The sequence below is a fragment of the Oncorhynchus nerka genome, linkage group LG8 (genome assembly GCF_034236695.1).
Source record: "Oncorhynchus nerka isolate Pitt River linkage group LG8, Oner_Uvic_2.0, whole genome shotgun sequence".
Classification (NCBI taxonomy): Eukaryota; Metazoa; Chordata; class Actinopteri; order Salmoniformes; family Salmonidae; genus Oncorhynchus; species Oncorhynchus nerka.
Window position 1 is genome coordinate 69,231,692 of NC_088403.1, and position 72,089 is coordinate 69,303,780.

General features: G+C 46.1%; 1 protein-coding gene across 1 annotated transcript; it reads right to left on the reverse strand.

Moving 5' to 3' along the window:
* Nucleotides 1–4,137: 4,137 nt before the first annotated feature.
* On the reverse strand, nucleotides 4,138–56,569 carry LOC115127846 (SH3 domain-containing protein 19-like). The gene is given in 14 exon segments (XM_065022023.1): nucleotides 4,138–6,861; nucleotides 7,781–7,870; nucleotides 10,870–11,100; nucleotides 11,824–11,882; nucleotides 13,563–13,854; nucleotides 22,396–22,609; nucleotides 30,688–31,206; nucleotides 31,209–31,916; nucleotides 32,038–32,212; nucleotides 46,817–46,952; nucleotides 47,204–47,252; nucleotides 47,885–47,925; nucleotides 52,593–52,617; nucleotides 56,153–56,569. Coding segments are annotated over 13 exon segments (2,610 nt in total). The 5' UTR covers nucleotides 56,259–56,569; the 3' UTR covers nucleotides 4,138–6,861; nucleotides 7,781–7,815.
* Nucleotides 56,570–72,089: the final 15,520 nt, after the last annotated feature.

Here is a 72,089-nt window from a genome sequence, read left to right on the forward strand (position 1 = left end):
TAGAGAATAAAAGCCTCTCTATGGCCAGGGCGTGACACCTCAATGTGTTTGAGCCAATCAGTTGTGTTGTGACAAGGTAGGTGTGGTATACAGAAGATAGCCCTACTCAATGCGTTTGAGCCAATCATTTGTGTTGTGACAAGGTAGGTGTGGTATACAGAAGATAGCCCTATTTGGTAAAAGACCAAGTCCATATTATGGCAGGAACAGCTCAAGTAAGCAAAGAGAAACGACAGTCAATCATTACCTTAAGACATGAAGGTCAGTCAATCCAGAAAATGTCAAGAACTTTGAAAGTTAGAAAGAGGAGTGGGAGGCTCCGGTGCACAACTGAGCAAGAGGACAAGTGCATTTGAGTGTCTAGTTTGAGAAACAGACACCTCACAGGTCCTCAACTGGCAGCTTCGTTAAATAGTGCCCTCAAAACACTAGTCTCAACATCAACAGTGAAGAGGCGACTCTGGGATGCTGGCCTTCTAGGCAGAGTTCCTCTGTTCAGTATCTGTGTTATTTTGCACCTCTTAATCTTTTATTTTTATTGGCCAGTCTGAGATATGTATTTTGCTTTGCAACTCTGCCTTGGAGGCCAGCATCAAAGCTTCCAAGATGGCGTAGCAGTCGGACATGTATTTGTCTTGTCCCGTGTACATAGTCGTTTTCTTAGTATATATTTCGTAAATATTTTAATCTCACTTTCCATCCATGGACTGAATATACTCTCTTACAACCTGCCTCACCCAATGTGGTACGGAGCTGCTATTTTTATACTATAGAACCGGCACCCCCATCAGAAGCTAGCCAGCTAACTAGCTACTAGCTTAGGAGTCAGTTAGCCACTGTTAGCGGTCGACACTGTTAACTCGGGCCTCAATTTTGTCAATACCTGCCAGTCTGCACAGCGCGATATCAACCCAAAGCATATCTGACTACTTTTTCTCTACCACGTCTTTGGATTCCTACAAGCTCTGAACCTTTACACCAGATCATCGCAGCTAGCTAGCTGCTATCCGAGTGGCTACTCCTGGCTAACGTCTCTGTCCCGAAGCAAGCACCAGTTAGCCTGGAGCTAGCCTCAAGCTAGGCCTATCTCCCGGCTAGCCGAAGATGTCCACCAGCCAATTCTTGGGCTACAATACCTCTTTTGCCAATTGGCCTGGACCCTTTACTGCCGACACGGAGCCCGGTGATCCATCACAACTGGTCTGCCGACTGACACACACAGTCAGACAGACAATCACATATCTGAGGTGGTTTCAACAGGCTCTTCCGTTGCGACATCGCCGGAGGTCCATCTGCTATCCCCGGCCCGCTAGCCCCTACCTGCTAGCCCCAGCCAGTCTCCAGCTCGCCTAGCATATTAGCAACTACTGAATCGGGTCAATTGCTACTAATTGGGCCATATGATCACTCGGCTACACATGCCTCTCCCTAATGTCAATATACCTTGTCCATTGCTCTTCTCGTTAGTTATTATTGTCTTATTTTACTGTAGAGCCTCCAGCCATGCCCAACATGCCTTAGATATCCCTTTTGTTCCACCCTCCACACATGTGGAGTCCTCACCACGCTTAACTGGTGCCTCTAGAGATAACCTCTCTCACCGTCACTCAATGCCTAGGTTTACCTCCACTGTACTCACATCCTACCATACCGTCTGTACATTATGCCTTGAATCTATTCTTCCACGCCCAGAAACCTGCTCCTTTTACTCTCTGTCCCCAACGCACTAGACGACCAGTTCTTATAGCCGTTAACTGTACCCTACTCCTCCTCTGTTCCTCTGGGGATGTAGAGGTTAACCCAGCCCCCAGCACCCCTCCCATTCCCAAGGCGCTCTCATTTATTGACTTCTGTAACCATAAAAACCATGCATGTTAACATTAGAAGACTCCTCCCTAAGTTTGTTTTATTCACTGCTTTAGCACACTCTGCCAACCCGGATGTCCGAGTCGTGTTATAGACCACCCTCTGCCCCGAGCTGTGCCCTGGACACCATATGTGAATTGATTGCCCCCCATCTATCTTCAGAGTTCGTACTGTTAGGTGACCTAAACTGGGATATGCTTAACGCCCCGGCCATCCTACAATCTAAACTAGATGCCCTCAATCTCACACAAATTATCAAGGAACCTACCAGGTACAACCCTATATCCGTAACCATGGGCACCCTCTTAGATACCATCCTGACCAACCTTCCCTCTAAATAAACCTCTGCTGTCTTCAACCAGGATCTCAGCTATCACTGCCTGCGTCCGTAATGGGTCTGCAGTCAAACAACCTCCACTCATCACTGTCAAACGCTCCCTGAAACACTCCCTGAAACACTTCTGCAAGCAGGCCTTTCTAATCGACCTGGCCGGGGTATCCTGGAAGCATATTGACCTTATCCCGTCAGTAGAGGATGCCTTGTTGCTCTTTAAAAGGGGTTTCCTTAAATAAGCAAAAATGTAGAACTAAGAACAGACAACACAGCCCATGGTTCACCCCAGACTTGACTGCCCTTGACCAACACAAAAACATCCTATGGCGTTCTGTATTAGCATCGAATAGATATGCAACTTTTCAGGGAAGTCAGGAACCAATATACACAGTCAATTAGGAAAGCTAAGGCTATCTTTTTCAAATAGAAATTTGCATCCAGTAGCACCAATTCCAAAACGTTTTGGGACACTGTAAAGTCCATGGAGAACAAGAGCACCTCCCTCCCAGCTGCCAATTGCACTGAGGCTAGGAAACACTGTCACTACCGATAAATCTACAATAATTTATCATTTAAATAGGCATGCTTCTATGGCTGGCCATCCTTGCTTTCCACCTGGTTACCCCCTACCCCGGCTAACAGCTCTGCACCCACAGCAGCAATTTGCCCCTCCCACTTCTCCTTCACCCAAATCCAGACAGCTGATGTTCTGAAAGAGCTGCACAATCTGGATCTCTACAAATCAGCCGGGCTAGACAATCTGGACCCTCTCTTTCTAAAATTATCCGCAGAAATTGTTGCAACCCCTATTACTAGCCTATTCAACCTCTCTTTTGTATCGTCTGAAAACCCCAAAGAAAACTGACCATCCTACCGATCCTTGACTTCGGCGATGTCATTTACAAAAAAGCATCCAACACTTTACTCAGAAAACTGGATGTAGTCTAGGCTCTAGACTACATCCAGGCTCTAGACTACATCCAGGCTCTAGACTACATCCAGGCTCTCGTTGGCTGGCCCTTGCTGCATATTCATCGCCAAACCCACTGGCTCCAGGTCATCTATAAGACTTTGCTAGGTAAAACCCCGCCTTATCTCAGCTCACTGGTCACCATAGCAACACCCACCCGTAGATCCTGATCCAGCAGGTATATCACTCTGGTCATCCCCAAAATCAACACTCCCTTTGGCCACCTTTCCTTCCAGTTCTCTGCTGCCAGTGACTGGAACGAATTGCAAAAATCAGTGAAACTGCAGACTCATATCTCCCTCACTAGCTTTAAGCACCAGCTGTCAGAGCAGCTCACAGATCACTGCACCTGTAAACAGCCCATCTGTAAACAGTAATTGGGGCTGATTGGGAGCTGTAATCAAGGGCTGATTGATCACCAAGGCCCATAAACAGAAGGGCAGTACACAGGGAGGGTGGGGAAAGGACTCCTGTGTTATTGTTGATGGTTACAGAGGTAACGACAGGATACAGCCAGACCCAGAACCTAGAAGATGGGGGTCTCATTTTCTTTTTGATCTATTATTGAAATAAACACATTGAAACTGAGCTAATCCTTCTCTTGTCCGTTTCTGAAAACATCTTGACCAAAACCCTGGTCTGCCACAATGGTACATAGATGTCTCTATTGTATTATTGACTGTATGTTTGTTTTACTCCATGTGTAACTCTGTGTTGTTGTATGTGTCGAACTGCTTTGCTTTATCTTGGCCAGGTCGCAATTGTAAATGAGAACTTGTTCTCAAATGGCCTACCTGGTTAAATAAAGGTGAAATAAAAACACACACACACACACAGTCAGACAGACAATCATACACACAGACCTCTTTGCTCTCAGAATCCTACAGTGAAACCACGAGGGGAGAGAGAGTGGTCTGGAAACTCATCCCTCATCTGACTACAACAAAAAATAATGACGTGAAACCAGTTGTATTACAACATTTAATGATGATTTTATTGGGATTAAACTGATATACAGGAATATAACACATCAGTTAAACACAGGGTTGAATCCTAACTTCCATTTATTAATCAACATTGATAGTCAATGTTATAATTTGGCTTGAGAAGAAGTTAGATTTCTCCTCATATAAAGCATATAATAGATTATAGATTCTGAAATGACCAATGTATAGTAGTAGATATAAAAAATATATATATTTGAAAAACTCTCTGATGGCTGGTGATCATCGTCCTAATTCCCGTTGGGGGAATTACCTTGTTGGTGATGTTCTGATAGTGGAGTCATATATATATATATATATATATATATATAAGACAAGTGATACAGTTGAAGTCTGAAGTTTACATACACTTAGAGTTGGAGTCATTAAAACTCGTTTTTTCATCCACTCTACACATTTCTTGTAAACAAACTATAGTTTTGGCAAGTCGGTTAGGACATCTACTTCGTGCACGACACAGGTCATTTTACCAACAATTGTTTACAGACAGATTATTTCACTTATAATTCACTGTATCACAATTCCAGTGGGTCGGAAGTTTACATACACTAAGTTGACTGTGCCTTTAAACAGCTTGGAAAATTCCAGAAAATGATGTCATGGATTTTGAAGCTTCTGATAGGCTAATTGACATCATTTGAGTCAGTTGGAGGTATACATGTGGATGTATTTCAAGGCCTACCTTCAAACTCAGTGCCTCTTTGCTTGACATCATGGGAAAATCAAAAGAAATCAGCCACGACCAGAAAAATAATTGTAGACCTCCACAAGTCTGGTTCATCCTTGGGAGCAATTTCCAAACACCTGAAGGTACCACGTTCATCTGTACAAACAATAGTACGCCAGTATAAACACCATGGGACCACGCAGCCGACATACCGCTCAGGAAGGAGACGTGTTTTGTCTCCTAGAGATGAACGTACTTTGGTGCGAAAAGTGCAAATCAATCCCAGAACAACAGCAGAGGACCTTGTGAAGATGCTGGAGGAAACAGGTACCAAAGTATCTATATCCACAGTAAAACGAGTCCTATATCGACATAACCTGAAAGGCCGCTCAGCAAGGAAGAAGCTACTGCTCCAAAACCACCATAAAAAAGCCAGACTACGTTTTGCAACTGCACATGTGGACAAAGATCGTACTTTTTGGAGAAATGTCCTCTGGTCTGATGAAACCAAATAGAACTGTTTGACCATAATGACCATCGTTATGTTTGGAGGAGAAAGGGGAGGCTTGCAAGCTGAAGAACACCGCGAAGCACGGGGGTGGCAGCATCATGTTGTGGGGACTTCGGTTTGCAACTGCACATGGGGACAAAGATCGTACTTTTGAGGAAAATTGTCCTATGGACTGATGAAACAAAAGTAGAACTGTTTGGCCATCGTTATGTTTGGAGGAAAAAGGGGGAGGCTTGCAAGCCGAAGAACACCATCCCAACCGTGAAGCACGGGAGTGGCAGCATCATGTTGTGGGGGTGCTTTGCTGCAGGAGGGACTGGTGCACTTCACAAAATAGATGGCATCATGAGGGAAGAAAATTATGTGGATATATTGAAGCAACAGCTCAAGACATCAGTCAGGAAGTTAAAGCTTGGTCACAAATGGGTCTTCCAAATGGACAATGACCCCAAGCATACTTCCAAAGTTGTGGCAAAATGGCTTAAGGACAACAAAGTCAAGGTATTGGAATGGTCATCACAAAGCCCTGACCTCAATCCCATAGAAAATGTGTGGGCAGAACTGAAAAAGTGTGTGAGAGCAAGGAGGCCTACAAACCTGACTCAGTTACACCAGCTCTGTCAGGAGGAATGGGCCAAAATTCACCCAACTTATTGTGGGAAGCTTGTGGAAGGCTACCCAAAACATTTGACCCAAGTTAAACAATTTAAAGGCAAAGCTACCAAATACTAATTGAGTGTATGTAAACTTCTGACCCACTGGGAATGTGATGAAAGAAATAAAAGCTGAAATAAATCATTCTCTCTACTATTATTCTGACATTTCACATTCTTAAAATAAAGTGGTGATCCTAACTGAACTAAGACAGGGAATTTTTACTAGGATTAAATGTCAGGAATTGTGAAAAACTGAGTTTAAATATATTTGGCTGAGGTGTATGTAAGCTTCCGACTTCAACTGTAGATTCAACAGGATTGGGTTTCAGTTCTGAAATATATGTTTGCTCTATCTAGTAACTCCTTTTCATACTCTTCATCTCTCAAGATAACCACGTTGGTGAGGGGTGGGTCAACACTCTCTCTCTCTCTTTACCCACACCAACTCAGTCTTTCTCTCTCTCAGTCTCTCTCTAACACAGTCTCTCTCTCTCTAACACAGTCTCTCGCTCTCTAACACAGTCTTTCTCTCAGTCTCTCGCTAACACAGTCTCTCTAACACAGTCTCTCTCACAATCTCTCTCCCTCAGTCTCTCTCTCTCTCACAGTCTCTAACACAGTCTCTCTCTCTCTAACACAATCTCTCTCTCTCTAACACAGTCTCTCTCTCTCTCTAACACAGTCTCTCTCTCACAGTCTCTCTCTCTCCAACACAGTCTCTTGTTCTCTAACACACAGTGTACATCCATAGTCCTATTTGTAGGTGTCAGGTTGTTTTTTGGGGACCTCGCCTCCTGCATCCCCCAGATACCACTCCTCATCTACTGCCTCCACCCGTTACCACCTCCACCGCCTGGTAGAGAGAGGGGGAGATTTTGAGAAGGATGGAGAGTGAGAGTGAGACAGAGGGGGAGAGAGAGAGAGAAAGAGGGGAGAGAGAGGGGGAAGAAAGATAGGGAAAGAGGGGAGAGAGAGAGAGAGTTTATTTTCCCTTTTGTATTTCAACTATTTGCACATCATTACAAAACTGTATATTCTATTCTATTTTACAGGCTGACTACACCGTGCGCGAGCGTTGCAAAATAAATGTAGAAATCTATGTTATTCAATTATCTTGGCGTCTGCGTCGCCAAGGGCTAAAATAGAAGTCAGTTCTATTTCTGACGCAGATCGCGCTGCAAGTCCTGCCTCTCCCATCTCCTCATTGGTTTATAGAAGCACGTGCCATCTCCTCATTGGTTATACCCACGTGGGTGACTGAAAGACGAACGAGGTCAGTGGCGGTAATGCACATAATTTATGAAAGTTGCCAATCGCAATATAAAGTCAAGAGAAGAAAAGGCCTGGAAGGAGGAAAGATGACTAGAAACAATTCAGGTGACTGTTTATTGTGTGGATTTGTCAGAGTAGAGGACCTTGTGCATTTCAGGTAAAATAACAACTCAATGTTAATATCCCAGGACAAGTTAGCTAGCAAGTGCAAGCTAACTAGCTAAATTGCCATAAATGTTTAATGCTTTTCGATCTGTTCCCAAATTAATATAATTGGTTCAGAGTTTGTTTCGATATTTTAACCTGCGTGTCGTGATCGCGTTTGGTGTGGGGGGACGAAATACATTTACGCGCGCCGCCCCTTTGGGTTCCGTGTTCAACACAGACGCTCGTTGGTGCAATAATTGAATAACATAGATTTCTACATTTATTTTGCAACGCTCGCGAGGGGTGTGGTCAGCCTGTAAAACCCTGAAACACACAGAGCTGAGCAAGCCTACCTTTAGTGAGAGTTCATCTTCACTCTGCACTGAAATCAAACAGGACCTTGGCCACGCCCTTGGCCACAGGCTGGTCCCTCATTGGCTGGGCTGCAGAGAGGAACATGAAGCATGGTTAAACTCTGAACAACATGTGTGTGTGTTAGCCCAGGGTGAAGTCTCTCTTAGGTACAGATCTAGGATCAGCTTCCCCTCCCCCAATCATAACAACCATTAGTGGGGGGAACACAAAACTGACCCAAGAGCAGTGTCTACGAGCAACTTCACCTGCGTTACAGGTGTCTGAGTAAGTAGTGGGGAACACTCCCTCCCCGTCCGTCCAGTGTTCCTCTGGTCCAGTCGACACGCTGCGTTACTCTGATCAGCGCCCCCTGCTGGAACCACAGATCCTTGTCCGGAGAAGACAAGGTGAGCGCTACCATCAGTCCTGTGTCATGCCAACAGTAAAGCATCCCGAGACCATTCATGTGTGGGGTTGCTTCTCAGCCAAGGGAGTGGGCTCACTCACAATTTTGCAGGAACAATTTGGTGACGAACAATGCCTTTTCCAGTATGATGGAGCACCTTGCCATAAGGCAAAAGTGATAAACTAAGTGGCTCGGGGAACAAAATATCGATATTTTGCGTCCATGGCCAGGAAACTCCCCCGACCTTAATCCCATTGAGAACTTATGGTCAATGCTCAAGAGGCAAACAATAAGGACAAAACAAAAATCCACAAATTCTGACAAACTCCAAGCATTGGAAGACTGCCATCAGTGGACTGCCATCAGTGGACTGCCATCAGTGGACTGCCATCAGTGGACTGCCATCAGGACAGCCATCAGGACTGCCATCAGTGGACTGCCATCAGGACTGCCATCAGTGGACAGCCATCAGTGGACTGCCATCAGTGGACTGCCATCAGTGGACTGCCATCAGGACTGCCATCAGGACAGCCATCAGTGGACTGCCATCAGTGGACTGCCATCAGCGGACTGCCATCAGGACTGCCATCAGGACAGGCAACAGGACAGCCATCAGGACAGCCATCAGTGGACTGCCATCAGGACTGCCATCAGGACAGCCATCAGGACAGCCATCAGTGGACTGCCATCAGGACTGCCATCAGTGGACTGCCATCAGGACTGCCATCAGTGGACTGCCATCAGTGGACTGCCATCAGGACTGCCATCAGGACTGCCATCAGTGGACTGCCATCAGTGGACTGCCATCAGTGGACTGCCATCAGGACTGCCATCAGTGGACTGCCATCAGTGGACTGCCATCAGTGGACTGCCATCAGGACTGCCATCAGTGGACTGCCATCAGGACTGCCATCAGTGGACTGCCATCAGTGGACTGCCATCAGGACAGCCATCAGTGGACTGCCATCAGGACTGCCATCAGGACAGCCATCAGTGGACTGCCATCAGTGGACAGCCATCAGTGGACTGCCATCAGTGGACTGCCATCAGGACTGCCATCAGTGGACTGCCATCAGGACAGCCATCAGTGGACTGCCATCAGGACTGCCATCAGTGGACTGCCATCAGGACAGCCATCAGTGGACTGCCATCAGGACTGCCATCAGGACAGCCATCAGTGGACTGCCATCAGTGGACTGCCATCAGTGGACTGCCATCAGGACTGCCATCAGTGGACTGCCATCAGGACTGCCATCAGTGGACTGCCATCAGGACTGCCATCAGTGGACTGCCATCAGGACAGCCATCAGGACAGCCATCAGTGGACTGCCATCAGTGGACTGCCATCAGTGGACTGCCATCAGGACTGCCATCAGGACAGCCATCAGGACAGCCATCAGTGGACAGCCATCAGTGGACTGCCATCAGGACTGCCATCAGGACAGCCATCAGTGGACAGCCATCAGTGGACTGCCATCAGGACAGCCATCAGTGGACTGCCATCAGTGGACTGCCATCAGTGGACTGCCATCAGTGGACTGCCATCAGGACAGCCATCAGGACAGCCATCAGTGGACAGCCATCAGTGGACTGCCATCAGGACAGCCATCAGTGGACAGCCATCAGTGGACTGCCATCAGGACAGCCATCAGTGGACAGCCATCAGTGGACTGCCATCAGTGGACTGCCATCAGTGGACTGCCATCAGTCTGGATGTGGCCCAGAAGTTAATTGACAGCATGCGGATTGCAGAGGTCTTGAAAAAGAAGGGTCAACACTGCAAATATTGTCTCTTTGCATCATCTTCATGTAATGCTTGTAATTATACTTCAGTATTCCATAGTTAACATCTGACAAACATTTATAAAGACACTGAATCAGCAAACGTTGTGGAAATTAATATTTGTCATTCTCAAAACTTTTGGCCACGACTGTATATTTTAGCTTTGGTCAAGAAAGAAACGATTGTTGATTAAATGTCCGGAACATAAAAGGCAAAGTCTAATCAAGGTCTTATAGTTGAGTAACTGAAGGACCTTGGGTCTAATCAAGGTCTTATAGTTGAGTAACTGAAGGACCTTGGGTCTAATGAAGGTCTTATAGTTGAGTAACTGAAGGACCTTGGGTCTAATCAAGGTCTTATAGTTAAGTAACTGAAGGACATTGTGTCTAATCAAGGTCTTATAGTTGAGTAACTGAAGGACCTTGGGTCTAATCAAGGCCTTATAGTTGAGAAACTGAAGGACCTTGGGTCTAATCAAGGTCTTATAGTTGAGTAACTGAAGGACCTTGGGTCTAATCAAGGTCTTATAGTTGAGTAACTGAAGGACCTTGGGTCTAATCAAGGTCTTATAGTTGAGTAACTGAAGGACCTTGGGTCTAATCAAGGTCTTATAGTTGAGTAACTGAAGGACCTTGGGTCTAATCAAGGTCTTATAGTTGAGTAACTGAAGGACCTTGGGTCTAATCAAGGTCTTATAGTTGAGTAACTGAAGGACCTTGGGTCTAATCAAGGTCTTACAAGTGAGTAGGTGAAGGACCTTGGGTCTAATCAAGGTCTTATAGTTGAGTAACTGAAGGACCTTGGGTCTAATCAATGTCTTATAGTTGAGTAACTGAAGGACCTTGGGTCTAATCAAGGTCTTACAAGTGAGTAGGTGAAGGACCGTGGGTCTCGCTCACCTGAGGAGTCCATCTTCGTGGTCTTCTCGACAACGTTTCCCTGCCGACGGAGGCGGTTCCTCAAGGACCTCCGTGAAGGCCAGAGGGACGATTCCTATTCGCCCGTGGATCTGTCCCCGCCCCCACTCCTGACCAATCACCTCCGTCAGAGAGATGACATCACCCTCGTAGAAGGTCAGCTCGTCTTCCTCCTCCCCCTTGAAGTCGAACTGTGCCACACACCTCAGACCACTAGCTCACACAGAGAGGGGTTAACAATAAATTACTGCCTGTCGGTTTATCTATACTGTCTGTGTGTCTTTCTGTGTGTCTGTCTGTGTGTCTGTCTGTCTGTGTGTCTTTCTGTGTGTCTGTCTGTGTGTCTGTCTGTGTGTCTTTCTGTCTGTGTCTGTGTGTTTGTCTGTCTGTCTGTGTGTGTCTGTCTGTCTGTCTGTCTGTCTGTCTGTCTGTCTGTCTGTCTGTCTGTCTGTCTGTCTGTGTGTCTTTCTGTGTGTCTGTCTGTCTGTCTGTCTGTTGTCTGTGTGTTTGTCTGTGTGTCTTTCTGTGTGTCTGTCTGTGTGTCTGTCTGTCTGTCTGTCTGTCTGTCTGTCTGTCTGTCTGTTTGTCTGTGTGTCTGTCTGTGTGTTTGTTTGTCTGCCTGTGTGTTTCTCTGTCTGCCTGTGTGTCTCTCTGTCTGCCTGTGTGTCTCTCTGTCTGCCTGTGTCTCTCTCTGTCTGCCTGTGTGTCTCTCTGTCTGCCTGTGTGTCTCTGTCTGCCTGTCTGCCTCTCTGTCTGCCTGTGTGTCTCTCTGTCTGCCTGTGTGTCTCTCTGTCTGCCTGTGTGTCTCTCTGTCTGCCTGTGTGTCTCTCTGTCTGCCTGTGTGTCTCTCTGTCTGCCTGTGTGTCTCTCTGTCTGCCTGTGTGTCTCTCTGTCTGCCTGTGTGTCTCTCTGTCTGCCTGTGTGTCTGTGCCCTACCTGACAGGTGCTGTGACCAGCTGGGACTTCTCTCCGCTGGGTTGAGATGGAAGGATGGGCTGAAGGAGGACAGATGATTGGCTGTTGTTATCAGAAGGAGGCTTAGATTGGCTGTTGTCCTCAGAGGTGGGATCCAAGATCCTTCAGACATGCTAACACTGATTATACCTACCAGACCCTTCAGACATGCTAACATGCTAACACTGATTATACCTACCAGACCCTTCAGACATGCTAACATGCTAACACTGATTATACCTACCAGACCCTTCAGACATGCTAACACTGATTACACCTACCAGACCCTTCAGACATGCTAACATACTAACACTGATTACACCTACCAGACCCTTCAGACATGCTAACATGCTAACACTGATTATACCTACCAGGCCCTTCAGACATGCTAACATGCTAACACTGATTACACCTACCAGACCCTTCAGACATGCTAACATGCTAACACTGATTACACCTACCAGACCCTTCAGACATGCTAACATGCTAACACTGATTACACCTACCAGACCCTTCAGACATGCTAACATGCTAACACTGATTACACCTACCAGACCCTTCATAAGAAGAAGAAAAACCCTTGAATGAGTAGGTGTCCAAGCTTTGACTTGTACATATACAACCATATATGGTCCTAAGGTGCATTCAGAAAGTATTCAGACCCCCTTCCCTTTTTCCACATTTTGTTACATCACAACCTTATTCTAAAATGGATTCAATCGTTTTTTTTCAATCTACACACAATACCCCATAATGACGAAGCAGAAACAGGTTTATAGAAATGTTTGTAAATGTATTAAAAGAGACCTGAAAATAGCTGTGCAGCGACGCTCCCCATCCAACCTGACAGAGCTTGAGAGGATCTGCAGAGAAGAATGGGAGAAACTCCCCAAATACAGGTGTGCCAAGCTTGTAGTGTCATTCCCAAGAAGACTGGAGGCTGTAATCACTGCCAAAGGTGCTTCAAAAAAGTACATTTTTTTTATAAATGTAAATGCTTCCAGACCATTCAAATATCACACTTTGTCATTATGGGGTATTGTGATGTCATTATGGGGTATTGTGATGTCATTGTGGGGTACTGGGATGTCATTATGGGGTATTGTGATGTCATTATGGGGTATTGTGATGTCATTATGGGGTATTGAGATGTCATTATGGGGTATTGTGATGTCATTGTGGGGTATTGTGATGTCATTGTGGGGTAGTGTGATGTCATTATGGGGTATTGTGATGTCATTGTGGGGTACTGGGATGTCATTGTGGGGTATTGTGATGTCATTGTGGGGTATTGTGATGTCATTGTGGGGTACTGGGATGTCATTATGGGGTATTGTGATGTCATTATGGGGTATTGTGATGTCATTGTGATGTCATTGTGGGGTATTGTGATGTCATTGTGGGGTATTGTGATGTCATTGTGATGTCATTGTGGGATATTGTGATGTCATTGTGGGGTATTGTGATGTCATTGTGGGGTATTGTGATGTCATTGTGGGGTATTGGGATGTCATTGTGGGGTACTGGGATGTCATTATGGGGTATTGTGATGTCATTATGGGGTATTGTGTGTATATTGAGGGGGGAAAACAATTTAATCGATTTTAGAACAAGGCTGAAACGTAACAAAATGTGTAAAAAGTCAAAGGGTCTGAATACTTTCTGAATGCGCTGTATGTATGTAAAGCCAATGTTTAGCCAAAGTAGATGTTTGTGTTTACCATGTAACTCTTGTACAGGGGGTGTCCAGGCCTGGGTCGGAGGGGTAGAGGGGGGCCTTTCTTTGGTGCCCTCTGACCCTGCGGCTGATTGGCTGATGGAGTGGTGCAGGGGCCAGGGACAGCCTGTTGGTTGGCTGATGTAGAAGCGGGGGCGGCTACAGCCTGGGCAGGGGGTGGCTGATTGGATGATGTGGTAGAGTAGGAGGAGACAGCCTGGAGAGGTGGGTGTCGACGAGGTACAGTCTTCATGGGAGGGGGGCGGAGAGGGAGCATCTTAAACACTCCCTGGGGTCTGACATACACGGAGAGGAGAGGAGTGGAGAGGAGAGGAGAGGAGTGGAGAGGAGAGGAGTGGAGAGGAGAGGAGAGGAGAGGAGATGGAGAGGAAAGGAGAGGAAAGGAGAGGAGAGGAGATGGAGAGGAGTGGAGAGGAGTGGAGAGGAGAGGAGATGGAGAGGAGACGAGAGGAGATGGAGAGGAGAGGAGATGGAGATGGAGAGGAGTGGAGAGGGAGAGGAGATGGAGAGGAGATGGAGAGGAGATGGAGAGGAGAGGAGATGGAGAGGAGAGGAGAGGAGATGGAGAGGGAGAGGAGGAGATGGGAGGAGAGGAGATGGAGAGCAGAGGGGAAGAGAGGACAGGAGAGAAGAGGAGAGGAGAGGAGAGGAGAGAGGGAGGTTAAGAGAGTGTCTGGTCTAGAATATACAGTGCCTTGCGAAAGTATTCGGCCCCCTTGAACTTTGCAACCTTTTGCCACATTTCAGGCATCAAACATAAAGATATAAAACTGTATTTTTTTGTGAAGAATCAACAACAAGTGGGACACAATCATGAAGTGGAACGACATTTATTGGATATTTCAAACTTTTTTAACAAATCAAAAACTGAAAAATTGGGCGTGCAAAATTATTCATCCCCCTTAAGTTAATACTTTGTAGCGCCACCTTTTGCTGCGATTACAGCTGTAAGTCGCTTGGGGTATGTCTCTATCAGTTTTGCACATCGAGAGACGTAATTTTTTTCCCATTCCTCCTTGCAAAACAGCTCGAGCTCAGTGAGGTTGGATGGAGAGCAGTTTTCAGTTCTTTCCACAGATTCTCGATTGGATTCAGGTCTGGACTTTGACTTGGCCATTCTAACACCTGGATATGTTTATTTTTGAACCATTCCATTGTAGATTTTGCTTTATGTTTTGGATCATTGTCTTGTTGGAAGACAAATCTCCGTCCCAGTCTCAGGTCTTTTGCAGACTCCATCAGGTTTTCTTCCAGAATGGTCCTGTATTTGGCTCCATCCATCTTCCCATCAATTTTAACCATCTTCCCTGTCCCTGCTGAAGAAAAGCAGGCCCAACCCATGATGCTGCCACCACCATGTTTGACAGTGGGGATGGTGAGTTCAGGGTGATGAGCTGTGTTGCTTTTACGCCAAACATAACGTTTTGCATTGTTGCCAAAAAGTTCAATTTTGGTTTCATCTGACCAGAGCACCTTCTTCCACATGTTTGGTGTGTCTCCCAGGTGGCTTGTGGCAAACTTTAAACAACACTTTTTATGGATATCTTTAAGAAATGGCTTTCTTCTTGCCACTCTTCCATAAAGGCCAGATTTGTGCAATATACGACTGATTGTTGTCCTATGGACAGAGTCTCCCACCTCAGCTGTAGATCTCTGCAGTTCATCCAGAGTGATCATGGGCCTCTTGGCTGCATCTCTGATCAGTCTTCTCCTTGTATGAGCTGAAAGTTTAGAGGGACGGCCAGGTCTTGGTAGATTTGCAGTGGTCTGATACTCCTTCCATTTCAATAGTATCGCTTGCACAGTGCTCCTTGGGATGTTTAAAGCTTGGGAAATCTTTTTGTATCCAAATCCGGCTTTAAACTTCTTCACAACAGTATCTCGGACCTGCCTGGTGTGTTCCTTGTTCTTCATGATGCTCTCTGCGCTTTTAACGGACCTCTGAGACTATCACAGTGCAGGTGCATTTATACGGAGACTTGATTACACACAGGTGGATTGTATTTATCATCATTAGTCATTTAGGTCAACATTGGATCATTCAGAGATCCTCACTGAACTTCTGGAGAGAGTTTGCTGCACTGAAAGTAAAGGGGCTGAATAATTTTGCACGCCCAATTTTTCAGTTTTTGATTTGTTAAAAAAGTTTGAAATATCCAATAAATGTCGTTCCACTTCATGATTGTGTCCCACTTGTTGTTGATTCTTCACAAAAAAATACAGTTTTATATCTTTATGTTTGAAGCCTGAAATGTGACAAAAGGTTGCAATGTTCAAGGGGGCCGAATACTTTCGCAAGGCACTGTATAAACAGATGTTCATATTTATTATGTAAGGAATGAATGGTGACGTTCTGTACATTACCTTGGAAATAATGGACGACGCAGAGAACCACAGAAGACTAGAGAGGGTATGAGGACTACAGAAGACTAGAGAGGGTATGAGGACCACAGAAGACTAGAGAGGGTATGAGGACCACAGAAGTCTAGAGAGGGTATGAGGACCACAGAAGACTAGAGAGGGAATGAGGACTACAGAAGACTAGAGAGGGTATGAGGACTACAGAATACTAGAGAGGGTATGAGGACTACAGAAGACATGAGGACCACAGAAGACTAGAGAGGCTCTGAGGACTACAGAAGACTAGAGAGGGTATGAGGACTACAGAAGACTAGAGAGGGTATGAGGACTACAGAAGACTAGAGAGGGTATGAGGACCACAGAAGACTAGAGAGGGTATGATGACTACAGAAGACTAGAGAGGGAGTGAGGACTACAGAAGACTAGAGAGGGTGTGAGGACTACAGAAGACTAGAGAGGGTATGAGGACCACAGAAGACTAGAGAGGGTATGAGGACCACAGAAGACTAGAGAGGCTCTGAGGACTACAGAAGACTAGAGAGGGTATGAGGACTACAGAAGACTAGAGAGGGTATGAGGACTACAGAAGACTAGAGAGGGTATGATGACTACAGAAGACTAGAGAGGGAGTGAGGACTACAGAAGACTAGAGAGGGTGTGAGGACTACAGAAGACTAGAGAGGGTATGAGGACTACAGAAGACTAGAGAGGGTATGAGGACTACAGAAGACTAGAGAGGGTATGAGGACCACAGAAGACTAGAGAGGGTTTGAGGACCACAGAAGACTAGAGAGGGTATGAGGACTACAGAAGACTAGAGAGGGTATGAGGACTACAGAAGACTAGAGAGGGTATGAGGACCACAGAAGACTAGAGAGGGTATGAGGACCACAGAAGACTAGAGAGGGTATGAGGACTACAGAAGACTAGAGAGGGTATGAGGACTACAGAAGACTAGAGAGGGTATGAGGACTACAGAAGACTAGAGAGGGTATGAGGACTACAGAACACTAGAGAGGGTATGATGACTACAGAAGACTAGAGAGGGTATGAGGACTACAGAAGACTAGAGAGGGTATGAGGACTACAGAAGACTAGAGAGGGTATGAGGACTACAGAAGACTAGAGAGGGTATGAGGACTACAGAAGACTAGAGAGGCTCTGAGGACTACAGAAGACTAGAGAGGCTCTGAGGACTACAGAAGACTAGAGAGGGTATGAGGACTACAGAAGACTAGAGAGGGTATGAGGACTACAGAAGACTAGAGAGGGTATGAGGACTACAGAAGACTAGAGAGGGTATGAGGACCACAGAAGACTAGAGAGGGTATGAGGACTACAGAAGACTAGAGAGGGTATGAGGACTACAGAAGACTAGAGAGGGTATGAGGACTACAGAAGACTAGAGAGGCTCTGAGGACTACAGAAGACTAGAGAGGGTATGAGGACTACAGAAGACTAGAGAGGGTATGAGGACTACAGAAGACTAGAGAGGGTATGAGGACTACAGAAGACTAGAGAGGGTATGAGGACAACAGACGACTAGAGAGGGTATGAGGACTACAGAAGACTAGAGAGGGTATGAGGACAACAGACGACTAGAGAGGGTATGATGACTACAGAAGACTAGAGAGGGTATGAGGACAACAGACGACTAGAGAGGGTATGAGGACTACAGAAGACTAGAGAGGGTATGAGGACAACAGACGACTAGAGAGGGTATGAGGACTACAGAGGAGTTCATGTACAGGAAGGATTTGTTTTTCCCGCTCATAACACAGTTACCAAACAAAACAACACTAAAACACACTTACCGGTAGAAATAAACATTGGTATTTTATAAGATAATTAATCACTTCTCATCTTTTGGTTGCTAATGGTTCATTCTATTAGTTCTATATTTAAGGACACCACCCAGTTGTTCATTGTATATTTAAGGACACCACCCAGTTGTTAATTCTATTAGTTCCATATTTAAGTACACCACCCGGTTGTTCATTCTATATTTAAGGACTCCACCCAGTTGTTCATTCTATATTTAAGGACACCACCCAGTTGTTCATTCTAATATTTAAGGACACCACCCAGTTGTTCATTCTATATTTAAGGACACCACCCAGTTGTTCATTCTATTAGTTCCATATTTAAGGACACCACCCGGTTGTTCATTCTATATTTAAGGACTCCACCCAGTTGTTCATTCTATATTTAAGGACACCACCCAGTTGTTCATTCTATATTTAAGGACACCACCCAGTTGTTCATTCTATTAGTTCCATATTTAAGGACACCACCCAGTTGTTCATTCTATATTTAAGGACACCACCCAGTTGTTCATTGTATATTTAAGGACACCACCCAGTTGTTCATTGTATATTTAAGGACACCCCCCAGTTGTTCATTCTATATTTAAGGACTCCACCCAGTTGTTCATTCTATATTTAAGGACACCACCCAGTTGTTCATTCTATATTTAAGGACACCACCCAGTTGTTCATTCTATATTTAAGGACACCCCCCAGTTGTTCATTCTATATTTAAGGACTCCACCCAGTTGTTCATTCTATATTTAAGGACACCACCCAGTTGTTCATTCTATATTTAAGGACACCCCCCAGTTGTTCATTCTATATTTAAGGACTCCACCCAGTTGTTCATTCTATATTTAAGGACACCACCCAGTTGTTCATTCTATATTTAAGGACACCACCCAGTTGTTCATTCTATATTTAAGGACACCCCCCAGTTGTTCATTCTATATTTAAGGACTCCACCCAGTTGTTCATTCTATATTTAAGGACACCACCCAGTTGTTCATTCTATATTTAAGGACACCACCCAGTTGTTCATTCTATATTTAAGGACTCCACCCAGTTGTTCATTCTATATTTAAGGACTCCACCCAGTTGTTCATTCTATATTTAAGGACACCACCCAGTTGTTCATTCTATTAGTTCCATATTTAAGGACACCACCCAGTTGTTCATTCTATATTTAAGGACACCACCCAGTTGTTCATTCTATATTTAAGGACACCACCCAGTTGTTCATTCTATATTTAAGGACACCCCCCAGTTGTTCATTCTATATTTAAGGACTCCACCCAGTTGTTCATTCTATATTTAAGGACACCACCCAGTTGTTCATTCTATATTTAAGGACACCACCCAGTTGTTCATTCTATATTTAAGGACACCACCCAGTTGTTCATTCTATATTTAAGGACACCCCCCAGTTGTTCATTCTATATTTAAGGACTCCACCCAGTTGTTCATTCTATATTTAAGGACACCACCCAGTTGTTCATTCTATATTTAAGGACACCCCCCAGTTGTTCATTCTATATTTAAGGACTCCACCCAGTTGTTCATTCTATATTTAAGGACACCACCCAGTTGTTCATTCTATATTTAAGGACACCACCCAGTTGTTCATTCTATATTTAAGGACACCCCCCAGTTGTTCATTCTATATTTAAGGACTCCACCCAGTTGTTCATTCTATATTTAAGGACACCACCCAGTTGTTCATTCTATATTTAAGGACACCACCCAGTTGTTCATTCTATATTTAAGGACACCCCCCAGTTGTTCATTCTATATTTAAGGACTCCACCCAGTTGTTCATTCTATATTTAAGGACACCACCCAGTTGTTCATTCTATATTTAAGGACACCCCCCAGTTGTTCATTCTATATTTAAGGACTCCACCCAGTTGTTCATTCTATATTTAAGGACACCACCCAGTTGTTCATTCTATATTTAAGGACACCACCCAGTTGTTCATTCTATATTTAAGGACTCCACCCAGTTGTTCATTCTATATTTAAGGACTCCACCCAGTTGTTCATTCTATATTTAAGGACACCACCCAGTTGTTCATTCTATTAGTTCTATATTTAAGGACACCACCCAGTTGTTCATTCTATTAGTTCTATATTTAAGGACACCCCCCAGTTGTTCATTCTATATTTAAGGACACCACCCAGGTGTTCATTCTATATTTAAGGACTCCACCCAGTTGTTCATTCTATATTTAAGGACACCACCCAGTTGTTCATTCTATATTTAAGGACACCCCCCAGTTGTTCATTCTATATTTAAGGACTCCACCCAGTTGTTCATTCTATATTTAAGGACACCACCCAGTTGTTCATTCTATATTTAAGGACACCACCCAGTTGTTCATTCTATATTTAAGGACTCCACCCAGTTGTTCATTCTATATTTAAGGACTCCACCCAGTTGTTCATTCTATATTTAAGGACACCACCCTGTTGTTCATTCTATTAGTTCTATATTTAAGGACACCACCCAGTTGTTCATTCTATTAGTTCTATATTTAAGGACACCCCCCAGTTGTTCATTCTATATTTAAGGACACCACCCAGGTGTTCATTCTATATTTAAGGACTCCACCCAGTTGTTCATTCTATATTTAAGGACACCACCCAGTTGTTCATTCTATTAGTTCCATATTTAAGGACACCACCCGGTTGTTCATTCTATTAGTTCCATATTTAAGGACACCACCCAGTTGTTCATTCTATTAGTTCCATATTTAAGGACACCACAGCATAGCAACACTAAACTAGAAACACGAGGGAGGATTTGACAGCATAGTGACACTAAACTAGAAACACGAGGGAGGATTTGACAGCATAGCATCACTAAACTAGAAACACGAGGGAGGATTTGACAGCATAGTGACACTAAACTAGAAACACGAGGGAGGATTTGACAGCATAGCATCACTAAACTAGAAACACGAGGGAGGATTTGACAGCATAGTGACACTAAACTAGGAACACGAGGGAGGATTTGACAGCATAGTGACACTAAACTAGAAACACGAGGGAGGATTTGACAGCATAGTGACACTAAACTAGGAACACGAGGGAGGATTTGACAGCATAGTGACACTAAACTAGAAACACGAGGGAGGATTTGACAGCATAGTGACACTAAACTAGGAACACGAGGGAGGATTTGACAGCATAGTGACACTAAACTAGAAACGTGAGGGAGGATTTGACAGCATAGTTACACTAAACTAGAAACACGAGGGAGGATTTGACAGCATAGTGACACTAAACTAGAAACATGAGGGAGGATTTGACAGCATAACAATGAGGGAGGATTTGACAGCATAGTGACACTAAACTAGAAACACGAGGGAGGATTTGACAGCATAGCAACACTAAACTAGAAACACGAGGGAGGATTTGACAGCATAGTGACACTAAACTAGAAACACGAGGGAGGATTTGACAGCATAGCAACACTAAACTAGAAACACGAGGGAGGATTTGACAGCATAGCAACACTAAACTAGAAACACGAGGGAGGATTTGACAGTATAGTGACACTAAACTAGAAACACGAGGGAGGATTTGACAGCATAGTGACACTAAACTAGAAACACGAGGGAGGATTTGACAGCATAGTGACACTAAACTAGCAACACGAGGGAGGATTTGACAGCATAGCGACACTAAACTAGAAACACGAGGGAGGATTTTACAGCATAGTGACACTAAACTAGAAACACGAGGGAGGATTTGACAGCATAGTGACACTAAACTAGCAACACGAGGGAGGATTTGACAGCATAGTGACACTAAACTAGAAACATGAGGGAGGATTTGACAGCATAACAATGAGGGAGGATTTGACAGCATAGTGACACTAAACTAGAAACACGAGGGAGGATTTGACAGCATAGTGACACTAAACTAGAAACACGAGGGAGGATTTGACAGCATAGTGACACTAAACTAGAAACACGAGGGAGGATTTGACAGCATAGTGACACTAAACTAGAAACACGAGGGAGGATTTGACAGCATAGCACCACTAAACTAGAAACATGAGGGAGGATTTGACAGTATAGTGACACTAAACTAGAAACACGAGGGAGGATTTGACAGCATAGTGACACTAAACTAGAAACATGAGGGAGGATTTGACAGCATAGTGACACTAAACTAGAAACATGTGGGAGGATTTATCTTTGTGTAACTTTGTAGCAAGTACGGTCCGCATGTGTAAGTGGCAGGTAGCCTAGCGGTTAGAGCGTTGGGCCCGTAATTTAAAGTCGCTGGTTGAAATACCCAAGCCGAGACAAGGTGGAACATCTGTCTGTGTGCCCTTGAGAAAGGCAGTTACCCTTAATTTGCTCCAGGGCCGGCATGCTACTACGACTGACCGTGGAAAACAACACATATCACCCATCCAAGGTGTCCCCGGTATCTTTTCCAACTGTCCCTGTAGTTGGTTTTAATGTCCATTCTAGAATGCCCCTTCTAGCCAATCACAAAGGAGTATTAAAACAATGCTGTGGTATAAGCCATTTTTATTAGTATTCTATGTGTCAACTGGAGAGCAGCTACAAACTCAAAGTCTATCAGGAGTCCAGGACACACACACACACACACACCCACACACACACTTACCGAGGAGGAAGAGGAGGTTCACACTCTGAGGAGACCAGTGGGGTTTTCTTTTGGGCTGAGGATAAGGCTGGAGGTCTAGCACCCATTGGGGGTGGAGCCAGGGTCGGGGTTAGGGGTACTAGGGATGTGGGTATGGGGGTCTGGATGGAGGGTTTAGAGACCAGAGAGGGTCTCCTGTTGTCAGGTACGGCTAGTCCGGGCACAGGCAGGGCCACTGGAGAGAGAAGAGGAGAAGGTTGAAAACTCTCACTGTTAGTGAGAGAAAACGTATGCTTTTAATAGATGTCATTACAGTCACAGGTAACAGTTATGTCCATAACTTGATGTTCACACAGGAAACTGAATGACTGACTAAGACACACACACACACACACACACACACACACACACACGTAGTTATGTTTACACACAATCAGGCATTTTCTTGCTTTACACTGTGGGTTGCTTTACAATGTGGGTTGCTTTACACTGTGGGTTGCTTTACTCGGTGGGTAGCTTTACAATGTGGGTAGCTTTACAATGTGGGTTGCTTTACACGGTGGGTAGCTTTACAATGTGGGTTGCTTTACACGGTGGGTTGCTTTACAATGTGGGTTGCTTTACAATATGGGTAGCTTTACAATGTGGGTTGCTTTACACGGTGGGTTGCTTTACACGGTGGGTTGCTTTACAATGTGGGTTGCTTTACAATATGGGTAGCTTTACAATGTGGGTTGCTTTACACGGTGGGTAGCTTTACAATGTGGGTTGCTTTACACGGTGGGTTGCTTTACAATGTGGGTTGCTTTACAATATGGGTAGCTTTACAATGTGGGTTGCTTTACACGGTGGGTTGCTTTACACGGTGGGTTGCTTTACACGGTGGGTTGCTTTACACGGTGGGTTGCTTTACTCGGTGGGTTTCTTTACAATGTGGGTTGCTTTACTCGGTGGGTTGCTTTACACTGTGGGTTTCTTTACAATGTGGGTTGCTTCTTAGCAAGTATACTACTTTACATTGCAGAAATATGTGTAGCAGACGCCAGTTTACATTGGAGTCACATCTGTAATATATATCATGTGTAGTATATATCATGTGTAGTATATATCATGTGTAGTATATATAATGTGTAGTATATATATAATGTGTAGTATATATATAATGTGTAGTATATATATAATGTGTAGTATATATAATGTGTAGTATATATAATGTGTAGTATATATAATGTGTAGTATGTATATAATGTGTAGTATGTATATAATGTGTAGTATATATAATGTGTAGTATATATAATGTGTAGTATATATAATGTGTAGTATATATATAATGTGTAGTATATATATAATGTGTAGTATATATAATGTGTAGTATATATAATGTGTAGTATGTATATAATGTGTAGTATGTATATAATGTGTAGTATATATAATGTGTAGTATATATAATGTGTAGTATATATAATGTGTAGTATATATAATGTGTGTAGTATATATAATGGGTAGTATATATAATATGTGTAGTATATATAATATGTGTAGTATATATATAATGGGTAGTATATATAATATGTGTAGTATGTATATAATGGGTAGTATATATATAATGGGTAGTATATATAATGTGTAGTATATATATAATATGTGTAGTATATATATAATATGTAGTATATATATAATGTGTGTAGTATATATAATGTGTAGTATATATAATGTGTGTAGTATATATAATGTGTAGTATATATAATATGTGTAGTATATATAATGTGTAGTATGTATATAATGTGTAGTATGTATATAATGTGTAGTATATATAATATGTGTAGTATATATAATGTGTAGTATATATAATGTGTAGTATATATAATGTGTAGTATATATAATGTGTAGTATGTATATAATGTGTAGTATATATAATATGTGTAGTATATATAATGTGTAGTATATATAATGTGTAGTATGTATATAATGTGTAGTATGTATATAATGTGTAGTATATATAATATGTGTAGTATATATAATGTGTAGTATATATAATATGTGTAGTATATATAATGTGTAGTATATATAATATGTGTAGTATATATAATGTGTAGTATATATAATATGTGTAGTATATATAATGTGTAGTATATATAATGTGTAGTATATATAATGTGTAGTATATATAATGTGTAGTATATATAATGTGTAGTATGTATATAATGTGTAGTATATATATAATGTGTAGTATATATAATATGTGTAGTATATATAATGTGTAGTATATATAATGTGTAGTATATATAATGTGTAGTATATATAATGTGTAGTATATATAATGTGTAGTATGTATATAATGTGTAGTGTGTATATAATATGTAGTATATATAATATGTGTAGTATGTATAATGTGTAGTGTGTATATAATGTGTAGTGTGTATATAATATGTAGTATATATATAATATGTGTAGTATATAAAATGTGTAGTATATATAATGTGTAGTATGTATATAATGTGTAGTATATATATAATGTGTAGTATATATAATGTGTAGTATATATAATGTATAGTATGTATATAATGTGTAGTATATATAATGTGTAGTATATATAATGTGTAGTATATATAATGTGTGTAGTATATATAATGTGTAGTGTGTATATAATGTGTAGTATATATATAATGTGTAGTATATATAATGTGTAGTATATATATAATGTGTAGTATATATAATGTGTAGTATATATAATGTGTAGTGTGTATATAATGTGTAGTGTGTCTATAATGTGTAGTGTGTATATAATATGTAGTATATATATATGTGTAGTATATATAATGTGTAGTATATATAATGTGTAGTATATATAATGTGTAGTGTGTATATAATATGTAGTATATATATAATATGTGTAGTATATATAATGTGTAGTATATATAATGTGTAGTATATATAATGTGTAGTATATATAATGTGTAGTGTGTATAATGTGTAGTGTGTATATAATATGTAGTATATATATAATATGTGTAGTATATATAATGTGTAGTATATATAATGTGTAGTATATATAATGTGTAGTATGTATATAATGTGTGTAGTATATATAATGTGTAGTGTGTATATAATGTGTAGTATATATAATGTGTAGTATATATAATGTGTATAGTATATATAATGTGTAGTGTATATATAATGTGTAGTATATATAATGTGTAGTATATATAATGTGTAGTATATATAATGTGTAGTATATATATAATATGTAGTATATATATAATGTGTAGTATATATAATGTGTAGTATATATATAATGGGTAGTATATATAATGTGTAGTATATATAATGTGTAGTATATATATAATGTGTAGTATATATAATGTGTAGTATATATATAATATGTAGTATATATATAATGTGTAGTATATATAATGTGTAGTATATATAATGTGTAGTAGTGTATATAATATGTAGTATATATAATGTGTAGTATATATAATGTGTAGTATATATATAATGTGTAGTATATATAATGTGTAGTATATATAATATGTGTAGTATATATAATGTGTAGTATATATAATGTGTAGTATATATAATGTGTAGTATATATAATGTGTAGTATATATAATGTGTAGTATATATAATGTGTAGTATGTATATAATGTGTAGTATATATAATGTATAGTATGTATAATATGTGTAGTATATATAATATGTGACCGACCGGCTCGATCTTATGTAGCAAAATTTGAAATATATATACATATTTTTTTTACATTGGATAAAAGTAGAGACTTTGAGCTACAAAATGGTATATCATACACTACAGCTGAGGAACAATGGGAAAAGTAATTCTGCTTTGAAAGTTGATAAACTTGTAACCTCCCTTTTTGAGAAAATGGCCCTAGAATGTTTTGGTACACCTACTGGAGAGCTCTCCTTTGTCTACACAAGTTCAGCACCGTTCACACCCTCTTAAGCCTTAACCCCACCCATCTCTTTATAGATTAATTGATTAGTTTAGTAAACAACCAAAGACTAAAAGGCTGGTTTATTAATTAACCTTTATTTAACTTGACAATTAATCTTAAGAACAAATTCTTATTTACAATGACGGCCTACTCCGGCCAAAGCTGGACCAATTGTGCGCCGTCCTATGGGACTCCCAATCACGGCCGGTTGTGAAACAGCCTGGAATCAAACCAGGTTCTGTAGTGACACCTCTATCACTGAGATGCAAGTGCCTTAGACCCATGCGCCACTCGGGAACCTTATATGTTTGGCATAGTTTTAAATCTGCATTTAAATCATTCAGGGTGAGGTCCTTGTGGAGTTTGTTTAAAAGAATGCAAACAAAAATGTACAATTGTATTCTTAATTTAAACACTACTCATATTTCAAAGCACACAAGGTTTCAATTGACATCAAGACAGCCTTTGTAACATCTACAGACTAGTCATTGGGGCGTCAGGTAGCCTAATGGTTAGAGTGTAGAGGCGGCAGGGTAGCCTAGTGGTTAGAGTGTAGAGGCGGCAGGGTAGCCTAGTGGTTAGAGTGTAGGGGCGACAGGGTAGCCTAGTGGTTAGAGTGTAGAGGAGGCAGGTAGCCTAGTGGTTAGAGTGTAGAGGCGGCAGGTAGCCTATTGGTTAGAGTGTAGAGGCGGCAGGGTAGCCTAGTGGTTAGAGTGTAGAGGCGGCAGGGTAGCCTAGTGGTTAGAGTGTAGAGGCGGCAGGTAGCCTAGTGGTTAGAGTGTAGGGGCGGCAGGTAGCCTAGCGGTTAGAGTGTAGAGGCGGCAGGTAGCCTAGTGGTTAGAGCGTTGGGCCAGTAACCGAAAGGTTGGTGGATCGAATCCCTGAGCTGACAAGGTAAAAATATGTCGTTCTGCAGCTGAACAAAGCAGTTAACCCACTGTTCCACGGTAGACCGTCATTGTAAATAATAATTTGTTCTTAATTAACTGGCTAGTTAAATAAAGGTTAAAAATAAGAAGTATCTTAAAGCAGTCTAAGCATAAGGACAGACTGAATTTATATTACGGTTGGGTTCGTAAATTCAATCTGGAGTGGGTTTACTAATGCCCAGAGCGTTGTCAGATTGTACGTTCCTAAAGTCGGAGCGTTCAGTGGATGCTCCGGCAGAGTTGATCCGAGCGTTCTGACCTAACAATAGCAGTCGAGCACCCAAGCTAAGTGGCTAAAGTTGGCTAACTACTTCCAGACACAAATACGAGAACCGCTCACCCTAGCAGAGCTGGTTAAGCTGTTTTTATGATACCCAGAGTGTTGGTGACTGCAACTGTGCTGCTGGCAACAATTTAATTACTTTTTTCCCCTTCAACGTTTACTGACACCGGCCATATTCAACGGGTGTTGAGCGTTCGTAGATTCACCAGTTATCCTACCCTCAGACGAGAGTGCTCTGAAATCGGAGTAGATAGCCAGAGCGAATTTACCAGCTAAGTCTATCAACAGTTGTCGCAGTGACATCATGAACATTCTATTGAAATGGTTACTTGCATAGTGGAATCTTTTGTTTCGACATCTAGCTAGCTAAACAATTAACCATAATCCAAACTCATAACGTTACTACCCTGATAGCTAGCTAACATTAGGCTAATAACTAGCAATACAAATGGCTGTCTGAGATACAAATAATATTACTACACAGATCATACGTGTAGCGTTAGCTAACGAGCCAGCCAGTTAACGTTAGCTAGCTAGCTAACAGGGTATATTACTTGAAATGAAAACAACTTTCTGACTAAATTAGAAACGTGTAGTTTCTGAAAATGTAGCTAGCTGGACTATCTTACCCGTATACATGGATGGACGCTTCTCCCTCTCTGTCCCGGACGCCATGGTTACCATGGTTGCCCTTAGTTTGAAGATGTAATCTCTGTCACGGACACCATGGTTACCATGGTTGCCCTTAGTTTGAAGATGTAATCTCTGTCACGGACACCATGGTTACCATGGTTGCCCTTAGTTTGAAGATGTAATCTCTGTCACGGACGCCATGGTTGCCCTTAGTTTGAAGATGTAATCTCTGTCACGGACGCCATGGTTGCCCTTAGTTTGAAGATGTAATCTCTGTCACGGACGCCATGGTTGCCATGGTTGCCCTTAGTTTGAAGATGTAATCTCTGTCACGGACACCATGGTTACCATGGTTGCCCTTAGTTTGAAGATGTAATCTCTGTCACGGACACCATGGTTACCATGGTTGCCCTTAGTTTGAAGATGTAATCTCTGTCACGGACGCCATGGTTGCCCTTAGTTTGAAGATGTAATCTCTGTCACGGACGCCATGGTTGCCCTTAGTTTGAAGATGTAATCTCTGTCACGGATGCCAAGGTTGCCATGGTTGCCCTTAGTTTGAAGATGTTATCTCTGTCACGGACGCCACGGTTGCTCTTAGTTTGAAGATGTTATCTCTGTCACGGACGCCACGGTTGCCCTTAGTTTGAAGATGTAATCTCTGTCACGGACGCCACGGTTGCCCTTAGTTTGAAGATGTAATCTCTGTCACGGACGCCACGGTTGCCCTTAGTTTGAAGATGTTATCCGGAGACAGGTGTTTTAAAACAACAGCCTTCTCTGTGTGTTCTCTTTTCGACTCTGTCGGCATATTTGCAATCAAACGGCAGAATTTTCTCCATCTCCTTAGCTATCATACTCTAATTCCACTGATTTCAAAACTCGGGTCCTCCAGAAAGTGGAGAGCAACACTGATGCAGTTATCCTACGTGATGTCTTTAAAAAGCTGCGTTAGATTTCCTACATATACCGACCAGCTCACATTATAGACAGAAACGTGCTACAATCCAAACTCGTCTCTCGGCATGTCCAGCCCACCCATTATCTCAGCCAATCATGGCTATCGAGAAGGTTCCTATTTGACCTCAATGCTATTCAATGTTATTCAATTATTGCACCCACACTGCTCGCGCGCGCCAACGAACGTCTGCGTTGCCAAGGGCTAAAATAGAAATCAGTTCTATTTCTGATGCAGCGCTGCAAGTCCTGCCTCTCCCATCTCCTCATTGGTTTATAGAAGCACGTGCCATCTCCTCATTGGTTATACCCACGTGGGTAACTGAAAGACGAACGAGGTCAGTGGCGGTAATGCACCTAATTTATGAAAGTTGCCAAACGCAATATAAAGTCAAGAGAAGAAAAGGCCTGGAAGGAGGAGTGATGACTAGAAACAATTCTGTTGACCAACTTGTGTGTGGATTAATTGGCGGAGTAGAGGACCTTGTGCATTTCAGGTAAAATAACAACTCAATGTTAATATCCCAGGACCAATTAGCTAGTAACAGCAAGCTAGCTAAATAGGACAAATGAACTATTAAGTGCAAGCTAACTAGCTAAATTGCCATAAATGTTTAATGCTTTTCGACCTGTCCCCAAATTAACATAATGGCTTCAGAGTTTGTTTTGATATTTTAACTTGCGTGTCGTGATCGCGTTTGGTGTAGGGGGACAAAATAAATTTATGCACGATGGCGGTTTGGGTTCTGCGTTAGAAACGATTACCTACATATACCGACCAGCTCACATTATAGAAACGTGCTACAATCCAAACTCATATCTCGGCATGTCCAGCCCACCCATTATCTCAGCCAATCATGGCTATCGAGAAGGTTCCTGTCTTTTACTGTGGCTATGTGATTGATGTGATGGTGTGTTAGATTTAGTTGGCTAGCTTGCAACGGAGCAGTAGCTAGCCTGCATAGAAACATGCCAAGGTTTTGTTTTGCATAGCAACCATTGTAAACAGGACGGATACAATGAACGACTAGCCTGTTTGGTTACCAACTTCTGAATCTCAGAACTGGCTATCCCCCCGGGACTATAGCCTGTTTGGTTACCAACTTCTGAATCTCAGAACTGGCTTTCCCCCCGGGACTATAGCCTGTCTGGTTACCAACTTCTGAATCTCAGAACTGCCTTTCCCCCCGGGACTATATTTTCTGTTGGAAGGCTAAAATATAATACATTTACTAATTTAAAACACAAATGAATGAAAACATGTCATTCATCTTTTGTAAATATGTCGCCAACCGTTTTATAAAAGCAGTAAGGCCTGAGAACTATTATGGTCTGTTCTAAAACCGCGTTCAAGTGCTAGTCGGAACTTGGAAAATTACAATCTAGCTAACTGGTTGAACACGGCACCGTATACCTACATTCAGTTAGCAAGTCGGAAATGTCAGAGTTTCCTAGTTGCGGCTAGCACGTGAACACGGCATGAAGCCCGACGCGAAGCCTATGGCTGCCTTAACTGTCTTAACACACACACACGGACACACACACACACACTTACCACTCGCTCTACGGGATGATGACATGGCATTGGGCTTCTGAGCAACACTTGGTCTAATGTTGTTGCTGTGTAGGTCTATGGAGGATTCAAGGGGTAACACTGGTGTTGGTAGGTCGACCATAGTGCTTCTCTCTTGGGGTACCATGGCCCCGTTGGTCCTGGGTGCTACTGGAGGTCTTGGAGGGGGACGGAGTAGGGAGGTCCCTTCTGTCTGCCTTACCTGGGGGTCTGGTCTTTGGGGTTCAGAGGGGGGCTTTCTAGGAAGCAGGGGTAGGGGTGCGAGGACTGGGACAGGGGTACTTGAGGGGGTCTCGGTAGGTTTGGGAGAGGGGTCAGTGGGTGTGGGTTGGGAGGTTGTAACTGTATCAACAGTCAAGTTCAAGTCTATCGCAAGTGAGCTTCCATCTTCCCAAAATCCTTTTCGGGAGGAAGTCTTGGCAGCGAGGGAGGGTTTCCGGGAGATGACTGGGGCCGGTTTGTGGAGTGCTTGTACTCGGGGGTGGGGTTCAGGTTTCCCACCCCTAGCAACGCTCCATCTCCGTGGTCACTGTCTGCATGGTTACCATGGTCCTCCTGTTGCTGCTGCAGCTCGAAGGCTTGTATCCTGGCTCTCATATCTTCTTCCTCCTCCTCCTCTTCTTCTTCTTCTTCTCCTCTCAAGTCGCGCTCTACTTCGCCGTTGCTATGGTGATCAGGGAAGCCCCAATCGTCAGAGCTGAAGGCGTCCAGGAGATCCTGAAGGTACTTCCCCCCCTGATGACTCACTTCTTGGTTCTCTGTGACCTCACATCCTGTCTGTCCCAGCCTCACCAGGGTCTGAACTTTGACCTCTCTCCTGATTGGTCGAAGACTATTCTTTGTGCGAGGACGTGGCCTGGGCTGGTTATGGGGCAGAGGAGGGTCGGAGGGCATTGTCAAGACAGTGGAATGAGGGGGGAGGACGAAGGAGGACTGCTCCCATTGGTCAGTTTGGCTGCCAGGGGCAGAGGTCAGATGTGAGAAAGGATCAGAGGTCAAGAGGTCATAGTGAAACGCTGTCGCCTCTGTGTGTATGACGGTGTGTCTGCTGGTCTGAGTGTGTGTGCGAAGTGCTGGACTGTCTTCTAGGAAGATGAGTGAGTCATCAGCTTGCGACGTCGTGTCATCAGCTTGCGACGTCGTGTCATCAGCGTGCGACAGTTTGGCTGTAAAAGGATAGGAAGGTCTGGGAGGCATTGGAGGTCTCCTGGCTACAAACACACAACACACGATCTAATATTAATAATCATTCTTTATTGTGTCCCTTTCGGCTAATGTCTGATGGATCACTTTCCTAATGTACGATTCCTCACCCTAAACAACCCCTCTTACCCACAGAGCCTCTCTGGTTGGGGGCGTGGGCCACTGCTGAGAATTCTAGTCCAGTGTCAGTCTGCGTGGCGATGGTAGTTGTGGAGACAGAGCGTTGGGGGGAGAAGGAGGGAGGCAACACCTGGACCTGTACCTGACTCGTCTCTCTAATCACCTCGTCATAAGAAGGAGGGGGCTGGAGAGAGGGAGGGAAATCGTCAACAAAACTATGGATGACTCACACCTGAAATAACAGAACCCATAGTATAGTATCCCATCAACCACAGGAATTGAAACCTTGAAAGGTACAGATAATACCGTAAGTTACCTGGTCAGGTGTGGTAGGATAGGGTATATTACCTGTATGGTCTGACTAGATAAGGTACAAGTAGATGGTAAGATACCTGGTCAGGTGTGGTAGGATAGGGTATATTACCTGTATGGTCTGACTAGATAAGGTACAGGTAGATGGTAAGTTACCTGGTCAGGTGTGGTAGGATAGGGTATATTACCTGTATGGTCTGACTAGATAATGTACAGGTAGGTAGGTGGTAAGATACCTGGTCAGGTGTGGTAGGATAGGGTATATTACCTGTATGGTCTGACTAGATAATGTACAGCTAGGTAGGTGGTAAGATACCTGGTCAGGTGTGGTAGGATAGGGTATATTACCTGTATGGTCTGACTAGATAAGGTACAGGTAGGTAGGTGGTAAGTTACCTGATCAGGTGTGGTAGGATAGGGTATATTACCTGTATGGTCTGACTAGATAAGGTACAGGTAGGTAGGTGGTAAGATACCTGGTCAGGTGTGGTAGGATAGGGTATATTACCTGTATGGTCTGACTAGATAAGGTATAGGTAGGTAAGTGGTAAGTTACCTGGTCAGGTACTGTTGTTAGAAGTGGATTTATATGTTTTAAATATTTTATACGTTTGTCTTAAAAAATATCAGTCACTTGTCAGTTGAGGCTGGTGGGAGGAGTTATAGGAGGATGGGCTCATTGTAATGGCTGGAATGGAATTAACAGAAGTGTCAGTTGAGGCTGGTGGGAGGAGTTATAGGAGGATGGGCTCATTGTAATGGCTGGAATGGAATTAACAGAAGTGTCAGTTGAGACTGGTGGGAGGAGTTATAGGAGGATGGGCTCATTGTAATGGCTGGAATGGAATTAACAGAAGTGTCAGTTGAGGCTGGTGGGAGGAGTTATAGGAGGATGGGCTCATTGTAATGGCTGGAATGGAATTAACAGAAGTGACAGTTGAGGCTGGTGGGAGGAGTTATAGGAGGATGGGCTCATTGTAATGACTGGAATGGAATTAACAGAAGTGACAGTTGAGGCTGGTGGGAGGAGTTATAGGAGGATAAGTTGGACTGCAGAGTGAAGGAAAAGCAGCCAACAAGTGCTCAGCATATGTGGGAACTCATTCAAGACTGTTGGAAATGCATTCCAGGTGACTACCTTATGAAGCTTGTTGAGAGAATGCCAAGAGCGCGCAAAGCTGTTATCAAGGCAAAGGGTGGCTACTTTGAAGAATCTCAAATAAACTCAGCACAAAAAGAAAACGTCCCTTTTTCAGGACCCCGTCTTTCAAAGATTATTCATAAAAATCTAAATAACTTCACAGATCTTCATTGTAAAGGGTTTAGATTTATTTTAAGTTCATCAGTCAGTACTGGTGAATCAAAAGTAATATATTACTGTAACTACGTCAGTCAGTACTGGTGAATCAAAAGTAATATATTACTGTAACTACGTCAGTCAGTACTGGTGAATCAAAAGTAATATATTACTGTAACTACATCAGTACTGGTGAATCAAAAGTAATATATTACTGTAACTACGTCAGTACTGGTGAATCAAAAGTAATATATTACTGTAACTACATCAGTCAGCACTGGTGAATCAAAAGTAATATATTACTGTAACTACATCAGTCAGCACTGGAGAATCAAAAGTAATATATTACTGTAACTACATCAGTCAGCACTGGAGAATCAAAAGTAATATATTACTGTAACTACATCAGTTCGTACTGGTGAATCAAAAGTAATATATTACTGTAAAGATAATTTGTAAAAATCCAAATAACTTCACAGATCTTCATTGTAAAGGGTTTAAACACTGTTTCCCATTGCTTGTTCAATGAACCATAAACAATTAATTAGCATGCACCTGTGGAACGGTCGTTAAGACACTAACAACTTACAGACGGTAGACAATTAAGGTCACAGTTATGAAAACTTAGGACACTAAAGAGGCCTTTCTACTGACTCCAAAAGAAAGATGCCCAGGGTCCCTGCTTATCTGCGTGAACGTGCCTTAGGCATGCTGCAAGGAGGCATGAGGACTGCAGATGTGACCAGGGCAATAAATTGCATTGTCCGTACTGTGAGACGCGAAAGACAGCGCTACAGGGAGACAAAGCAGACAGCTGATCGTCCTCGCAGTGGCAGACCACGTGTAACAACACCTGCACAGGATCGGTACATCCAAACATCACACCTGCGGGACAGGTACAGGATGGCAACAACAACTGCTCGAGTTACACCAGGAACACACAATCCCTCCATCAGTGCTCAGACTGTCCGCAATAGGCTAAGAGAGGCTAGACTGAGGGCTTGTAAGGCCTTGTCAGGCAGGTCCTCACCAGACATCACCGGCAACAATGTCCCCTATGGGCACAAACCCACCGTCGCTGGACCAGACAGGCCTGGCAAAAAGTGCTCTTCCCTGACGAGTCACGGTTTTGTCTCACCAGGGATGATGGTCGGATTCACGTTTATCGTAGAAGGAATGAGCGTTACACCGAGGCCTGTATCCTGGAGCGGGATCGATTTAGAGGGTCTGTCATGGTCTGGGGCGGTGTGTCACAGCATCATCGCACTGAGCTTCTCATTACAGGCAATCTCAACGCTGTGCGTTACAGGGAAGACATCCTCCCTCATGTGGTACCCTTCCTGCAGACTCATCCTGACATGACCCTCCAGCATGACAATGCCACCAGCCATACTGCTAGTTCTGTGCGTGATTTCCTGCAAGACAGGAATGTTAGTGTTCTGCCATGGCCAGCGAAGATCCCCGAATCTCAATCCCATTGAGCACGTCTGGGACCTGCTGGATCGGAGGGTGAGGGCTAGTGCCATTCCCCCCAGAAATGTCCGGGAACTTGCAGGTGCCTTGGTGGAAGAGTGGGGTAACATCTCACAGCAAGAACTGGCAAATCTGGTGCAGTCCATGAGGAGGAAATGCACTGCAGTACTTAATGCAGCTGGAGGCCACACCAGATACTGACTGTTACTTTTGATTTTGACCCCCCCTCCCTCCTTTGTTCAGAGACACATTATTCCATTTCTGTTAGTCACATGTCTGTTGTTGAATCTTGTTATGTTCATACAAATATTTACACATGTTAAGTTTGCTGAACATAAATGCAGTTGACAGTGAGAGGACGTTTCTTTTTTTGCTGAGTTTATAAAATATATTTTGATTTTGTTTAACACTTTTTTGGTTACTACATTATTCCATATGTGTTATTTCATTGTTTTGAAGTCTTCACTATAATTCTACAATGTAGAAAATAGTACAAATAAAGAAAAACCCTTGAATGAGTAGGTGTGTCCAAACTTTTGACTGGCATTGTCCCATCATCATATTAAAGATGACGTGGGTGTCCATCACCATACTAAAGGAGATGGCGTGGGTGTCCATCACCATACTAAAGGAGATGGCGTGGGTGTCCATCATATTAAAGATGGCGTGGGTGTCCATCATATTATAGATGGCATGGGTGTCCATCATCATACTAAAGGAGATGACGTGGGTGTCCATCACCATACTAAAGGAGATGGCGTGGGTGTCCATCATCATACTAAAGGAGATGACGTGGGTGTCCATCATATTAAAGATGACGTGGGTGTCCATCATCATACTAAAGGAGATGGCGTGGGTGTCCATCACCATACTAAAGGAGATGGCGTGGGTGTCCATCACCATACTAAAGGAGATGGCGTGGGTGTCCATCACCATACTAAAGGAGATGACGTGGGTGTCCATCATATTAAAGATGACGTGGGTGTCCATCACCATACTAAAGGAGATGGCGTGGGTGTCCATCATCATACTAAAGGAGATGACGTGGGTGTCCATCATCATACTAAAGGAGATGGCGTGGGTGTTCATCATCATACTAAAGGAGATGACGTGGGTGTCCATCACCATACTAAAGGAGATGACGTGGGTGTCCATCACCATACTAAAGGAGATGGCGTGGGTGTCCATCATATTAAAGATCGCATGGGTGTCCATCATATTAAAGATGGCGTGGGTGTCCATCATATTAAAGATGGCATGGGTGACCATCACCATACTAAAGGAGATGGCGTGGGTGTCCATCATATTAAAGATGGCGTGGGTGTCCATCACCATACTAAAGGAGATGACGTGGGTGTCCATCATCATACTAAAGGAGATGACGTGGGTGTCCATCATATTATAGAGGATGACGTGGGTGTCCATCATATTAAAGATGACGTGGGTGTCCATCATCATACTAAAGGAGATGGCGTGGGTTTCCATCACCATACTAAAGGAGATGACGTGGGTGTCCATCATATTAAAGATGGCGTGGGTGTCCATCATCATACTAAAGGAGATGGCGTGGGTGTCCATCATATTAAAGATGGCGTGGGTGTCCATCATCATACTAAAGGAGATGACGTGGGTGTCCATCATCATACTAAAGGAGATGGCGTGGGTGTCCATCATCATACTAAAGGAGATGGCGTGGGTGTCCATCACCATACTAAAGGAGATGACGTGGGTGTCCATCACCATACTAAAGGAGATGACGTGGGTTTCCATCACCATACTAAAGGAGATGACGTGGGTGTCCATCATATTAAAGATGGCGTGGGTGTCCATCATCATACTAAAGGAGATGGCGTGGGTGTCCATCACCATACTAAAGGAGATGACGTGGGTTTCCATCACCATACTAAAGGAGATGACGTGGGTGTCCATCATATTAAAGATGGCGTGGGTGTCCATCACCATACTAAAGGAGATGACGTGGGTGTCCATCATATTAAAGATGGCGTGGGTGTCCATCACCATACTAAAGGAGATGACATGAGTGTCCATCTCCATACTAAAGGAGATGACGTGGGTGTCCATCATCATACTAAAGGAGATGACGTGGGTGTCCATCATATTAAAGATGGCATGGGTGTCCATCACCATACTAAAGGAGATGGCGTGGGTGTCCATCATATTAAAGATGGCATGGGTGTCCATCATATTAAAGATGGCGTGGGTGTCCATCACCATACTAAAGGAGATGGCGTGGGTGTCCATCATCATACTAAAGGAGATGACGTGGGTGTCCATCATATTAAAGATGGCATGGGTGTCCATCACCATACTAAAGGAGATGACGTGGGTGTCCATCACCATACTAAAGGAGATGACGTGGGTGTCCATCATATTAAATATGGCGTGGGTGTCCATCACCATACTAGAGGAGATGACGTGGGTGTCCATCACCATACTAAAGGAGATGACGTGGGTGTCCATCACCATACTAAAGGAGATGGCGTGGGTGTCCGTCACCATACTAAAGGAGATGACGTGGGTGTCCATCACCATACTAAAGGAGATGACGTGGGTGTCCATCACCATACTAAAGGAGATGACGTGGGTGTCCATCATATTAAAGATGGCGTGGGTGTCCATCACCATACTAAAGGAGATGACGTGGGTGTCCATCATCATACTAAAGGAGATGACGTGGGTGTCCATCATATTAAAGATGGCGTGGGTGTCCATCACCATACTAAAGGAGATGGCGTGGGTGTCCATCATCATACTAAAGGAGATGACGTGGGTGTCCATCATCATACTAAAGGAGATGACGTGGGTGTCCATCATCATACTAAAGGAGATGGCGTGGGTGTCCATCATCATACTAAAGGAGATGACGTGGGTGTCCATCACCATACTAAAGGAGATGACGTGGGTGTCCGTCACCATACTAAAGGAGATGACGTGGGTGTCCATCACCATACTAAAGGAGATGACGTGGGTGTCCATCACCATACTAAAGGAGATGACGTGGGTGTCCATCATATTAAAGATGGCGTGGGTGTCCATCACCATACTAAAGGAGATGACGTGGGTGTCCATCATCATACTAAAGGAGATGACGTGGGTGTCCATCATATTAAAGATGGCGTGGGTGTCCATCATATTAAAGATGGCGTGGGTGTCCATCACCATACTAAAGGAGATGACGTGGGTGTCCATCACCATACTAAAGGAGATGACGTGGGTGTCCATCATCATACTAAAGGAGATGACGTGGGTGTCCATCATATTAAAGATGGCGTGGGTGTCCATCACCATACTAAAGGAGATGGCGTGGGTGTCCATCATCATACTAAAGGAGATGGCGTGGGTGTCCATCACCATACTAAAGGAGATGGCGTGGGTGTCAATCATCATACTAAAGGAGATGGCGTGGGTGTCCATCACCATACTAAAGGAGATGACGTGGGTGTCCATCATCATACTAAAGGAGATGGCGTGGGTGTCAATCATCATACTAAAGGAGATGGCGTGGGTGTCCATCACCATACTAAAGGAGATGGCGTGGGTGTCCATCATCATACTAAAGGAGATGGCGTGGGTGTCCATCACCATACTAAAGGAGATGGCGTGGGTGTCCATCATCATACTAAAGGAGATGGCGTGGGTGTCCATCACCATACTAAAGGAGATGGCGTGGGTGTCAATCATCATACTAAAGGAGATGGCGTGGGTGTCCATCACCATACTAAAGGAGATGACGTGGGTGTCCATCATCATACTAAAGGAGATGGCGTGGGTGTCAATCATCATACTAAAGGAGATGGCGTGGGTGTCCATCACCATACTAAAGGAGATGACGTGGGTGTCCATCATCATACTAAAGGAGATGACGTGGGTGTCCATCATCATACTAAAGGAGATGACGTGGGTGTCCATCATATTAAAGATGGCGTGGGTGTCCATCACCATACTAAAGGAGATGGCGTGGGTGTCCATCACCATACTAAAGGAGATGACGTGGGTGTCCATCATATTAAAGATGACGTGGGTGTCCATCATATTAAAGATGGCGTGGGTGTCCATCACCATACTAAAGGAGATGACATGAGTGTCCATCACCATACTAAAGGAGATGACGTGGGTGTCCATCATCATACTAAAGGAGATGACGTGGGTGTCCATCATATTAAAGATGGCATGGGTGTCCATCACCATACTAAAGGAGATGGCGTGGGTGTCCATCATATTAAAGATGGCATGGGTGTCCATCATATTAAAGATGGCGTGGGTGTCCATCACCATACTAAAGGAGATGGCGTGGGTGTCCATCATCATACTAAAGGAGATGACGTGGGTGTCCATCATATTAAAGATGGCATGGGTGTCCATCACCATACTAAAGGAGATGACGTGGGTGTCCATCACCATACTAAAGGAGATGACGTGGGTGTCCATCATATTAAATATGGCGTGGGTGTCCATCACCATACTAGAGGAGATGACGTGGGTGTCCATCACCATACTAAAGGAGATGACGTGGGTGTCCATCACCATACTAAAGGAGATGACGTGGGTGTCCGTCACCATACTAAAGGAGATGACGTGGGTGTCCATCACCATACTAAAGGAGATGACGTGGGTGTCCATCACCATACTAAAGGAGATGACGTGGGTGTCCATCATATTAAAGATGGCGTGGGTGTCCATCACCATACTAAAGGAGATGACGTGGGTGTCCATCATCATACTAAAGGAGATGACGTGGGTGTCCATCACCATACTAAAGGAGATGGCGTGGGTGTCAATCATCATACTAAAGGAGATGGCGTGGGTGTCCATCACCATACTAAAGGAGATGACGTGGGTGTCCATCATCATACTAAAGGAGATGGCGTGGGTGTCAATCATCATACTAAAGGAGATGACGTGGGTGTCCATCACCATACTAAAGGAGATGACGTGGGTGTCCATCATCATACTAAAGGAGATGACGTGGGTGTCCATCATCATACTAAAGGAGATGACGTGGGTGTCCATCATATTAAAGATGGCGTGGGTGTCCATCACCATACTAAAGGAGATGGCGTGGGTGTCCATCACCATACTAAAGGAGATGACGTGGGTGTCCATCATATTAAAGATGACGTGGGTGTCCATCATATTAAAGATGGCGTGGGTGTCCATCACCATACTAAAGGAGATGACGTGGGTGTCCATCACCATACTAAAGGAGATGACGTGGGTGTCCATCATATTAAATATGGCGTGGGTGTCCATCACCATACTAGAGGAGATGACGTGGGTGTCCATCACCATACTAAAGGAGATGACGTGGGTGTCCATCACCATACTAAAGGAGATGACGTGGGTGTCCGTCACCATACTAAAGGAGATGACGTGGGTGTCCATCACCATACTAAAGGAGATGACGTGGGTGTCCATCACCATACTAAAGGAGATGACGTGGGTGTCCATCATATTAAAGATGGCGTGGGTGTCCATCACCATACTAAAGGAGATGACGTGGGTGTCCATCATCATACTAAAGGAGATGACGTGGGTGTCCATCATATTAAAGATGGCGTGGGTGTCCATCATATTAAAGATGGCGTGGGTGTCCATCACCATACTAAAGGAGATGACGTGGGTGTCCATCACCATACTAAAGGAGATGACGTGGGTGTCCATCATCATACTAAAGGAGATGACGTGGGTGTCCATCATATTAAAGATGGCGTGGGTGTCCATCACCATACTAAAGGAGATGGCGTGGGTGTCCATCATCATACTAAAGGAGATGGCGTGGGTGTCCATCACCATACTAAAGGAGATGGCGTGGGTGTCAATCATCATACTAAAGGAGATGGCGTGGGTGTCCATCACCATACTAAAGGAGATGACGTGGGTGTCCATCATCATACTAAAGGAGATGGCGTGGGTGTCAATCATCATACTAAAGGAGATGGCGTGGGTGTCCATCACCATACTAAAGGAGATGGCGTGGGTGTCCATCATCATACTAAAGGAGATGGCGTGGGTGTCCATCACCATACTAAAGGAGATGGCGTGGGTGTCCATCATCATACTAAAGGAGATGGCGTGGGTGTCCATCACCATACTAAAGGAGATGGCGTGGGTGTCAATCATCATACTAAAGGAGATGGCGTGGGTGTCCATCACCATACTAAAGGAGATGACGTGGGTGTCCATCATCATACTAAAGGAGATGGCGTGGGTGTCAATCATCATACTAAAGGAGATGGCGTGGGTGTCCATCACTATACTAAAGGAGATGACGTGGGTGTCCATCATCATACTAAAGGAGATGACGTGGGTGTCCATCATCATACTAAAGGAGATGACGTGGGTGTCCATCATATTAAAGATGGCGTGGGTGTCCATCACCATACTAAAGGAGATGGCGTGGGTGTCCATCACCATACTAAAGGAGATGACGTGGGTGTCCATCATATTAAAGATGGCGTGGGTGTCCATCACCATACTAAAAGGATTGTAAAGTGGCTGTTCCACTGGATGTCATAAGGTGAAAGCACCAATTTGTAAGTCGCTCTGGATAAGAGCGTCTGCTAAATGACTTAAATGTAAATGTAAAAGGAGATGACGTGGGTGTCCATCACCATACTAAAGGAGATGGCGTGGGTGTCCATCACCATACTAAAGGAGATGACGTGGGTGTCCATCATATTAAAGATGACGTGGGTGTCCATCATATTAAAGATGGCGTGGGTGTCCATCACCATACTAAAGGAGATGACGTGGGTGTCCATCATCATACTAAAGGAGATGACGTGGGTGTCCATCACCATACTAAAGTAGATGACGTGGGTGTCCATCATCATACTAAAGGAGATGACGTGGGTGTCCATCACCATACTAAAGGAGATGACGTGTGTGTCCATCACCATACTAAAGGAGATGGCATGGGTGTCCATCACCATACTAAAGGAGATGACGTGGGTGTCCATCATATTAAAGATGACGTGGGTGTCCATCATCATACTAAAGGAGATGGCGTGGGTGTCCATCACCATACTAAAGGAGATGGCGTGGGTGTCCATCACCATACTAAAGGAGATGGCGTGGGTGTCCATCATATTAAAGATGGCGTGGGTGTCCATCACCATACTAAAGGAGATGGCGTGGGTGTCCATCATCATACTAAAGGAGATGGCGTGGGTGTCCATCATATTAAAGATGGCGTGGGTGTCCATCATATTATAGGAGATGACGTGGGTGTCCATCACCATACTAAAGGAGATGGCGTGGGTGTCCATCACCATACTAAAGGAGATGGCGTGGGTGTCCATCACCATACTAAAGGAGATGGCGTGGGTGTCCATCACCATACTAAAGGAGATGACGTGGGTGTCCATCACCATACTAAAGGAGATGGCGTGGGTGTCCATCACCATACTAAAGGAGATGACGTGGGTGTCCATCACCATACTAAAGGAGATGGCGTGGGTGTCCATCACCATACTAAAGGAGATGACGTGGGTGTCCATCATCATACTAAAGGAGATGGCGTGGGTGTCCATCATATTATAGGAGATGACGTGGGTGTCCATCATAATAAAGATGACGTGGGTGTCCATCATCATACTAAAGGAGATGGCGTGGGTGTCCATCATCATACTAAAGGAGATGGCGTGGGTGTCCATCATATTAAAGATGGCGTGGGTGTCCATCACCATACTAAAGGAGATGGCGTGGGTGTCCATCATATTAAAGATGGCGTGGGTGTCCATCACCATACTAAAGGAGATGGCGTGGGTGTCCATCATATTAAAGATGGCGTGGGTGTCCATCACCATACTAAAGGAGATGACGTGGGTGTCCATCATATTAAAGATGACGTGGGTGTCCATCACCATACTAAAGGAGATGACGTGGGTGTCCATCATATTAAAGATGGCGTGGGTGTCCATCACCATACTAAAGGAGATGGCGTGGGTGTCCATCATATTATAGGAGATGGCGTGGGTGTCGATCACCATACTAAAGGAGATGGCGTGGGTGTCCATCATCATACTAAAGGAGATGGCGTGGGTGTCCATCACCATACTAAAGGAGATGGCGTGGGTGTCCATCACCATACTAAAGGAGATGACGTGGGTGTCCATCACCATACTAAAGGAGATGACGTGGGTGTCCATCACCATACTAAAGGAGATGACGTGGGTGTCCATCACCATACTAAAGGAGATGACGTGGGTGTCCATCACCATACTAAAGGAGATGACGTGGGTGTCCATCACCATACTAAAGGAGATGACGTGGGTGTCCATCACCATACTAAAGGAGATGGCGTGGGTGTCCATCACCATACTAAAGGAGATGACGTGGGTGTCCATCACCATACTAAAGGAGATGACGTGGGTGTCCATCACCATACTAAAGGAGATGGCGTGGGTGTCCATCATATTAAAGATGACGTGGGTGTCCATCATATTAAAGATGACGTGGGTGTCCATCATCATACTAAAGGAGATGGCGTGGGTGTCCATCACCATACTAAAGGAGATGACGTGGGTGTCCATCACCATACTAAAGGAGATGGCGTGGGTGTCCATCACCATACTAAAGGAGATGACGTGGGTGTCCATCACCATACTAAAGGAGATGACGTGGGTGTCCATCACCATACTAAAGGAGATGGCGTGGGTGTCCATCATCATACTAAAGGAGATGGCGTGGGTGTCCATCACCATACTAAAGGAGATGACGTGGGTGTCCATCACCATACTAAAGGAGATGACGTGGGTGTCCATCATCATACTAAAGGAGATGACGTGGGTGTCCATCACCATACTAAAGGAGATGACGTGGGTGTCCATCATCATACTAAAGGAGATGACGTGGGTGTCCATCATCATACTAAAGGAGATGACGTGGGTGTCCATCACCATACTAAAGGAGATGGCGTGGGTGTCCATCATCATACTAAAGGAGATGACGTGGGTGTCCATCATCATACTAAAGGAGATGACGTGGGTGTCCATCACCATACTAAAGGAGATGGCGTGGGTGTCCATCACCATACTAAAGGAGATGGCGTGGGTGTCCATCACCATACTAAAGGAGATGGCGTGGGTGTCCATCACCATACTAAAGGAGATGACGTGGGTGTCCATCACCATACTAAAGGAGATGACGTGGGTGTCCATCACCATACTAAAGGAGATGACGTGGGTGTCCATCATATTAAAGGAGATGACGTGGGTGTCCATCACCATACTAAAGGAGATGGCGTGGGTGTCCATCATCATACTAAAGGAGATGACGTGGGTGTCCATCACCATACTAAAGGAGATGGCGTGGGTGTCCATCACCATACTAAAGGAGTAGGCGTGGGTGTCCATCACCATACTAAAGGAGATGGCGTGGGTGTCCATCACCATACTAAAGGAGATGGCGTGGGTGTCCATCACCATACTAAAGGAGATGACGTGGGTGTCCATCACCATACTAAAGGAGATGACGTGGGTGTCCATCACCATACTAAAGGAGATGACGTGGGTGTCCATCATATTAAAGGAGATGACGTGGGTGTCCATCACCATACTAAAGGAGATGGCGTGGGTGTCCATCATCATACTAAAGGAGATGGCGTGGGTGTCCATCACCATACTAAAGGAGATGGCGTGGGTGTCCATCACCATACTAAAGGAGATGACGAGGGTGTCCATCACCATACTAAAGGAGATGACGTGGGTGTCCATCACCATACTAAAGGAGATGACGTGGGTGTCCATCATATTAAAGGAGATGACGTGGGTGTCCATCACCATACTAAAGGAGATGGCGTGGGTGTCCATCATCATACTAAAGGAGATGACGTGGGCGTCCATCATCATACTAAAGGAGATGACTTGGGTGTCCATCACCATACTAAAGGAGATGGCGTGGGTGTCCATCACCATACTAAAGGAGATGGCGTGGGTGTCCATCACCATACTAAAGGAGATGGCGTGGGTGTCGATAAGAAGATTAAATTGTTGTGGTGGGAGGAGGAGGAAGAGGAGGAGGAAGAGGAGGGTTAGTTACCTGTATAGTAAGAGGTATAGTACTGCCCCAGATCATAGTGGTGGGATGAGGAAGAGGAGGAGGAAGAGGAGGGTTAGTTACCTGTATAGTAAGAGGTATAGTACTGCCCCAGATCATAGTGGTGGGAGGAAGAGGAGGAGGAAGAGGAGGGTTAGTTACCTGTATAGTAAGAGGTATAGTACTGCCCCAGATCATAGTGGTGGGATGAGGAAGAGGAGGAGGAAGAGGAGGGTTAGTTACCTGTATAGTAAGAGGTATAGTACTGCCCCAGATCATAGTGGTGGGAGGAAGAGGAGGAGGAAGAGGAGGGTTAGTTACCTGTATAGTAAGAGGTATAGTACTGCCCCAGATCATAGTGGTGGGAGGAAGAGGAGGAGGAAGAGGAGGGTTAGTTACCTGTATAGTAAGAGGTATAGTACTGCCCCAGATCATAGTGGTGGGATGAGGAAGAGGAGGAGGAAGAGGAGGGTTAGTTACCTGTATAGTAAGAGGTATAGTACTGCCCCAGATCATAGTGGTGGGATGAGGAAGAGGAGGAGGAAGAGGAGGGTTAGTTACCTGTATAGTAAGAGGTATAGTACTGCCCCAGATCATAGTGGTGGGATGAGGAAGAGGAGGAGGAAGAGGAGGGTTAGTTACCTGTATAGTAAGAGGTATAGTACTGCCCCAGATCATAGTGGTGGGAGGAAGAGGAGGAGGAAGAGGAGGGTTAGTTACCTGTATAGTAAGAGGTATAGTACTGCCCCAGATCATAGTGGTGGGATGAGGAAGAGGAGGAGGAAGAGGAGGGTTAGTTACCTGTATAGTAAGAGGTATAGTACTGCCCCAGATCATAGTGGTGGGAGGAAGAGGAGGAGGAAGAGGAGGGTTAGTTACCTGTATAGTAAGAGGTATAGTACTGCCCCAGATCATAGTGGTGGGATGAGGAAGAGGAGGAGGAAGAGGAGGGTTAGTTACCTGTATAGTAAGAGGTATAGTACTGCCCCAGATCATAGTGGTGGGATGAGGAAGAGGAGGAGGAGGGTTAGTTACCTGTATAGTAAGAGGTATAGTACTGCCCCAGATCATAGTGGTGGGATGAGGAAGAGGAGGGTTAGTTACCTGTATAGTACGAGGTATAGTACTGCCCCAGATCATAGTGGTGGGATGAGGAAGAGGAGGAGGAGGGTTAGTTACCTGTATAGTAAGAGGTATAGTACTGCCCCAGATCATAGTGGTGGGATGAGGAAGAGGAGGGTTAGTTACCTGTATAGTATGAGGTATACTACTACCCCAGATCATATTGGTGGGATGAGGAAGAGGAGGAGGAGGGTTAGTTACCTGTATAGTAAGAGGTATAGTACTGCCCCAGATCATAGTGGTGGGATGAGGAAGAGGAGGAGGAAGAGGAGGGTTAGTTACCTGTATAGTAAGAGGTATAGTACTGCCCCAGATCATAGTGGTGGGATGAGGAAGAGGAGGAGGAAGAGGAGGGTTAGTTACCTGTATAGTAAGAGGTATAGTACTGCCCCAGATCATAGTGGTGGGATGAGGAAGAGGAGGAGGAAGAGGAGGGTTAGTTACCTGTATAGTAAGAGGTATAGTACTGCCCCAGATCATAGTGGTGGGATGAGGAAGAGGAGGAGGAAGAGGAGGGTTAGTTACCTGTATAGTAAGAGGTATAGTACTGCCCCAGATCATAGCAGCAGGAGGAGGGGGCGGAGGGAATCCCCCAGAAGCCCCGGGGAACCAGGTGTTGGACGCCAGCGGCTCAGCTGATAGTATGGTGATCTCTGGACGGCTTTAATAACATGGAGAGGACATCAGTATGCCACAGGCCAGAGGTATGCCACAGGCCAGAGGTATGCCACAGGCCAGAGGCATGCCACAGGCCAGAGGCATGCCACAGGCCAGAGGTATGTAATCAAAGCTCAATCTATCATGATGAAAGCACCAGAAAGCTAAACTTGGGTGTTTCGGATCTGGATCTGATCTGGATCTGATCTGGATCTGATCTGTGAAATGCGTCACTAAACTCAGCCGTAAACTTACCTCCTGTCTCTGGGGTTGCTCTCGCTCAGGGAAGTGGATCTAGTTGACGCTGAGACAGAGAAACACCGGTTTTTATTGATTTGTATTGAACCAGGAAGAACTATTGAGGTCTGAGAAACCTCTTTCACAAGGGACAGACACCTGGTCAAGAGGGGCAATTTAACCATCACACTCGTTATAAAGCTCATAACATAAGATGGCCTAGTCATAATGGCGTGCTCAAAACAACTGGGAACTTGGAAATCTCAGACTTCCAACTTCAGCGCGTTCAAGACAACTGGGAACTCAGGGAAAAAAAAACTGGTACAACTGGCTAAAATCGTTTTGAAGAGGAATCCAACTCTGGAACTCAGGCCTCTTTCTAGAGCTCTGACTTTACGACCTGAAGATCACTGACGTCACGATTTGACCTCGTATTTTTCCAGTTCCCAGTTGTCTTGAAAGCGGCAAGTGCTACTAACACCAGGGAAGATTTCTTTATAGCTCTAACAACAGTTCCCCTAGCCTACACACTGATCTTGGGTCAGTTTAGCATTTTCCCCACTAACGATTAAGGTTATGCTTTGTTGAAGGGAAGCTGATCCTAGATCTGTACCTAGGGGAAACTTCATCCAGGAGCAGCTCCTATATACAGACAAGTCATCCGTTGTTGTGTAGAGTAATAAAGGAAGGGATACTCACTCCTCTTAATGGCGGCCCTGATGGAGGACAGAGGTCCTTGGCTGGAGGAAAGGAAGAATCAAGAGAAAGTTCACCTGCTATCTTTCTCCATTACAGAATACACAGTGCAGGTTTCCTTCTAGAAACACAGCTAAGGTGTGTGTGTATTTATTATGGATCCCCATTCGTTATAACATCTACAGAAAAGACAGGAATGCCAATGGTGGAGGTGTTGCTGTTTATATTCAGAACCACATTCCTGTAAAGATTATTATGTGATATCAACAGAGAGGTGTATTTTCTGGGTGATTTTCAATATTGACTGGCTTTAATCAAGCTTCCCACTCAAGACAAAGCTTCAAACTGTAACCAGTGCCTGCAACCTGGTTCAGGTTATCAGTCAACCCACCAGGGTAGTTAGAAACAGCACAGGAATGACGTCATCAACATGTATTGATCACATCTTTACTAATGCTGCAGAAATTGGTTTTCAAGCTGTATCCAGATCCATCGGATGTAGTATCCATATCTAGGAAAACCAAAAGACTGGGCCTAATATAGTGTATAAGAGGTCAGGCTGGGCCTAATATAGTGTATAAGAGGCCAGGCTGGGCCTAATATAGTGCATAAGAGGCCAGGCTGGGCCTAATATAGTGTATGAGAGGTCAGGCTGGGCCTAATATAGTGTATAAGAGGTCAGGCTGGGCCTAATATAGTGTATAAGAGGTCAGGCTGGGCCTAATATAGTGTATAAGAGGCCAGGCTGGGCCTAATATAGTGTATAAGAGGCCAGACTGGGCCTAATATAGTGTATAAGAGGTCAGGCTGGGCCTAATATAGTGTATAAGAGGTCAGGCTGGGCCTAATATAGTGTGGGCCTAATATAGTGTATAAGAGGTCAGACTGGGCCTAATATAGTGTATAAGAGGTCAGGCTGGGCCTAATATAGTGTATAAGAGGTCAGACTGGGCCTAATATAGTGTATATGAGGTCAGACTGGGCCTAATATAGTGTATGAGAGGTCAGACTGGGCCTAATATAGTGTATAAGAGGTCAGACTGGGCCTAATATAGTGTATAAGAGGTCAGGCTGGGCCTAATATAGTGTATAAGAGGTCAGGCTGGGCCTAATATAGTGTATAAGAGGTCAGGCTGGGCCTAATATAGTGTATAAGAGGTCAGGCTGGGCCTAATATAGTGTATAAGAGGTCAGGCTGGGCCTAATATAGTGTATAAGAGGTCAGGCTGGGCCTAATATAGTGTATAAGAGGTCAGGCTGGGCCTAATATAGTGTATAAGAGGTCAGGCTGGGCCTAATATAGTGTATAAGAGGTCAGGCTGGGCCTAATATAGTGTATAAGAGGTCAGGCTGGGCCTAATATAGTGTATAAGAGGTCAGGCTGGGCCTAATATAGTGTATAAGAGGTCAGGCTGGGCCTAATATAGTGTATAAGAGGTCAGGCTGGGCCTAATATAGTGTATAAGAGGTCAGGCTGGGCCTAATATAGTGTATAAGAGGTCAGGCTGGGCCTAATATAGTGTATAAGAGGTCAGGCTGGGCCTAATATAGTGTATAAGAGGTCAGGCTGGGCCTAATATAGTGTATAAGAGGTCAGGCTGAGTCTAATATAGTGTATAAGAGGTCAGACTGGGCCTAATATAGTGTATGAGAGGTCAGGCTGGGCCTAATATAGTGTATAAGAGGTCAGGCTGGGCCTAATATAGTGTATAAGAGGTCAGGCTGGGCCTAATATAGTGTATAAGAGGTCAGACTGGGCCTAATAGAGTGTATATGAGGTCAGACTGGGCCTAATATAGTGTATGAGAGGTCAGGCTGGGCCTAATATAGTGTATAAGAGGTCAGACTGGGCCTAATATAGTGTATAAGAGGTCAGGCTGGGCCTAATATAGTGTATAAGAGGTCAGGCTGGGCCTAATATAGTGTATAAGAGGTCAGGCTGAGTCTATTATAGTGTATAAGAGGTCAGACTGGGCCTAATATAGTGTATGAGAGGTCAGGCTGGGCCTAATATAGTGTATAAGAGGTCAGGCTGGGCCTAATATAGTGTATAAGAGGTCAGGCTGGGCCTAATAGAGTGTATATGAGGTCAGACTGGGCCTAATATAGTGTATGAGAGGTCAGGCTGGGCCTAATATAGTGTATGAGAGGTCAGGCTGGGCCTAATATAGTGTATGAGAGGTCAGGCTGGGCCTAATATAGTGTATGAGAGGTCAGGCTGGGCCTAATATAGTGTATAAGAGGTCAGGCTGGGCCTAATATAGTGTATAAGAGGTCAGGCTGGGCCTAATATAGTGTATAAGAGGTCAGGCTGGGCCTAATATAGTGTATAAGAGGTCAGGCTGGGCCTAATATAGTGTATAAGAGGTCAGGCTGGGCCTAATATAGTGTATAAGAGGTCAGGCTGGGCCTAATATAGTGTATAAGAGGTCAGGCTGGGCCTAATATAGTGTATAAGAGGTCAGGCTGGGCCTAATATAGTGTATAAGAGGTCAGGCTGGGCCTAATATAGTGTATAAGAGGTCAGGCTGGGCCTAATATAGTGTATAAGAGGTCAGACTGGGCCTAATATAGTGTATAAGAGGTCAGGCTGGGCCTAATATAGTGTATGAGAGGTCAGACTGGGCCTAATATAGTGTATGAGAGGTCAGGCTGGGCCTAATATAGTGTATAAGAGGTCAGGCTGGGCCTAATATAGTGTATAAGAGGTCAGACTGGGCCTAATATAGTGTATAAGAGGTAAGGCTGGGCCTAATATAGTGTATATGAGGTCAGACTGGGCCTAATATAGTGTATGAGAGGTCAGGCTGGGCCTAATATAGTGTATAAGAGGCCAGACTGGGTCTAATATAGTGTATAAGAGGTCAGGCTGGGCCTAATATAGTGTATAAGAGGTCATACAAGAAGTTTTGTAGTGATTCATATGTTGATGATGTAAATAATATTTTCTGGTCTGTGGTGAGTAATGAGGAGCAACCAGACGCTGCTGGTCTGTGGTGTTTAATGAGGAGCAACCAGACGCTGCTGGTCTGTGGTGTGTAATGAGGAGCAACCAGACGCTGCTGGTCTGTGGTGTGTAATGAGGAACAACCAGACGCTGCTGGTCTGTGGTGTGTAATGAGGAGCAACCAGACGCTGCTGGTCTGTGGTGAGTAATGAGGAGCAACCAGACGCTGCTGGTCTGTGGTGAGTAATGAGGAGCAACCAGACGCTGCTGGTCTGTGGTGTGTAATGAGGAGCAACCAGACACTGCTGGTCTGTGGTGTGTAATGAGGAGCAACCAGACGCTGCTGGTCTGTGGTGTGTAATGAGGAGCAACCAGACGCTGGTCTGTGGTGTGTAATGAGGAGCAACCAGACGCTGCTGGTCTGTGGTGTGTAATGAGGAGCAACCAGACGCTGCTGGTCTGTGGTGTGTAATGAGGAGCAACCAGACGCTGCTGGTCTGTGGTGTGTAATGAGGAGCAACCAGACGCTGCTGGTCTGTGGTGTGTAATGAGGAGCAACCAGACGCTGCTGGTCTGTGGTGTGTAATGAGGAGCAACCAGACGCTGTTGGTCTGTGGTGTGTAATGAGGAGCAACCAGACGCTGCTGGTCTGTGGTGTGTAATGAGGAGCAACCAGAATCGGCTGGTCTGTGGTGTGTAATGAGGAGCAACCAGACGCTGCTGGTCTGTGGTGTGTAATGAGGAGCAACCAGATGCTGTTGGTCTGTGGTGTGTAATGAGGAGCAACCAGACGCTGCTGGTCTGTGGTGTGTAATGAGGAGCAACCAGAATCGGCTGGTCTGTGGTGTGTAATGAGGAGGAACCAGACGCTGCCCTGGACACATTAATGAAACTACTTACCCCAGTTACTAATAAACACCCATTAAGAACATGACTGTAAAAACATTTATCCTTGTGAACTGATGAGGAATTTAAAAAGTGTTTGGTTGAGAGGGATGAGGCAAAGAGATGGCAAATAAGTCTGGCTGCACAACCGATTGGCAAACGAACTGCAAGTTGACAAATCATGAGACTAAACAGAATGAAAACAAGAAGAAACTACACTATGAAACGAAGATAAATGACAAAGAATGACAGTTAAATGCTTTGGAGCTTAAATTACATTTTGGGGGAAAAAGGCAAACTCAGCTCCATTATTCATAGAATCAGATGGATCATTCATCACAAAGCCCAATGATATTGCTGAATACTTGAATTACTTTTTCATTGGCAAGATTAGCAATCTTAGGGATGACATGCCAGCAACAAACGCTGACACTACACATCCAAGTATATCGGACCAAATTATGAAAGACAAGAATTGTACTTTGAAATCCCTAAAGTCAGTGTGGAAGAGGTTAAAAAAAAGTGAGTGTTTGTCTATCAACAATGACAAGCCACCGGGGTCTGACAATCTGGATGGAAAATTACTGAGGATAATAGCAGACAATTTAGCCACTCAGGAACCCCATTAGTTCCTGCCAAGGCAGCAGCTACTCTTCCTGGCGTTTATTATGGATCCACGTTAGTTCCTGTCTCTTCCTGAGGTCCTGCTAAATTGGTGTATTGGAGGAAGTTAGATAGACTACTACACTTGTTCGGGAGGGAAAATCCTCACCCAAAACCACTAGCCCTGTTAATACCTCCTAACCTCATAGCCACGTGTTTGTCTGTGTGTGTCAAGCAAGGTAATAATTAATATGACAGTTATCTGTCAGAACTCACCTCAGTCTGTGTTCCTTGTGCCTCTCTGAGAGCAAGAGAGAGAAAGAAAGAGAGAGAGAGAGAGAGAGAGAGAGAGAGAGAGAGAGAGAGAGAGAAGAGAGGGAGAAAGAGAGAGAGAGCGAGAAGAGAGGGAGAAAGAGAGAGAGAAAGAGAGAAGAGAGAAGAGGGAGAAAAAGAGAGAGAGAAAGAGAGAAGAGAGAGAGAGAAGAGAGCGAGAAAGAGAGAGAGTGAGAAGAGAGCGAGAAGAGAGAGAAAGAAGAGCATGGTTACTGAGAGAACAGTAGCTACAGTTTACCTGGCCACTCTTACCACCCTGGAGATGATCAGCTTCAAACAGGCGTATTCCCCCTTTAACTCCCCCATTCTCACGTGAACTCCCCTGGTCCAATAGAATAAAGATAGATAACTCCCCTGGTCCAATAGAATAAAGACAGATCACTCCCCTGGTCCAATAGAATAAAGACAGATCACTCCCCTGGTCCAATAGAATAAAGACAGATCACTCCCCTGGTCCAATAGAATAAAGACAGATCACTCCCCTGGTCCAATAGAATAAAGACAGATCACTCCCCTGGTCCAATAGAATAAAGATAGATAACTCCATTGGTCCAATAGAATAAAGATAGATAACTCCCCTGGTCCAATAGAATAAAGATAGATAACTCCCCTGGTCCAATAGAATAAAGATATATAACTCCCCTGGTCCAATAGAATAAAGATAGATAACTCCATTGATCCAATTGAATAAAGATAGATAACTCCCCTGGTCCAATAGAATAAAGATAGATAACTCCCCTGGTCCAATAGAATAAAGATAGATAACTCCCCTGGTCCAATAGAATAAAGATAGATAACTCCCCTGGTCCAATAGAATGTAGTAAACTGAAGAATGTGAACCGCTGTCCAACGGAACTCCCTCTCTGGGTTCCAGAATGTAGTAAACTGAAGAAAGTCAACCGCTGTCCAACGGAACTCTCTCTCTGGGTTCCAGAATGTAGTAAACTGAAGAAAGTGAACCGCTGTCCAACGGAACTCTCTCTCTGGGTTCCAGAATGTAGTAAACTGACGAGGGGTCAACCGCTGTCCAACGGAACTCTCTCTCTGGGTTCCAGAATGTAGTAAACTGAAGAAAGTCCACCGCTGTCCAACGGAACTCTCTCTCTGGGTTCCAGAATGTAGTAAACTGACGAAAGTCAACCGCTGTCCAACGGAACTCTCTCTCTGGGTTCCAGAATGTAGTAAACTGAAGAAAGTCAACCGCTGTCCAACGGAACTCTCTCTCTGGGTTCCAGAATGTAGTAAACTGGAGAAAGTCCACCGCTGTCCAACGGAACTCCCTCTTCCAGAAAGCAAGGCTTTGTCCCTAATGGAAACCCATGTAGTGCACTACAGTGCATTCGGAAAGTATTCAGACCCCTTCACTTTGTCCACATTTTGTTGTGTTTACAGTCAAACTGAGCAATCGGGGGAGAAGGGCCTTGGTCAGGGAGGTGACCAAGAACACGATGGTCACTCTGATAGAGCTCCAGAGTTCCTCTGTGGAGGTGGGAGAATCTTACAGACGAACAACCATCTCTGCAGCACTCCACCAATCAGGCCTTTATGGTACATTGGCCAGACGGAAGCCACTCCTCAGCGAAAGGCACATGACAGCCAGCTTGGAATTGGTCAAAAGGCATCTAGAGGACTCGAAGACCATGAGAAACAAGATCCTCTGGTCTGATGAAACCAAGAATTGAATTATTTGGCCTGAATGCCATGCGTCACATCTGGAGGAAACCTGGCACCATCCCTACAGTGAAGCATGGTGGTGGCAGCATCATGCTGTGCGGATGTTATTCAGCGACAGGGACTGGGAGACTAGTCAGGATCGAGGGAAAGATGAACGGAGCAAAGTACAGAGAGATCCTTGATGAAAACCTGCTGCAGAGTGCTCAGGACCTCAGACTGGGGCGAAGGTTCACCTTCCAACAGGACAACAACCCTAAGCACACAGCCAAGACAATACAGGAGTGGCTTCGGGACAACTCTGAATGTCCTTGAGTGGCCCAGTCAGAGCCCAGCATTGAACCCAATCTAACATCTCTGGAGAGACCTGAAAATATCTGTGCAGCGACGCTCCCCATCCAACCTGACAGAGCTTGAGAGGATCTGCAGAGAAGAATGTGGGAAACTCCCCAAATACAGGTGTGCCAAGCTTGTAGCGTCATACCCAAGATGACTGGAGGCTGTAATCGCTGCCAAAGGTGCGTCAACAAAGTACTGAGTAAAAGGGCCTGAATACTTATGTAAATGTGATATTTCAGTTTTACATATTTTATCAATTTGCAAAAATGTCGATTTTTCTTTTTTTTGCTTCGTCATTATGGGATATTGAGTCATTATGGGGTATTGAGTCATTATGGGGTATTGAGTCATTATGGGATATTGAGTCATTATGGGGTATTGAGTCATTATGGGGTATTGAGTCATTATGGGGTATTGAGTCATTATGGGGTATTGAGTCATTATGGGGCATTGAGTCATTATGGGATATTGAGTCATTATGGGGTATTGAGTCATTATGGGATATTGAGTCATTATGGGGTATTGTGATGTCATTGTGGGGTATTGAGTCATTATGGGGTATTGAGTCATTATGGGGTATTGTGATGTCATTGTGGGGTATTGTGTGTAGATTGATGAGGGGGGGGGAACTATTGAATCCATTTTAGAACAGGGCTGTAAGGTAACAAAATGTGGAAAGAGTCAAGGGGTCTGAATACTTTCTGAACACCCTGTATTTAGGGTGCCATTTGGTACACAAGCTAATTGCTCTTAGTATGAATGCAGTTTCATTATGCATGAGCTATAATGCATTATAACGCTGATATGAAGGATTTATTTAGGACCTCATGAATATCTGAAACAGCATGTCAGGCTTCACCACATTTGTGTGTGTGTGTGTGTGTGTGGGTGCGTGTGCAGGTGCAGGTGTGTGTGTGCGTGCTCTGAGAGGAGGTACCAGGGAGAGCTGATTCACCCCAGGAATGCAGAGGGTAGGCCCTGCCAGGACACACACACACACACACACACACACACACACACACACACACACACACACACACACACAGTTAGCAAATGTATCTAGGCCTAGATCTTTTCACTCTGGCCAGAGAGCGATTCTACTTGATGCCTGCAGGATGTGTTTGTGTCTTCCCTGTCAGGCTGAAGGAATGTGAGGATTTGTTGTGTTTTGTTTTCCCAAGCGGTGTCTGAAACAGCACCCTATTCCCTATGTAGTGAAATATTTTTGACCTGGGCTCTGATCAAAAGGAGTGCACTATCTAGGAAATAGGGTGCCATTTGGGATGAACCCCTAGTCCTCCTCCTCCTCCTATCCAACAGAGACCAGCCAACCATACCAGGTATCAAATGGAAGAAAACCTACTGAAACAGGACTGACAGAACAAACAAGAAACACTTTTTTTTTGTGTTCCGTTGCAAAACGTTTTTCTACAGTGTGCACTAATGAATATAAGCAGAGATTGTGGGGAAGGTTGTTTGGTGAGATATTTTACCTCCAGATGAGTTGGTCGGTCTGGGTTGGCGTCTTATAACAGGTTCCCTCGGCTCTCCTCTCAAACTCTCCCGCTCCTCGTCCTCCATTCTCCTCGCCTCAGCCATTGCAGAGAGACAATATCCTAGTGTGAGAACGAAGATGACTGGCTAGTGCGACAACTCCAATACAATGGATACCAGCAACAATTCCCTAATTAGTCGAGAAACCGACTGGCTGCCGGAGACGTGCGCGAACGGCTCCCCAACTTTGACCAAAACAACACAACTCGCATAACTTGTCACAAAATAAGTAATTCGCCACCGTTGGTATTGTTTAAAACTATCATCAAAAAATGAAAAAACAATAGTTATTTGTTGATAATAAAAGCCGGAGAGACAATCGAATAATAGTTAGTCTGGCATCTCTCGCTCCAAGACGTGTGTGTCGTGAGCAACAATAGTGGAATCGACGGTTCGCTTTCAAATTAAAAGTTTCCCATTGATACTGATACAAACGGATGAAAATAGTGGGAATCGTGCCACAATTGAACTAGATAATGCTAAACAAAGTTGCAATGTTGTTATATAAAAACAACCAAATAAAATAATTTTATTTTTTTATTTTTTTAAAAGATACAAATCTGTTGAATTCGCTGTGGATGTATTGTCTTCAGGATTGCATTGTGGCATTGGATCTGGGATATCAGCCTACTCAGTGACACCCACAGAACACAACTATAAATAAGTGTCACTGATATCCAGGATATTTATGTTTTTACTATGTGCTACCACAACAAATGTGGCTTCATGAAAAATAATTGTTCTACTTCTTAAAACACCAAATCCAAATCGAATCAAATTGTATTTGTCACAACAGGTGTAGACTTTATCATGAACTGATAATGACAAGGCCTTAAGGCTGTAGATTTAGTTTCTGAGTAACGGTTCGTGAACTGATAATGACAAGGCCTTAAGGCTGTAGATTTAGTTTCTGAGTAACGGTTCGTGAACTGATAATGACAAGGCCTTAAGGCTGTAGATTTAGTTTCTGAGTAACGGTTCGTGTACTGATAATGACAAGGCCTTAAGGCTGTAGATTTCGTTTCTGAGTAACGGTTCATGTACCAATGTTTAATGTAACCAATGTTGTTCCTGGAATGTACTTTTTATTTTATTTTAAATGACATTTATCTGAAAATGTGATTTACACGTGACAATTCATGCGTCCTTGCTCTGTTTAGAGGAAAATGTGGAGGCAAATTGCTTTGTGTTGTCGTGTCCGTCTTCACTAGTAATGTCTTGGGTTCATGGATTACAAAGCTGTGAGACTTATTGCACAAGCTCCCACTCTGATGGATTATTTGTAGTACAAGACAGCCTCCGATCCCATCATCTGAAACGTCTCTTAGTTCAAGCAGGAGATCTTTTCTATTCCTGCCGTTAACATCTGCCTTGTTTTCACACAGACTGCAAATGAGAACATCTAGACTGAGAGTATAGAGCAGATCGTTTGCTAATGAGAACATCTAGACTGAGAGTATAGAGCAGATCGTTTGCTAATGAGAACATCTAGACTGAGAGTATAGAGCAGATCGTTTGCTAATGAGAACATCTGGACTGAGATCGTTTGCTAATGACTGAACATCTTTGCTAATGAGAACATCTAGACTGAGAGTATAGAGCAGATCGTTTGCTAATGAGAACATCTAGACTGAGAATATAGAGCAGATCGTTTGCTAATGAGAACATCTAGACTGAGAATATAGAGCAGATCGTTTGCTAATGAGAACATCTAGACTGAGAGTATAGAGCAGATCGTTTGCTAAGAAACTTACTGGAAACATTTATTTATTCAAAGTTCTGAATAATTTCTCTCACATCACCGTATTTGCCTTGTTGATGAATCGACCACTGATTGCATTGATTTGACTTGTTGATGAATCGACCACTGATTGCATTGACTTGTTGATGAATCGACCACTGATTGCATTGACTTGTTGATGAATCGACCACTGATTGCATTGACTTGTTGATGAATCGACCACTGATTGCATTGACTTGTTGATGAATCGACCACTGATTGCATTGACTTGTTGATGAATCGACCACTGATTGCATTGACTTGTTGATGAATCGACCACTGATTGCATTGATTTGTTGATGAATCAACCACTGATTGCATTGACTTGTTGATGAATCGACCACTGATTGCATTGACTTGTTGATGAATCGACCACTGATTGCATTGACTTGTTGATGAATCGACCACTGATTGCATTGACTTGTTGATGAATCGACCACTGATTGCATTGACTTGTTGATGAATCGACCACTGATTGCATTGATTTGACTTGTTGATGAATCGACCACTGATTGCATTGACTTGTTGATGAATCGACCACTGATTGCATTGACTTGTTGATGAATCGACCACTGATTGCATTGATTTGACTTGTTGATGAATCGACCACTGATTGCATTGACTTGTTGATGAATCGACCACTGATTGCATTGATTTGTTGATGAATCGACCACTGATTGCATTGATTTGACTTGTTGATGAATCGACCACTGATTGCATTGACTTGTTGATGAATCGACCACTGATTGCATTGACTTGTTGATGAATCGACCACTGATTGCATTGACTTGTTGATGAATCGACCACTGATTGCATTGACTTGTTGATGAATCGACCACTGATTGCATTGACTTGTTGATGAATCGACCACTGATTGCATTGACTTGTTGATGAATCGACCACTGATTGCATTGATTTGACTTGTTGATGAATCGACCACTGATTGCATTGACTTGTTGATGAATCGACCACTGATTGCATTGACTTGTTGATGAATCGACCACTGATTGCATTGACTTGTTGATGAATCGACCACTGATTGCATTGACTTGTTGATGAATCGACCACTGATTGCATTGACTTGCTGCTGCTCCAGTTTCAACTGTTCTGCCTTATTATTATTCGACCATGCTGGTCATTTATGAACATTTGAACATCTTGGCCATGTTCTGTTATAATCTCCACCCGGCACAGCCAGAAGAGGACTGGCCACCCCACATAGCCTGGTTCCTCTCTAGGTTTCTTCCTAGGTTTTGGCCTTTCTAGGGAGTTTTTCCTAGCCACCGTGCTTCTACACCTGCATTGCTTGCTGTTTGGGGTTTTAGGCTAGGTTTCTGTACAGCACTTTGAGATATAGGCTGATGTACGAAGGGCTATATAAATACATTTGATTTGATTTGATTTGACTTGTTGATGAATCGACCACTGATTGCATTGATTTGCCTTGTTCAACGGCTGCAGCACAACGTCGATAACGGTGATCCCGAATAGCACTTTGTAATCTAGAATGACATTCTTTTAAAGCATCAACAAATACATTCTAAAATGGTTGAAGAACAATCCTTAGCATGTATTGGAGTTATCTGGGGTCTGCATGTAAGCAATATCTGGATACCAAGGTCAGGTCCCCAATTAAAGGCCATGGTCAGGTCCCCCATTACAGGCCTTGGTCAGGTCCCCCATTAAAGGCCTTGGTCAGGTCCCCCATTTACAGGCCTTAATCAGGTCCCCCATTAAAGGCCTTGGTCAGGTCCCCCATTACAGGCCTTGGTCAGGTCCCCCATTAAAGGCCTTGGTCAGGTCCCCCATTAAAGGCCTTGGTCAGGTCCCCCATTACAGGCCTTGGTCAGGTCCCCCATTACAGGCCATGGTCAGGTCCCCCATTAAAGGCCTTGGTCAGGTCCCCCATTACAGGCCTTGGTCAGGTCCCCCATTACAGGCCATGGTCAGGTCCCCCATTACAGGCCTTGGTCAGGTCCCCCATTACAGGCCTTGGTCAGGTCCCCCATTACAGGCCTTGGTCAGGTCCCCCATTACAGGCCTTGGTCAGGTCCCCCATTACAGGACATGGTCAAGTCCCCCATTACAGTCAGGTCCCCCATTACAGGCCATGGTCAGGTACCCCATTAAAGGCCTTGGTCAGGTCCCCCATTACAGGCCTTGGTCAGGTCCCCCATTAAAGGCCTTGGTCAGGTCCCCCATTACAGGCCTTGGTCAGGTCCCCCATTAAAGGCCTTGGTCAGGTCCCCCATTACAGGCCTTGGTCAGGTCCCCCATTACAGGCCTTGGTCAGGTCCCCCATTACAGGCCTTGGTCAGGTCCCCCATTAAAGGCCTTGGTCAGGTCCCCCATTACAGGCCTCAGGTCCCCCATTACAGGCCTTGGTCAGGTCCCCCATTAAAGGCCTTGGTCAGGTCCCCCATTACAGGCCTTGGTCAGGTCCCCCATTAAAGGCCTTGGTCAGGTCCCCCATTACAGGCCTTAGTCAGGTCCCCCATTACAGGCCTTGGTCAGGTCCCCCATTACAGGACATGGTCAAGTCCCCCATTACAGTCAGGTCCCCCATTACAGGCCTTCAGGTCCCCCATTAAGGCCTTGGTCCCCCATTACAGGCCTTGGTCAAGTCCCCCATTACAGTCAGGTCCCCCATTACAGGCCTTGGTCAGGTCCCCCATTAAAGGCCTTGGTCAGGTCCCCCATTACAAGCCTTGGTCAGGTCCCCCATTAAAGGCCTTGGTCAGGTCCCCCATTACAGGCCTTGGTCAGGTCCCCCATTACAGGCCTTGGTCAGGTCCCCCATTACAGGTCTTAGTCAGGTACCCCATTACAGGCCTTAGTCAGGTACCCCATTACAGGCCTTAGTCAGGTCCCCCATTACAGGCCTCAGTCAGGTCCCCCATTACATGCCTTGGTCAGGTCCCCCGTTACATGCCTTGGTCAGGTCCCCCATTACAGGCCTTGGTCAGGTCCCCCATTACAGGCCTTGGTCAGGTCCCCCATTACAGGCCTTGGTCAGGTCCCCCATTACAGGCCTTGGTCAGGTTCCCCATTACATGCCTTGGTCAACACTAGAGCAGTGTTGGAATGTGGAGCTGGGCTAGAGCAGTGTTGGAAGGTGGAGCTGGACTAGAGCAGTGTTGGAAGGTGGAGCTGGACTAGAGCAGTGTTGGAAGGTGGAGCTGGACTAGAGCAGTGTTGGAAGGTGGAGCTGGACTAGAGCAGTGTTGGAAGGTGGAGCTGGACTAGAGCAGTGTTGGAAGGTGGAGCTGGACTTAGAGCAGTGTTGGAAGGTGGAGCTGGACTAGAGCAGTGTTGGAAGGTGGAACTGGACTAGAGCAGTGTTGGAAGGTGGAGCTGGACTAGAGCAGTGTTGGAAGGTGGAGCTGGACTAGAGCAGTGTTGGAAGGTGGAGCTGGACTAGAGCAGTGTTGGAAGGTGGAGCCTGGACTAGAGCAGTGTTGGAAGGTGGAGCTGGACTAGAGCAGTGTTGGAAGGTGGAGCTGGACTAGAGCAGTGCTGGAAGGTGGAGCTGGACTAGAGCAGTGTTGGAAGGTGGAGCTGGACTAGAGCAGTGTTGGAAGGTGGAGCCTGGACTAGGGCAGTGTTGGAAGGTGGAGCTGGACTAGAGCAGTGTTGGAAGGTGGAGCTGGACTAGAGCAGTGTTGGAAGGTGGAGCTGGACTAGAGCAGTGTTGGAAGGTGGAGCTGGACTAGAGCAGTGTTGGAAGGTGGAGCTGGACTTAGAGCAGTGTTGGAAGGTGGAGCTGGACTAGAGCAGTGTTGGAAGGTGGAACTGGACTAGAGCAGTGTTGGAAGGTGGAGCTGGACTAGAGCAGTGTTGGAAGGTGGAGCTGGACTAGAGCAGTGTTGGAAGGTGGAGCTGGACTAGAGCAGTGTTGGAAGGTGGAGCCTGGACTAGAGCAGTGTTGGAAGGTGGAGCTGGACTAGAGCAGTGTTGGAAGGTGGAGCTGGACTAGAGCAGTGCTGGAAGGTGGAGCTGGACTAGAGCAGTGTTGGAAGGTGGAGCTGGACTAGAGCAGTGTTGGAAGGTGGAGCTGGACTAGAGCAGTGTTGGAAGGTGGAGCTGGACTAGAGCAGTGTTTGAAGGTGGAGCCTGGACTATAGCAGTGTTGGAAGGTGGAGGCTGGACTAGAGCAGTGTTGGAAGGTGGAGCTGGACTAGAGCAGTGCTGGAAGGTGGAGCTGGACTATAGCAGTGTTGGAAGGTGGAGCTGGACCAGAGCAGTGTTGGAAGGTGGAGCTGGACTAGAGCAGTGTTGGAAGGTGGAGCCTGGACTAGAGCAGTGTTGGAAGGTGGAGCTGGACTAGAGCAGTGCTGGAAGGTGGAGCTGGACTAGAGCAGTGTTGGAAGGTGGAGCCTGGACCAGAGCAGTGTTGGAAGGTGGAGCCTGGACCAGAGCAGTGTTGGAAGGTGGAGCTGGACCAGAGCAGTGTTGGAAGGTGGAGCTGGACCAGAGCAGTGTTGGAAGGTGGAGCCTGGACCAGAGCAGTGCTGGAAGGTGGAGCTGGACTAGAGCAGTGTTGGAAGGTGGAGCTGGACTAGAGCAGTGTTGGAAGGTGGAGCTGGACTAGAGCAGTGTTGGAAGGTGGAGCTGGACTAGAGCAGTGTTGGAAGGTGGAGCTGGACTAGAGCAGTGTTGGAAGGTGGAGCTGGACTAGAGCAGTGTTGGAAGGTGGAGCTGGACTAGAGCAGTGTTGGAAGGTGGAGCTGGACTAGAGCAGTGTTGGAAGGTGGAGCTGGACTAGAGCAGTGCTGGAAGGTGGAGCTGGACTATAGCAGTGTTGGAAGGTGGAGCTGGACCAGAGCAGTGTTGGAAGGTGGAGCTGGACTAGAGCAGTGTTGGAAGGTGGAGCCTGGACTAGAGCAGTGTTGGAAGGTGGAGCTGGACTAGAGCAGTGCTGGAAGGTGGAGCTGGACTAGAGCAGTGTTGGAAGGTGGAGCCTGGACCAGAGCAGTGTTGGAAGGTGGAGCTGGACCAGAGCAGTGTTGGAAGGTGGAGCCTGGACCAGAGCAGTGCTGGAAGGTGGAGCTGGACTAGAGCAGTGTTGGAAGGTGGAGCTGGACTAGAGCAGTGTTGGAAGGTGGAGCTGGACTAGAGCAGTGTTGGAAGGTGGAGCTGGACTAGAGCAGTGTTGGAAGGTGGAGCTGGACTAGAGCAGTGTTGGAAGGTGGAGCTGGACTAGAGCAGTGTTGGAAGGTGGAGCTGGACTAGAGCAGTGTTGGAAGGTGGAGCTGGACTAGAGCAGTGTTGGAAGGTGGAGCTGGACTAGAGCAGTGCTGGAAGGTGGAGCTGGACTATAGCAGTGTTGGAAGGTGGAGCTGGACCAGAGCAGTGTTGGAAGGTGGAGCTGGACTAGAGCAGTGTTGGAAGGTGGAGCCTGGACTAGAGCAGTGTTGGAAGGTGGAGCTGGACTAGAGCAGTGCTGGAAGGTGGAGCTGGACTAGAGCAGTGTTGGAAGGTGGAGCCTGGACCAGAGCGGTGTTGGAAGGTGGAGCCTGGACCAGAGCAGTGTTGGAAGGTGGAGCTGGACCAGAGCAGTGTTGGAAGGTGGAGCTGGACCAGAGCAGTGTTGGAAGGTGGAGCCTGGACCAGAGCAGTGCTGGAAGGTGGAGCTGGACTAGAGCAGTGTTGGAAGGTGGAGCTGGACTAGAGCAGTGTTGGAAGGTGGAGCTGGACTAGAGCAGTGTTGGAAGGTGGAGCTGGACTAGAGCAGTGTTGGAAGGTGGAGCTGGACTAGAGCAGTGTTGGAAGGTGGAGCTGGACTAGAGCAGTGTTGGAAGGTGGATCTGGACTAGAGCAGTGTTGGAAGGTGGATCTGGACTAGAGCAGTGTTGGAAGGTGGAGCTGGACTAGAGCAGTGTTGGAAGGTGGAGCTGGACTAGAGCAGTGTTGGAAGGTGGAGCTGGACTAGAGCAGTGTTGGAAGGTGGAGCTGGACTAGAGCAGTGCTGGAAGGTGGAGCTGGACTAGAGCAGTGTTGGAAGGTGGAGCTGGACCAGAGCAGTGTTGGAAGGTGGAGCTGGACTAGAGCAGTGTTGGAAGGTGGAGCCTGGACTAGAGCAGTGTTGGAAGGTGGAGCTGGACTAGAGCAGTGCTGGAAGGTGGAGCTGGACTAGAGCAGTGTTGGAAGGTGGAGCCTGGAGCAGAGCAGTGTTGGAAGGTGGAGCTGGACTAGAGCAGTGTTGGAAGGTGGAGCCTGGACTAGAGCAGTGTTGGAAGGTGGAGCTGGACTAGAGCAGTGTTGGAAGGTGGAGCTGGACCAGAGCAGTGTTGGAAGGTGGAGCCTGGACCAGAGCAGTGTTGGAAGGTGGAGCTGGACCAGAGCAGTGTTGGAAGGTGGAGCTGGACCAGAGCAGTGTTGGAAGGTGGAGCTGGACTAGAGCAGTGTTGGAAGGTGGAGCTGGACTAGAGCAGTGTTGGAAGGTGGAGCTGGACTAGAGCAGCGTTGGAAGGTGGAGCTGGACTAGAGCAGTGTTGGAAGGTGGAGCTGGACTAGAGCAGTGTTGGAAGGTGGAACTGGACTAGAGCAGTGTTGGAAGGTGGAGCCTGGACTAGAGCAGTGTTGAAGGTGGAGCTGGACTAGAGCAGTGTTGGAAGGTGGAGCTGGACTAGAGCAGTGCTGGAAGGTGGAGCCTGGATTAGAGCAGTGTTGGAAGGTGGAGCCTGGACTAGAGCAGTGTTGGAAGGTGGAGCTGGACTAGAGCAGTGTTGGAAGGTGGAGCTGGACTAGAGCAGTGTTGGAAGGTGGAGCTGGACTAGAGCAGTGTTGGAAGGTGGAGCTGGACTAGAGCAGTGTTGGAAGGTGGAGCTGGACTAGAGCAGTGTTGGAAGGTGGAGCTGGACTAGAGCAGTGTTGGAAGGTGGAGCTGGACTAGGGCAGTGTTGGAAGGTGGAGCTGGACTAGAGCAGTGTTGGAAGGTGGAGCTGGACTAGAGCAGTGTTGGAAGGTGGAGCTGGACTAGAGCAGTGTTGGAAAGTGGAGCTGGACTAGAGCAGTATTGGAAGGTGGAGCTGGACTAGAGCAGTGTTGGAAGGTGGAGCCTGGACCAGAGCAGTGTTGGAAGGTGGAGCTGGACTAGAGCAGTGTTGGAAGGTGGAGCTGGACTAGAGCAGTGGTGGAAGGTGGAACTGGACTAGAGCAGTGTTGGAAGGTGGAGCTGGACTAGAGCAGTGTTGGAAAGTGGAGCTGGACTAGAGCAGCGTTGTAAGGTGGAGCTGGACTAGAGCAGCGTTGGAAGGTGGAGCTGGACTAGAGCAGTGTTGGAAGGTGGAGCTGGACTAGAGCAGTGGTGGAAGGTGGAACTGGACTAGAGCAGTGTTGGAAGGTGGAGCCTGGACTAGAGCAGTGTTGGAAGGTGGAGCCTGGACTAGAGCAGTGTTGGAAGGTGGAGCTGGACCAGAGCAGTGTTGGAAGGTGGAGCCTGGACCAGAGCAGTGCTGGAAGGTGGAGCTGGACTAGAGCAGTGTTGGAAGGTGGAGCTGGACTAGAGCAGTGTTGGAAGGTGGAGCTGGACTAGAGCAGTGTTGGAAGGTGGAGCTGGACTAGAGCAGCGTTGGAAGGTGGAGCTGGACTAGAGCAGTGTTGGAAGGTGGAGCTGGACTAGAGCAGTGTTGAAAGGTGGAGCTGGACTAGAGCAGTGTTGGAAGGTGGAGCTGGACTAGAGCAGTGCTGGAAGGTGGAGCTGGATTAGAGCAGTGTTGGAAGGTGGAGCCTGGACTAGAGCAGTGTTGGAAGGTGGAGCTGGACTAGAGCAGTGTTGGAAGGTGGAGCTGGACTAGAGCAGTGTTGGAAGGTGGAGCTGGACTAGAGCAGTGTTGGAAGGTGGAGCTGGACTAGGCAGTGTTGGAAGGTGGAGCTGGACTAGAGCAGTGTTGGAAGGTGGAGCTGGACTAGAGCAGTGTTGGAAGGTGGAGCTGGACTAGGCAGTGTTGGAAGGTGGAGCTGGACTAGAGCAGTGTTGGAAGGTGGAGCTGGACTAGAGCAGTGTTGGAAGGTGGAGCTGGACTAGAGCAGTGTTGGAAAGTGGAGCTGGACTAGAGCAGTATTGGAAGGTGGAGCTGGACTAGAGCAGTGTTGGAAGGTGGAGCCTGGACCAGAGCAGTGTTGGAAGGTGGAGCTGGACTAGAGCAGTGTTGGAATGTGGAGCTGGGCTAGTGCAGTGTTGGAAGGTGGAGCTGGACTAGAGCAGTGTTGGAAGGTGGAGCTGGACTAGAGCAGTGTTGGAAAGTGGAGCTGGACTAGAGCAGCGTTGTAAGGTGGAGCTGGACTAGAGCAGCGTTGGAAGGTGGAGCTGGACTAGAGCAGTGTTGGAAGGTGGAGCTGGACTAGAGCAGTGGTGGAAGGTGGAACTGGACTAGAGCAGTGTTGGAAGGTGGAGCCTGGACTAGAGCAGTGTTGGAAGGTGGAGCCTGGACTAGAGCAGTGTTGGAAGGTGGAGCTGGACTAGAGCAGTGTTGGAAGGTGGAGCTGGACTAGAGCAGTGCTGGAAGGTGGAGCTGGACTAGGTGGGAAGGTGGAGCTGGACTAGAGCAGTGTTGGAAGGTGGAGCTGGACTAGAGCAGTGCTGGAAGGTGGAGCTGGACTAGAGCAGTGCTGGAAGGTGGAGCTGGACTAGAGCAGTGTTGGAAGGTGGAGCTGGAATAGAGCAGTGTTGGAAGGTGGAGCCTGGACTAGAGTAGTGTTGGAAGGTGGAGCTGGACTAGAACAGTGTTGGAAGGTGGAGCTGGACTAGAGCAGTGTTGGAAGGTGGAGCTGGACTAGAGCAGTGTTGGAAGGTGGAGCTAGACTAGAGCAGTGTTGGAAGGTGGAGCTGGACTAGAGCAGTGTTGGAAGGTGGAGCTGGACTAGAGCAGTGTTGGAATGTGAGCTGGACTAGTGCAGTGTTTGCTAGGTGGAGCTGGACTAGAGCAGTGTTGGAAGGTGGAGCTGGACTAGAGCAGTGTTGGAAGGTGGAGCTGGACTAGAGCAGTGTTGGAAGGTGGAGATGGACTAGAGCAGTGCTGGAAGGTGGAGCCTGGACTAGAGCAGTGTTGGAAGGTGGAGCCTGGACTAGAGCAGTGTTGGAAGGTGGAACTGGACTAGAGCAGTGTTGGAAGGTGGAGCTGGACTAGAGCAGTGTTGGAAGGTGGAGCTGGACTAGAGCAGTGTTGGAAGGTGGAGCTGGACTAGAGCAGTGTTGGAAGGTGGAGCTGGACTAGAGCAGTGCTGGAAGGTGGAGCTGGACTAGAGCAGTGTTGGAAGGTGGAGCCTGGACCAGAGCAGTGTTGGAAGGTGGAGCTGGACTAGAGCAGTGTTGGAATGTGGAGCTGGGCTAGTGCAGTGTTGGAAGGTGGAGCTGGACTATAGCAGTGTTGGAAGGTGGAGCTGGACTAGAGCAGTGTTGGAAGGTGGAGCTGGACTAGAGCAGTGTTGGAAGGTGGAGCTGGACTAGAGCAGTGCTGGAAGGTGGAGCTGGACTAGAGCAGTGTTGGAAGGTGGAGCTGGACTAGAGCAGTGTTGGAATGTGGAGCTGGGCTAGTGCAGTGTTGGAAGGTGGAGCTGGACTAGAGCAGTGTTGGAAGGTGGAGCTGGACTAGAGCAGTGTTGGAAAGTGGAGCTGGACTAGAGCAGCGTTGTAAGGTGGAGCTGGACTAGAGCAGCGTTGGAAGGTGGAGCTGGACTAGAGCAGTGTTGGAAGGTGGAGCTGGACTAGAGCAGTGTTGGAAGGTGGAGCTGGACCAGAGCAGTGTTGGAAGGTGGAGCTGGACTAGAGCAGTGTTGGAAGGTGGAGCTGGACTAGAGCAGTGTTGGAAGGTGGAGCTGGACTAGAGCAGTGTTGGAAGGTGGAGCTGGACTAGAGCAGTGTTGGAAGGTGGAGCTGGACTGGAGCAGTGTTGGAAGGTGGAGCTGGACTAGAGCAGTGTTGGAAGGTGGAGCTGGACTAGAGCAGGGTTGGAAGGTGGAGGCTGGACTAGAGCAGTGTTGGAAGGTGGAGCTGGACTAGAGCAGTGTTGGAAGGTGGAGCTAGACTAGAGCAGTGTTGGAAGGTGGAGCTGGACTAGAGCAGTGTTGGAAGGTGGAGCTGGACTAGAGCAGGGTTGGAAGGTGGAGCTGGACTAGAGCAGTGTTGGAAGGTGGAGCTGGACTAGAGCAGTGTTGGAAGGTGGAGCTGGACTAGAGCAGTGTTGGAAGGTGGAGCTGGACTAGAGCAGTGTTGGAAGGTGGAGCTGGACTAGAGCAGTGTTGGAAGGTGGAGCTGGACTAGAGCAGTGTTGGAAGGTGGAGCTGGACTAGAGCAGTGTTGGAATGGAGCTGGACTAGTGCAGTGTTTGCTGGGTGGAGCTGGACTAGAGCAGTGTTGGAAGGTGGAGCTGGACTAGAGCAGTGTTGGAAGGTGGAGCTGGACTAGAGCAGTGTTGGAAGGTGGAGATGGACTAGAGCAGTGCTGGAAGGTGGAGCCTGGACTAGAGCAGTGTTGGAAGGTGGAGCCTGGACTAGAGCAGTGTTGGAAGGTGGAACTGGACTAGAGCAGTGTTGGAAGGTGGAGCTGGACTATAGCAGTGTTGGAAGGTGGAGCTGGACTAGAGCAGTGCTGGAAGGTGGAGCTGGACTAGAGCAGTGTTGGAAGGTGGAGCCTGGACCAGAGCAGTGTTGGAAGGTGGAGCTGGACTAGAGCAGTGTTGGAATGTGGAGCTGGACTTGTTGGAAGGTGGAGCTGGACTAGAGCAGTGTTGGAAGGTGGAGCTGGACTAGAGCAGTGTTGGAAGGTGGAGCTGGACTAGAGCAGTGTTGGAAGGTGGAGCTGGACTAGAGCAGTGTTGGAAGGTGGAGCTGGACTAGAGCAGTGTTGGAAGGTGGAGCTGGACTAGAGCAGTGTTGGAAGGTGGAGCTGGACCAGAGCAGTGTTGGAAGGTGGAGCTGGACCAGAGCAGTGTTGGAAGGTGGAGCTGGACTAGAGCAGTGTTGGAAGGTGGAGCTGGACTAGAGCAGTGTTGGAAGGTGGAGCTGGACTAGAGCAGTGTTGGAAGGTGGAGCTGGACTAGAGCAGTGTTGGAAGGTGGAGCTGGACTAGAGCAGTGTTGGAAGGTGGAACTGGACTAGAGCAGTGTTGGAAGGTGGAGCCTGGACTAGAGCAGTGTTGAAAGGTGGAGCTGGACTAGAGCAGTGTTGGAAGGTGGAGCTGGACTAGAGCAGTGCTGGAAGGTGGAGCCTGGATTAGAGCAGTGTTGGAAGGTGGAGCCTGGACTAGAGCAGTGTTGGAAGGTGGAGCTGGACTAGAGCAGTGTTGGAAGGTGGAGCTGGACTAGAGCAGTGTTGGAAGGTGGAGCTGGACTAGAGCAGTGTTGGAAGGTGGAGCTGGACTAGGGCAGTGTTGGAAGGTGGAGCTGGACTAGAGCAGTGTTGGAAGGTGGAGCTGGACTAGAGCAGTGCTGGAAGGTGGAGCTGGACTAGAGCAGTGTTGGAAGGTGGAGCTGGACTAGAGCAGTGTTGGAAGGTGGAGCCTGGACTAGGGCAGTGTTGGAAGGTGGAGCTGGACTAGAGCAGTGTTGGAAGGTGGAGCTGGACTAGAGCAGTGTTGGAAGGTGGAGCTGGACTAGAGCAGTGTTGGAAGGTGGAGCTGGACTAGAGCAGTGTTGGAAGGTGGAGCTGGACTTAGAGCAGTGTTGGAAGGTGGAGCTGGACTAGAGCAGTGTTGGAAGGTGGAACTGGACTAGAGCAGTGTTGGAAGGTGGAGCTGGACTAGAGCAGTGTTGGAAGGTGGAGCTGGACTAGAGCAGTGTTGGAAGGTGGAGCTGGACTAGAGCAGTGTTGGAAGGTGGAGCCTGGACTAGAGCAGTGTTGGAAGGTGGAGCTGGACTAGAGCAGTGTTGGAAGGTGGAGCTGGACTAGAGCAGTGCTGGAAGGTGGAGCTGGACTAGAGCAGTGTTGGAAGGTGGAGCTGGACTAGAGCAGTGTTGGAAGGTGGAGCTGGACTAGAGCAGTGTTGGAAGGTGGAGCTGGACTAGAGCAGTGTTTGAAGGTGGAGCCTGGACTATAGCAGTGTTGGAAGGTGGAGGCTGGACTAGAGCAGTGTTGGAAGGTGGAGCTGGACTAGAGCAGTGCTGGAAGGTGGAGCTGGACTATAGCAGTGTTGGAAGGTGGAGCTGGACCAGAGCAGTGTTGGAAGGTGGAGCTGGACTAGAGCAGTGTTGGAAGGTGGAGCCTGGACTAGAGCAGTGTTGGAAGGTGGAGCTGGACTAGAGCAGTGCTGGAAGGTGGAGCTGGACTAGAGCAGTGTTGGAAGGTGGAGCCTGGACCAGAGCAGTGTTGGAAGGTGGAGCCTGGACCAGAGCAGTGTTGGAAGGTGGAGCTGGACCAGAGCAGTGTTGGAAGGTGGAGCTGGACTAGAGCAGTGTTGGAAGGTGGAGCTGGACTAGAGCAGTGTTGGAAGGTGGAGCTGGACTAGAGCAGTGTTGGAAGGTGGAGCTGGACTAGAGCAGTGTTGGAAGGTGGAGCTGGACTAGAGCAGTGTTGGAAGGTGGAGCCTGGACCAGAGCAGTGTTGGAAGGTGGAGCTGGACTAGAGCAGTGTTGGAAGGTGGAACTGGACTAGAGCAGTGTTGGAAGGTGGAGCTGGACTAGAGCAGTGTTGGAAGGTGGAGCTGGACTAGAGCAGTGTTGGAAGGTGGAGCTGGACTAGAGCAGTGTTGGAAGGTGGAGCCTGGACTAGAGCAGTGTTGGAAGGTGGAGCTGGACTAGAGCAGTGTTGGAAGGTGGAGCTGGACTAGAGCAGTGCTGGAAGGTGGAGCTGGACTAGAGCAGTGTTGGAAGGTGGAGCTGGACTAGAGCAGTGTTGGAAGGTGGAGCCTGGACTAGGGCAGTGTTGGAAGGTGGAGCTGGACTAGAGCAGTGTTGGAAGGTGGAGCTGGACTAGAGCAGTGTTGGAAGGTGGAGCTGGACTAGAGCAGTGTTGGAAGGTGGAGCTGGACTAGAGCAGTGTTGGAAGGTGGAGCTGGACTTAGAGCAGTGTTGGAAGGTGGAGCTGGACTAGAGCAGTGTTGGAAGGTGGAACTGGACTAGAGCAGTGTTGGAAGGTGGAGCTGGACTAGAGCAGTGTTGGAAGGTGGAGCTGGACTAGAGCAGTGTTGGAAGGTGGAGCTGGACTAGAGCAGTGTTGGAAGGTGGAGCCTGGAATAGAGCAGTGTTGGAAGGTGGAGCTGGACTAGAGCAGTGTTGGAAGGTGGAGCTGGACTAGAGCAGTGCTGGAAGGTGGAGCTGGACTAGAGCAGTGTTGGAAGGTGGAGCTGGACTAGAGCAGTGTTGGAAGGTGGAGCTGGACTAGAGCAGTGTTGGAAGGTGGAGCTGGACTAGAGCAGTGTTTGGAAGGTGGAGCCTGGACTATAGCAGTGTTGGAAGGTGGAGGCTGGACTAGAGCAGTGTTGGAAGGTGGAGCTGGACTAGAGCAGTGCTGGAAGGTGGAGCTGGACTATAGCAGTGTTGGAAGGTGGAGCTGGACCAGAGCAGTGTTGGAAGGTGGAGCTGGACTAGAGCAGTGTTGGAAGGTGGAGCCTGGACTAGAGCAGTGTTGGAAGGTGGAGCTGGACTAGAGCAGTGCTGGAAGGTGGAGCTGGACTAGAGCAGTGTTGGAAGGTGGAGCCTGGACCAGAGCAGTGTTGGAAGGTGGAGCCTGGACCAGAGCAGTGTTGGAAGGTGGAGCTGGACCAGAGCAGTGTTGGAAGGTGGAGCCTGGACCAGAGCAGTGCTGGAAGGTGGAGCTGGACTAGAGCAGTGTTGGAAGGTGGAGCTGGACTAGAGCAGTGTTGGAAGGTGGAGCTGGACTAGAGCAGTGTTGGAAGGTGGAGCTGGACTAGAGCAGTGTTGGAAGGTGGAGCTGGACTAGAGCAGTGTTGGAAGGTGGATCTGGACTAGAGCAGTGTTGGAAGGTGGATCTGGACTAGAGCAGTGTTGGAAGGTGGATCTGGACTAGAGCAGTGTTGGAAGGTGGAGCTGGACTAGAGCAGTGTTGGAAGGTGGAGCTGGACTAGAGCAGTGTTGGAAGGTGGAGCTGGACTAGAGCAGTGTTGGAAGGTGGAGCTGGACTAGAGCAGTGTTGGAAGG